Source organism: Puntigrus tetrazona, chromosome 11 (assembly GCF_018831695.1).
Source record: "Puntigrus tetrazona isolate hp1 chromosome 11, ASM1883169v1, whole genome shotgun sequence".
NCBI classification, from domain to species: domain Eukaryota; kingdom Metazoa; phylum Chordata; class Actinopteri; order Cypriniformes; family Cyprinidae; genus Puntigrus; species Puntigrus tetrazona.
In genome coordinates, this window is record NC_056709.1 from 7,966,077 (window position 1) to 8,032,153 (window position 66,077).

A 66,077-nucleotide genomic window follows, 5' to 3' on the forward strand; every position below is an offset into this window, starting at 1 on the left:
TTTCATGCTCATCAAGGCTGCATTTATTTGATCAAGAATACGGTAAAAACTATAAGACTGTAAAATATTACTGTTTTCTATTTGAATATATTCTAAAATGCAGTTTATTCCTGTGATGCTGCTGAAGTTAAGTGCTGGGCGTCTGGTCAGAGGAGAACTGACCCCAACTGAGACTGGTTTCTCCCAAGGTTGTTTTTTCTCCATTCTGTATGGATGGGGTTTTGGTTCCTTGCCGCTGTCGCCTCTGGCTTGCTTTGTTGGGGACACTTAACTTCTAGTGATTATCGTCAAATTGATTACAGAGACCGTCTCTGCATTTAATAAGAAATTGTTGAATCTCATCATTATACATCCCTGTCATTGTATTCTTCTACATTATACTGTACAGTGCTTTGATGCAACTTGTATTGTTAAAAGCGCTAAATAAATAAAAATGATTGAAAATGATTGAATTTTCAGCATCATTACTCCTGTCTTCAGTGTCACATTATCCTTCAGAAATCATTCTATACTGAATATACTGATTTGATGCTCAAAAATTAACACTGACATTACGTTTTAGTCATTTAGCAGACGATTTCATACAAAGTGACTTACAAATGAAGAAAAAAAATGGAGATTTTCAAAGATCAAAAGGAGTGGTTTGGAATACTGAATGACTGAGCGGATCGTTTGGGAATCGTTGAGCAAATAGATCAAATAAATGCATATCAATGAAAGTGTTTTTTGATGTTTTTGATTGGGAGGAGACTCCTTAAACAAACTATAAACCTTTCATTACCCATAACAGGAGCGCTTTAAAGTTTATCTAACATTATAAATGTCTTTACCAATCAACTGAATGCAAACGTTTATTAATTTAATCTTTCAAAAGAAATCTACTGATCCCAAACGTCTTTACCTGCCGTGTATACACGCGCGTGACTGAAATGATCGATCTACCTGAACCTCTCCAGACTCTGGACTTGTTCTCGGAGCCGGTCAGCTTGTCGAGCCTGGTCTTGTAATGTCCTCACGCCCTGCAGCCCCGCGGCCAGCGACTCTCTGACCTCTTCCGTCCTCTTCTTAATCCGCGTGTTTTCGGTCCGGACGCTGTCCAGCGTCTCCTTCATCCTGCTAATCTCTCCGTAAGCCGCCATCAGCTCTTCCTCTAGCCTCTGGTTAAACCTCATGGCTTCCTCCAGCTGTCCGTCGCGAGAAGCGCGGATCAGCTCCAGCTCTCGCAGGAGGTCTTTGGTGCTTCTTCTGGAGTCACATTCCGTGGGTTTGGATCGTCGTGTTTTTGTCTTGCAGTGCTGTTTTTCAGAGGTTCCTCCTGCAGCGTGTTGGGATGATGGCACGTGTTTCCGGCGTAAGGCCACCTCCAGCGCCAGACATCGTGCGTCGCTGCTCTGGAGAGATGAACGCAAGTCCTCCACCAGCTCCCTCAGACTGGCGTTCTCCAGCTCCAGCTGGTCCTGCCATCTCCTCTGAGGGTTAATATCCACTGCAATACAGTAAAAATAACGTCTTCAGTAATTGCTAAGCACAAAAATCTGTTTTTGTTTTCTAATTGATCCATAGAGATTCGGTGGAGATTATTTATTAATCAACTGTTATAATAATTGTGTAAAATAAATTGAGAAATAAATGTTAAATGTAATTATCACAATATTATTATTTATTAATTAATTAATAATTTTAAATGAGTTTAATATCTAAACTAATTGGTTGTTTGTTTTAATGTAATACAGTATAAGTTATATAATCTGTCCTTAGATGTGTAAAGTCATATTTACTATAATTAAATTGCACTCTTTTAATTATGATTATTATCATTACTATTCTTTAATGTTAACTTACTACTTTTAGTAATTGTCAACACTGCAATAAAGGCTAGAAATGTTTTAATTTGATTCATAGAAATGAAAAATAATTTATTAATCAACTATTTTAACAACTGTATAAAATACATTAACACATGTTAAATATTATATATTTATTATAATACAATTATTCATTAATAAATACTTGTTTTAACTATTTTAATAAATATAGGCCTTTGCGTTATTATTTTATGCTAATGCAATACAATATAATTAAAATATTATGTTCTTAGATGTGTGAAGTCTTATTTAATATAATTACATTTTTATTATTAGAATATGATGATGATGATTGTTCTTTAAAATAATCTACTTTTATTATATTTTTACATTGAGATCTTTAACGGTTTGGTTAATTATTTAACATTTCAAAAAATTTTATTAGGAGAAATTAGAAATTATTTACTAATCAGTTATTTTATACATGCTATATCTTAATATGTGCAGGGAAATTCCTATAATTGGATTTTCTACTTGTTTTAAAAGATTTTAAGACTTGTGTGAAATAGGATCAGCAAATAAATCAGTTAATTTGGATTATTATCATTTACAAGTACATGCAATATGCATTTTTTAGGGCACAGACACTCATAAATCTTAAGTAAATCTTCATTATTCGTCATTAAAGGCAAAACACTCCCCTGGGGCTTGAGTTTTTGGATGGAAAAATACAGCTGTTAAATTAGTCCACCTGTCCTGACAGCTCAGGGGTGTGTGTGTGTGTGTGTGTGTGTGTGTGTGTGTGTGTGTGTGTGTGTGTGTGTGTGTGTGCGCGTGTGTGTGTGTGTGTGTGTGTGTGTGTGTGTGAGCTCCTTACCTGCGTTTCTCTTGGGCTCCACAGCAGAGCTCTGTAAATGATCCGGATTCTGAGAGGACCTCCTCGCCGACCTCCCCCGGTTCTGTTGCTCGGCAGACAGGTCAAAACTGACGCACTTTCTCCTCCGGACGCGGGGACACCGGAGCCTGATCTCCCTCTCAACGTGCTCGGTCTCCTCGCTGACCGGAAGTCGAACTCCCGTCTGCCCTTCCTGCGCCTTTAGCGAGAAAAACCCACAGATCCGCGCGTGGAAATCTTTAAAGTTCAGCGCGAGAGGAAGTCCGTGGCAAACATCCCGGTGCTCAGAAGTGGCGCTCTCGGTCTCCGCGCTCTCGGGGATCCCCAAAATCAAACACAGACTCCTAAAGTCCTCGCCCGAGACCAGGTCATCGCCGTGGTAAAAGGCGAGGTGATGAAACACCTCCTGGAGGTACTGGTCCACGCCGGTGGCCAGAACCACGATCTCGTTTTCCACGCAGGGATCTGGGCTGAAGTGGTGCGTCAGGGCGCATGTGAGCCACTCGCTTTTACGCGCCGCGCGGATCCGCGAAACCTGCATGACTGAGGAGACATCCACAAAACACCCGGGTTTCTACATGCCCAGTCTCCTACAGACAACTTACACCACTGTGTGTTCGCAACATGTTTTGTAAATTAATGGAAACTTACCAGATAGGAGAATAAAAAGTAACACGTTACATTACAGTGGCGTTTTTGTAGCCCGGTTAATTTAACCTAATTATTAACTTTATTCCAAACGCACTGTTGACTTTAAATCCTTTTTGCTCAACCTCTTCCTTCAGGGATTGTGGTTGTGTGCGTCTTCAAAAGACCCACTCCACCCTTTGGGTTGACAGAGGAGGTGTGTGTGTGTGTGTGTGTGTGTGTGTGTGTGTGTGTTTTCCAGGGCACGTGAAAGCTTTCAGATCTGCCCAATCACTGCTCACTTCGGGCTGAGGATTTCTGGACCTCGACCAAGAGAGTGATCTTCTCTGGAGCTTGAAGACACCTAATACAGGTAGCATGGACTCTTGTAAATGGCAGCTTTTATCTAAGTTTACAGATCACTGTGAGGAGTTTTCAAGCATGACTCACTGACAGGAGACTAAAATGAAGCAGGTAACACCCATGCAGATAGCCTATAGAAGTTATGTTAAAGCTTTAAAACACTATATATATATATATATATATATATATATATATATATATATATATATATATATATATATATATATATAATTACTTTTTCACTAATAAGTAAATTTCAAACTAACACTCTCACTGTTTTTTTGCATAATTTGTAAATTACTTGATTAAAATATAAACTAAACTATATTTTGAGGGGGAATATATATTATATATATATATATATATATATATATATATATGAAAATATAAAATTGGATAGTTTTATCATCTTTTGTTGTTTATTACGCTTTGGAAGTAATAAAAAGTATGTCATTTATGGACTATTTTTATGTTCGTGTTTTTTTATTTATATATAATTTTAGAAGATAATTTAAATTTTAGCCTCATTATGTATCATATATCAGTAATACGAATGACTGCTATATGGATCATCAAGCCAAGACTGCAAAGAGATACAATAATTTCAGCTTTAATAATTAAGATCTGATTTAACTTTAAAACCAGCGTTTAACTGGTATATGTCTCTAGTTCTGCTACATATCAGTTTATCTGTGACACTAGATACTTATCCATGTGACTACAGTACGAAAATGGCCTATAGCTTGAGTCACAAGCCTTTGTTTCTTGACTGGAACTTACAGTAGGCTGATATGGGGTGACTTCCTATAAAAAAAGACCCTTGCAGACATATGATACAAAAGTCCTGTGTTAGTGTCTCTCAAATACCACTCCGGAAATAACTGTCCTCACCTTAATAGCCTACCATCATAGTTCGTGACAAATGCTGTCATCCCGCAGGAAATACTCCCACAAATACACCTGATAGCTCAGTCCGTCATGTGTCAGATTGTATTTACCCACCGAACCTTTTTTCTGTGTAGTGACTCAGAGAAAAGTGCTTTTGTTGAAAGGTGAGTGTAAGCACTAAGGTAAAGCAGCTAGTCATTGCTTAAGTGGGGGTTTTGTTTGTTTGTTTGTTTAGTTTTTTGCCATTTCTTTTGGACAGTGAATGAGAAAGTCTCAGTCCTGCTTTTGTTGTTATGTCTTAAATCAGTCTGAATCGTGTTATATCTCTTTGTGAAGCACCGGAGTGTCTATAGATGTGAGATATCGTGCTATCGTACGTTTGCTTTCTGCCAGGTCTTGATGAGACAAGTCAAGACTGCACAAACATTCACCTATTTTACAGAAAAGCAGACATCATTTTTGCCAATCGCGGATCACAGATGCGTTAGTCTTCGTACAATTTCTCATTAAGTTTCTCATGCATTTTCACATGACAGAATAGCATGCATATTTTGCAAGTCCTTAGGCGTTTTAAGGAATTTGGCTCATCGAACACCATTAAAAACGATAATATCGATCAAAAAATATATTATTTGTGCACTATTCATCATGTAAAATATATATGAGAGTTTTGTCATACAATTTTTGTAATGATAAACTCTCTTGTTACCGCTATCTATCATATTATCCATAATTAAAACATATTAATTGTGTTACAGTGTTTTAAAATGTTTTCATAAAATGTTCATCAAACATCAGTATTTTTATTTTTTATACAACAACGCTATATACAATATTGTTTATTTTATTATCTGTTAAGAGTAGGTACTTATACAATCTGAAATATATTTCTTAATGATCTATTATCCACAATAAAACAACTAATAATTATTAAAGTGTTATTTTTATAGTCTAGGATCTATAGTCTAATCTTAAATCAGACCTAGTTGATTTGAAAAATTAGTTTTGCTATTTGAAATTTGGAAAGTGTAACAAAAAAAAAACTACAGAGAACAGCAAAGATCTCCCGTCCATCTCAGTTAAAGATTACCCAGAAACCTGTTCACCTGCTTCAGGTAATCAACAGGTAAAACGTCAACGTGTTAATTGTTTTCCTTCTGTGTTTGGAAGCCGATTCGAGGCTGCATTTAATTGCCACACTTTATATTAAAAGAAGTTTTCCAGATAAGCAAAGCGCGGCCTAAACAAAACACGCTAGATGAGTGATGAGAGCACTTTAACCACTGCCAGAATAAATCCTCTCAGCAGGCTTCCTAATGACGCGCGAAATCGGTGTCATTTATTTGGACAGATTATTCTCTGTAATCTTTTTCAGATTACTCTGATTTTTAGGGCCGTGCCTAGGCAAATGGGATTGTAATGGTGCGCTTGGAAAATGAAACTCCCCCGGATCGATGGAGAATCACGGAGCCATTCACGTCCCAAACATCCCAGCTGCTCTTCGAAAGCTTGTTTGCTTTGCTTGAAAGGAGCTTATTTGAAACTGAAAGGTTTTAGAGCCCACGGCATTGCCGTAATAAGAGCAGGGGTGTCAGAGGTCAAAGGGCCGTGGGGGGAAAAGATACAGACCGTGTTTCTGGAAGGTCATTTCTTTTGGGATGTTGGCTTTTGTTCAGTCCATATGTGCTGAAACTCAGTGGAAGTCATGAGCAGGTATAGACAGACGCTAGCGCTCGTGCGCAACACCTTTATTCAACCTGGTCTCATACAAATATGTACCTCTGTGCACTTTTTGCGCAACACCGTTTTATGCATCTTATGCATGTTTCGCCGAAGTTTCGAAGAGAAATGTGCACTGAGAGGTTCAATACGTGAACCCTGGTACATTTTACTACGTTGATATGCGTGATATCTGTGGTCTGTTGCTAAAAGTTAATGCTCTATCATGTTGGAAGTATCCTCTACACCAAATCCAACTCTAAACCTACCTGATAGCGTTAACAAATGCCAAACGCATATAAAAACACATTTGTTGGTGGCATTTATACTTGCTTTTATGCAGTTTTGTTGAACCGTAGTTTGAACCGGAGCTCCTCGCCTCTCAAGTACATCTCTGTACTCCGTGAACTAAAGAACAAACCCAAGAAAACCCGTAGAGATGAAGCTGGATATGTGTGATGCTAACGTTGGTTTTCAAATCTCACAGCATGTTAATACTGTTTTGAAGTCACATGATATTCTTCAAGTAATGGTGCAAAGATTAGGCAATATTCAGGGAAACTTTGTAAATTTATGTGAAATGGACAGTCTCTAGTGTTTATTTCTTTTGTTATGTTCTTGTTGATACGTATTTTTACTAAAAAGTGCATCAGTTTATGGCATTCGACCAGGTATCCATTATCACACCCTTATTGAACCTGGATCTGGTCTCAGAGAGAATATCACACCTCATCTTAATGATGACTTGAGATGTCTTCTGAAAGTCTAGATGAGATCCATGAGACTCAAACTAATCTCATCTCTGTCTAGGAGAAAGTATTTCCGAGCGATCTCATCTTCACTGGGACCGAAACACGCTGAGAGGTCTTCCTATCAGTTGTGTGATATTTTATCACATTTATTCATTCAGCTGATAACATTTGTCTCATATTTAGTCCTTTTTGCTTTCAGAAGTGCTCTAACATACGTGTGCAGGCATTCCAGTGCGACGTCTCATTGATTTGTCTGAAATTCCTACAGCTCTCCACACAGCTCCTTATCTTACCAGCGTTTACAACAGCCTATAAAAGGCACTAAATTCATGTTTGTGTTCCACCATTCTACAAACTTTGTTGGAGTACACAGTTTTACTTCTGCGATTAAGATGGACTTCAGTTTTTGAACGTCGCTGGGATTTTTTGAGGTTACAGTGCGCTATTTGTGAGACGTAAAAGCCATAATACGGTTGAATATTGCATGGCAAGGACATATCAGGTTCATATTTCACCCACAAATCAAAAGAAAAATCAAATATAAAATATTTATGTCATGAAATTTTTTGACAATTTGATGTTTTCATCTAAGTCAGTCAAAATGTTTTTGTGATATGCGTCAATTTACAGTCGTTAATTTAGCATGCATGTACTTTTAACCTTAAATTACGGCAATGATGATTGCTATAATTAATTATTTCGCTTTCGCACACAAAAAATGTAAAGGCTGAAAAAGTATTAGTAAGTTCTTTAATTTATTGCTATTGTGTGAATATAAGCGTCAATACAAAGAATAAAAAGTAACTGTAGTCTGATTAAAAATATTTTAACACAAACACACAAATTCTACATGTACAGTTTCTTCTTTTTTTTTTATATTTTTCCTGCAGGTTCTGTCCCTATTTGTTGTTGTTCTATTATATAACTCAATCCATGCATTTACACTGGGACTGCAAATGAAGGCTGAAAACTGAGCAAACAATCTATTGAAGCTCGCTTCTTTCTTTCATTATTCATGGCATATGTGTTTCCGCCACCTGTTTAGTGAGCCTCTCCTTCTTCCCCTCCAATGGAACCAGTTTCTCTTTAACGCCCTTCAATGCGATTGTCCACTTTTAGCTTTGCAGACAACAGATGCCACACGCGAAAATATCTAGCAGGAACAGTAAATTCCCAACCTTTAAATCAGGTATTGTTCTCGCTGTAAAGACCTGCAGGAGACTGAGCCGCAGCGGCTCTGCCGGATTTACAAGAGACCCGGAGGGCTGTTTAAAGCGGCGTGTGTGTGTGGCCCGACGCTTACCAGAGCCGGCTAGAAGAGCTCGTCTGGGTAGAGAGAGTGGATGGGACACTAAAGGAAGACATAAAAAGTCTGACTGCAGTGCAGATGGCTGCAGAGATTCACATCCACCGTCCACAGACTAAATGGGGCTTTAGTGACATAATCAAGGAAAACTTGCGTGAATGATAGACATTTATGCATTTGGCAGAAACATTCAAAAAAGCAACTTACAGTACATTTAAGGTATACATTTTAATGCATTTCATTGAAAAGAAACCCATGAACTTTGTGTTTCTAGCACCATTTTCTACTGTTTCAGATGCAGGCTGGTGCATGACTAGATGATGAAAACAGCGTTAAAATGAAACTTTCTTTGTGGCTGAAAATATCCCAAAGGACCTTGAATTTGTTTATTTTGTATTTAAATAAATGTATCAAACGCAAATGATAAAAAGCCAAAAAAAAATGTCTTTGTGGCTTTTGTCTATTTTATTAGATTTAGTTTAAAATATCTTTATATCTTACATTATCTTTAGTTTTTTTTATTGATTTCACTTTTTTATTTTAGCATTTTCTTATTTTTCAATTTTCATTTTAATTTTAGTTTAAGTATATATACAAACACACACACACAATAATATAATAATATATATAATATATATATATAATAATAATATATGTACAAATGTACTTTTCACATGTTTTGTTTCAGTTTAATGTTTTTCATCATATTGATTAATTACATTAATTTGAGTAATTTCCTTTTTTCAGTTTTCAGATTAATATTTAATATATCTACCTAGCTTTGCTTTCTAACCTATTATATTTTATATTTGATCGCACTTCAGATTTATTTCACTTAAAACTTTTTACATATACATTTTCAGTGTAGTGTTGTTTTAATTATTCACGTGTAAAACGTTAAATGCACGCTGTGTACTATTTTTCCTTTGTGAAGCAAAACAAAGAAAGAAAGTGACTTCTGAAGTGTCCGTTTTACGACCCTCCCGTGGAGTGAAAAGAGCCGGTCATTAATATGTTTGGAGACCCATCTGTCTGCTTTTTGTTAAATCGTCCAGCATCTGTATTCGGTCAATGTGCAGGTAATAATTCACAGAGTGGGCTTGTGTGTGTATCAGAGCGTTCATTGACTTAGAAAGAATACATGTACATGTAAAGCGCATATATACGTGTGGACCAGCTTTACTGTGTCAACATGAACTTTGAAAGGGGAATTTGTCTTGGGTGTGGAGATCTTTGGGTCACCCAGAAAGAGTCGAGTTTCTTTTAAAGCGAATAGGTAATTCATCGCCTGTTCATTTGGAGGGCAAATATTTCCTTTGCTCTTATTGGCATTGCATGAACCGCTCTGGCGGCGCTTCTGCAGAAACACGTTTCCAGGACACATTGTCGAGAGACAAGCCCCCCTTCCCCAAGAAAAATCACACTACATTCCAGTCTTCAAGAACAATTGAGAGTCCCTGACTAAAGAGGAAACAGTTGAGGCATGTATCTGCAAGTGTGAAAGCATGACACAGTGTGTGCAGCGGGCCACTCGTTTATGCTCCGTCAAACAGAAACCCTATAATATGCCTGAGAGGGACTGTTTCCTGTTAGGCATCTCTAATTAATAGTGATGTGGAGGATTTCTCAGACACACACAGAACAGTTGTGGCAAGTGAGAACACCTCATGAGGGCTTTTTTTTTTATTGTAATACGTAACGGTTTATTAGCATTTACGACCATGCATTGGGAATTAAAGTACTTCTGGACTACTTTAAAATCGAAAAACTAATTCAATCAGGTGATAAAAAAAAGTTTAAGGTTTGATGCTTACTCTTGCATACGGCATACTATTTTAAATGATGGTTTAAGTTAAAAGTTTGTAAAAAAATATATATATATATATATATATATAAAAATTATAGGCAACATACTGTACTATATGGTGTATCAGAATGCCAGTGTGACAGAAGGTACGCTCACTCACATAAAGTTAGCTAGAGGGGGGACGTCTAGTGGCTGAGTGAGTTGTTGTATGCAAGTAGGCTATAAACATAAAAAAAGTGGAAAGGGAGAAATTGATTTGTTACTTGAAATGTTCATTATTTTAATATATGTATATATATATATATATATATATATATATATATATATACAGTGCCCTCCATAATTATTGGCACCCCTGGTTAAAATGTGTTCTTTAGCTTCTAAAAAATTCAGTTTTGTTCTAAATAACATAGGACCACAATGGAAAAAAAAGAGGAAATTCCAACCTTTAATTCAAGTGCATTTATTCAGTGGAAAAAAAATCCCACATTAAGAAATAATTCTTTTACATCAAATCATGGGTGCCACAATTATTAGCACCCAGATGTTTAATACTTTGTACAACCCCCTTTTGCCAACAAAACAGCACCTAATCTTCTCCTATAATGTTTCACAAGATTAGAGAACACAGAAAGAGAGATCTTCGACCATTCCTCTTTGCACAATGTCTCTAAATCATCCAGTGTCCTGACTCCTCTCCTCTGCACTCTCCTCTTCAGCTCACTCCACAGGTTTTCAATGGGGTTGAGGTCGGGGACTGAGATGGCCATGGGAGGAGCTTGATTCTGTGTGTGGTGAACCATTTCTGTGTAGATTTGGCCACATGTTTTGGGTCATTATCTTGCTGAAAGACCCAGTGACGACCCATCTTCAGCTTTCGGGCAGAGGCCACCAGATTTTGCTTTAAAATGTCCTGGTATTTCAAAGCATTCATGATGCCATGCACCCTAACAAGGTTCCCAGGGCCTCTGGAAGAGAAACAGCCCCACAGCATCACCGATCCTCCCCCATATTTCACAGTGGGCATGAGGTGCTTTTCTGCATACTCATCTTTTGTGTTCCGCCATACCCACTTAGAGTGTCTGTTGCCAAAAACCCCTATCTTGGTCTCATCTGACCAAAGAACACGGTCCCAGTTGAAGCCCCAGTACCGCTTAGCAAACTCCAAATGTTTGCGTTTATGATTGTGACTGAGAAAAGGTTTTTTCCTTGCACGCCTCCCAAAGAGCTTGTTGGCATGTATATAGCGTCTGATGGTTGTTTTGGAGACTTTGTGACCCCAAGATGCTATCATTTGTTGCAGTTCTTTAACAGTGAGCTTTGGAGAATTTTTTATTTCCTCGTCCTCGTCCAGGCTTGTTTACTACTGTTCCAGTTTTTTTTAAACTTCTTAATGATTCCTCTCACAGTAGATATGGGCAGCTGCAGGCGGGTGGCTATTTTCTTGTACCCATTACCTGACTTGTGAAGGTCGACACACATCTGCCTTACTTGAATGGTGTGTTCCTTTGTCTTTCCCATGTTGAAGAGTGGCCTCTGTGTCACGTCAAATTTATACCCCAGGGAAGCAGGAAGTGATAAATTGCTAATTAAATGTTCCTAGATATTCAGATCAACTTTGTAAACTACTGTAGAAATGACAGAAATACTTCAATTACATTTATTTTATAGGAATTGTTAGGGGTGCCAATAATTGTGGAACAAGTTATTTTATGAAAAATAATTATTTGTTAGTCAGGGATTTTTATTTCCCCTTAAAATTAATTTTATATTCACGTTATATTTTTCTACAATTTTCAGTGTGACAATATGCTTCTGCAATAAAAATTGAATTTATTTTAAGGCTTTTAATACATCTTAACCAGGGGTGCCAATAATTATGGAGGGCACTGTATATATTAATATATATTAATATATATAATATAATATATATAATAATATATATATATATATATATATTATTATTATTAAAATTAAAATAATTTTTTTATTTAATTTAAAATATTATTAAATAAGATACTACCCCAATTATATATATATATATATATATATATATATATATATATATATATATATATATATATATATATATATATATATATATATATTATGGTAGTATCTTATTTAATAATAAGAAAAAACACAACAGTATTAATAGGCTAATAGTATTATATTACACTTTGTAAACATTTATATTATTCACCAATTGTTTACACATTTCGCATCACTAAATCATGTGAGATCTGAAGCTTGTAGGGAGTCTTTGCCACCAGAGGGCACTTTAGCTCGTGTAATAAAGCAAATGAGCGTCTGAGTCATAGATATTATTACAAACAATAAAGGCGCATATAATTACAGTAAACCTGAGATTTGTTTTGACAACGCGTGTCATTTGATTTGGCTAAATATTCATATTGTTTATATTACATCTTTTTTTATTATGCTATTTCCCACTAATACCTAGCTACATGACATTATACTAGAAAAATAGGAAAGAAGATTAAATAACGTGCATATTTGTATTTCAAAAGACAGAGAGCAAGGTTATTCACGAAACTTACTATGGCGAGAGTTTAACTCTTACTATATTTGAGTCCATTAAATTAGTAAATTATACTATAAAAAGAGGAAAGAAGACTAAATAATGTGCATATTTGTATTATAAATAAAAAAAGGTTATTCCCGAAACTTACTATGTCAAAGGTTTAATCTTAATATTCATGAGCTATGTCCTTAAATGGATGACTACAACGGCAACGTCACTCAACCTAATACATATTAATAAGCCGATCCTTCGCCGTTGAGATTCTGGCTGTGGAACAAGCCACGTCATTACGAGCTTATTAATATTCATGAGATAAGCCTCCGTCATCGGATGATTTCTTGTGGGCGGCGCCTGTAGAAGGAAGAAGCGCCGTTTTTTCCTGCCGTGATGACAGAAACCGACGGTACCGGCATATGAGCCGCTCCTCTTTTCTCTGCACGTACCAAACCGGACTGAACCTTCAGTGCATATTCATAAAAAAAACCTACAGACCCCCAGAACACGTACTATACATAGGGGATACTTATAGATCCAGAAACTTTAATGTCGGGCATTAATAGACAGATAAATCATATGATGGAGACGGAGATCCACGTGCCGGTGGGGTCACCGGCGATAAGAAAATTCCCGATATTCGTGGATGAGCACAATGTGACGGAAGGGGCGATGAAGCTGATCAAAGAGCTCAGACCGCGCTGGGACCCGAACCTGATCCGGACTAAGGTAACGTTAAGTCCGACTGTCTGTAACGTTAGCTGCAGCTAATCTACTCCCGGCGTCTTTAAGGCCTTTGTGTATCCATTTATTTTGCCTTTTTAATATATATGCATTCACTTTTGATCGTAGCTGTTCATACAGCGTGAATGACGATGAATGATTTTTGCGTTTTGGCGTCATATCGCTAGTTATGACCCCACGAGTGACGCTGGAAACTAGCCTGGCTAATTTAGCCAGCTGCTGGTCGTTACGTCCAGTTTAATTACATTTAATCGCACGCCGTCTATGATAAAAAAAAAGGGATAAAGCGGTAAATTAACGTTTTGCGTCATGCATGAAAAGATAGTTTTGAAACGAGCGAGGAAAGAGAGGTTTTACATTTTTGACGTGAGGCGGGTCTCGTGTATACGTCACTGTCCAGCTGGCGCTGACTTCTTTGCTGGCCTGATGAAAATAAGAGCATAAAATGTAAATCTTTATAGTTAAATAATATTTATTTGAATTTAAACGCACAAATATAAGTATATTAGAATGTATTTCAATGTTTTTATAAAGTTTACTTTATTTAATGTGTGTGTGTATATATATATATATATATATATATATAGAGAGAGAGAGAGAGAGAGAGAGAGAGAGAATAAATATTAATAAAAATATTAGGGTGTTTAAAAAGGATTAGGATTGTGTTCATCTGTACTTTTATTATTGTGTCAACACAGTTCATGTTTGCATCCCAGTTCAACTACATGTCAACACCTCAAATAATAGCACAGTGAAATGAGTTTGCTTAGTAAGGTGTATTGCCATAATGAAAATGTACTTGCTGCATTTGCATAGAATACAATACATAAATCTGATTTAAATAAACCCCAAGGTCTTTTTGCTCTCAGGTTTGTTTGCAGGTCATATTGTTGAAGGTATACAGTCGGTCTGGACTACGATGGTGCAACAGTTATACATTTTTGCTTCTTTTGTTCAGGTCAGCCGCTGCTCGTTATCTCTCAGATAGAGCAGCTCCCACCTGGCGTTCTGGTTTGAAACAAGTTGATCTGATTAGATTGACTCGACCCAAAACCACTTTTGATTCGAAAGTGATCCGCCTGTTCCATTTGCATAATCAGATCAATGTCTCACGACTTCATTGGAAAATGATTGTTTTCATTTTAGAGGATCACAATCTTCACACGGTTAATAACAGGTATTTTAAAAGTAATAGTAAGCAAGCCTCCCATGCAGCCTATGAGGTAGTGTGTCTTAACGCAGCTGTTTAAATAACCTGAGTCACACTGACTGTCTGGCTTTACATCTCTGCCCAACGCACTTAACACAACTAATAAACTTGTGTTATTGCACCGATTATCAGCATTATCTGTTTGAGTGTTATCATGTATAATGTGATGGGAAGTGAAGGTTACCGATGTGACAGTGTTGTTATTGTTTGTTTGTCTTTAAGCAGAGACGGCGTGTCCCAGTCCAAGTCACTGAATCTCATGATGACGTGTCCGACCCTAGAAACAAGAAAAGACATAAGAATTCATTCATAACTTGTGCTTTTTTTGTGATATTACTGTAAAAAAAAACCCCCACAGTGGTTGTATTTTATACTTATCAAAATTTCAAAAAAAATATTTCCTTAAATTTCAATGTTTTGCCAATATATAAATTTACTATCTAATATGCCAACAGTTATACAGCTATATTATAGCTATATATGTGCTGTAAAGTATAATATATGTGAGGGAAAAAAGTAATAAAATAATTGATGCATCAGGCTTAATGAGAATGGAGCTTGTGGAAATGGAGCCCTTGTTTTAGGGGCCCAAACAAGTGTTGTTTTTCTTTGAGATCTTCTATGAGATATTTATAAGTATAACCAACTACTTGCATAAAATTACGCAGTTATGTACACATTAGCTACAGATCCACACAATGCTTGAGATAGAAAACCTGATTAATTTATAATGTTCAGCTCATTGTGAATTTAACAAAACTATGTCAGCCAGCTAGATAATGTAACCTTGGTAACATTCAAATCTGCAGAATACACAACAGCGATATTCACTTGATCTAAATTTGCATGAGATAAAAACTTTTCCACTGCCCCGTACTTGGTCCTGGTCCTAAAAAATAGACCTAACTTAGAGATTTCATTCTTGAGATTTTGAGATGACCCATGATTTCGTACATGTTTTTTTTTAGACATTCACCCCATAGTGTTAGACGACAACACTAGTTGTGTTTGTGCTGTTTTGAAGCCAGGATGAATGAACCTAATCCCGTTCGACCTCCACGCGGGTGGCTCGGCCCTGTTTACAGATAGCCAGCATAGTTTTCATCAATGAAAAACACGCATTGTGCCCAAACATATTGTTCACAGCTGCTTTGGTACAGTTGTCTGAATGAAGACAAAATGCTCAAAATAAAGCTCCTCTGTCGGCGCGTGGCATACTCGTACCATTCATCAACTTACAACAAAATGAGCTCTGCCGTTCCAGTCATTTAGAAGAGCCGCATGGTCATGTGACACAGCCAAACGAGTTAGATGTTCTGTTGTGGTTGTTGATGATAACCACTTGACCTAGGCTCACCTGTAAACACGCATCGTTCTGTCAGTTTTTAAGACTCTACTATCCCCCGTTTGGTCATAGGTTTGCTGTCTGCAATATATCTCGAATCCATTTGCCATTGAGACGCATAAAAGATGGAAGCGTGCAACTTCTGACACTTGAACAGTCAAAACGGCACCTGCCCAGAGTTGAAATCATCCTCTCTGCTGTATGTTGACCGCTCGTGCTGTTTGTACATTAGTCATTTCAGGAATCTCAGAAATGCATTGGTGGGTGGCAAGGCCGCTGCATTGTATTGTGGGACGCGGTTCTACAAGCACAAAGCATTTTAAGTTTTGCTAGTTTATCACATGCCCCGTTGGGACTGAATTTAGATGATTTTAAACCGCTTTTTTGTGCCTTTAAAGGGAATAGTTCACCCAAAAATGGAACATTTATACAAATTAACTCACCCTAAGGCCAACAAAGATGTAGATGAGTTTGTTCCTCCATCGTTCAAACAGCTGATAAAATCATTGAAATAATCCAGGAGTAATACATTTGACTCCAGTTTATCAATTAATGTCTTGCAAAGTGAAAGCCTCTTATTTGTAAGAAATAAATCCATCGTTTAAAAATCGTTGGCCTCTCACATCCACCAACATACAAACTGTTTTCAGTGCTTCTTCTGTGCTTATTTCTCTCACGATTCAGACAAGACAACTTTTTCATATTTCTTATTTTGGCAGGAAGTCACAGTTTCAATTTTAAAACATTTTGATGGATCTGTTACAAACATGCAGTTCACAAGACTTTAATTGATGGACTGGAGTGATTTAGCGATTAGAGAATTACTTGTGGATTGTTTTTATCAGCTGTTTGGACTTTCGTCCTGACGGCACCCATTCACTGCAGAGGATCCATTGTTGTTGAAGTGATGTAATGGCCAATTTCTCCAAATCCTTTCTGATTACCAAACTAACTCATAATGTAAATCGCTTTACAAAGGAAAGCTTGTTTTCGTTGCCGTTTCAATTTGACTAAAGTTTCTTCATCTTGCAACCAAAAATAGCAGTGATTGCAGTGTTTGTTTTGTCCCTTCAGCTTTTCACCGACGGTACGACTAACAAACTGGTGGGGTGTTATGTGGAGGACTGCCTCGAGGATGTGGTGCTGGTGAGGGTGTACGGCAACAAAACGGAGCTGATCGTAGACCGAGACAATGAACTGAAGAGCTTCCAGGTTTTGCACGCCAATGGATGCGCGCCTCGACTTTACTGCACCTTCCAGAATGGCATCTGCTACGAGTTCATGCAAGGACGTGCTCTGGATACTCAAGACGTCAGGGACCCAGTGTTACTCAGGTGGGTCCATTCAGCACAGGGCGCAAAATAGAAGGATCCAAATGGGTGTTCATTCTAAAAATAACACATTTATTTGGTCTTTTGACTTTCGGCATTTAGATCAGAGAGTACTTTGATGTACATTGCCTGTTTTGACCCTTGTTGCTATAATAAGGAAGTCATTAAAACTGACCTCAGCTCTGTTCCAGAACCTTCTATTTCTTACATTTTGATATTACTGCTAATTACAAATTATACCTAATTAAGGGAATCCTAGGGATGCATTTCAACGAGTTAAAAATCAATACTGACAATACACTAACATTCAAAAGTGGGATTGTTAATATTGGTAAAATGTTTTTGAGAGAAGTCTCTTATGCTCACTAATTTTTCAATAAAATGTAGCGGAAGCAGAAACATTATCAAACATTATTGCAAATCGCATTATTGTTTTCAATTTGAATATATTTTAAAATGTGATTTATTCCTGTAACATAAAGATGAATTTTCAGCATCATTTTTCCAGTCTTCAGTGTCACATGATCTTTAAAGAATCGTTCCAATATTACAATTTGCTGCTTTTTTCGTAAATGGCATTTATTTAAAACATTTATAAACATTTTGCATTTGATTACAAGTTGCTCAAGCAGACATATCATTTCATGAGAAAAGAGAAAAAAGGCGGTATAGCTGGCATCTTCCTTTAAAACAGGTTTTTTAAATATTGAAAACAGTTTGTTGTTTTTCATATAGTCTAAGCTAACTACAAATTTGGATAGAAGTTCATGCGCACTCAGCCAGAAGTGTTCGTTCCCGTCATGAGGGTCACGTAATCTCCTTCCAGGCACACAGTGAACCGTATCAAAGTCTACACCGGTGACCCTGGGCTAATATCCATTTTTCCACACCAACAGCTTTTTCCAGGCATTGTGTTCAACCTGAAATCAAACGCTGCGATTCTGACCAACGTCTTCCTTTGTTATTATTGGCAGACTGATCGCACGTGAAATGGCTCGCATTCACGCCATCCACGCACACAACGGCTGCATCCCCAAACCCAACCTGTGGATCAAAATGCGCAAGTACTTCTCACTGGTCGCCACTGAGTTCACAGACCAAGCATCTAACGTCAGGTAAACCTCAAAAGAGCGGATCTTCAATGATCTAAAATCTAGATTATAACACGCATGGTTCACAACTCAAAATCTGATTGGATGAGACCCACCAAAGCCACTTGAAACCTCTGTAAATGTTTCTTTTGCTCAGACAGGTGTTACGCGGTACGCGGATTGCTTCCGTCCTCCTAATCTCACACGCAGATCTGTTATGTCACATAATCATCTCCACTGTCTTCCTTATAAAGATGCTTTCTCTTAAAAGCTGGTGGCTGTTTGCATCCTGACGTTTATTGAGAGTCAGAGATAATGCACATGTGAAGTCATTTACGTCATCGCTCATTAAAGCATTAGTTTCGTAAGAGTTTCTCTGGTGGAGATTATATTACTGCCCAAAGTCTAATCAGCCGATTTTACTCCGTAGCTTGCTATTACTTTATACAAGTCATAAACGTATGCAAAAAAAAAAAGCGACAAATCAGATCAGTGCTGCTAGGTTTTGAGGGAGCCTCTGCAGGGCAAAAGAAGATTCTGGAAATAGCTCCTTAAGCCCATTATGAAGAGAGAGTGGTCACTCAGACAGGCTTTCTTATTGGTTTAACTGGAAGATCTTAATTTCTCTTTTGTTAATCCATCCGTTAAAAGCCTGATGAAGCGTTTAGTTGATGCAATAGGATTCCATTTGTTAACCCAAAGTACATTAACTGTCGATGAAAAATACTTTTATTAATTTATTAATGTTCATTTCAGCGTGTAATAAAACATCATTAAAATCCAAAGTGTGTTTGTTAACAGACTTGCCATGAGCTAACATTAACATGAGCTAACATTAACTTATTAAAGGATAGTTCATCTGAAAATGAAAATTCTGGCATTAATTACCTCATGTCGTCCCAAACCCATAAGACCTGGGAAATGGGAGCCAGCATTTTGACACATTTGAATTAAATTCATGCCATTTTAATCTATCATACGAGATTAATCTATCTTTGGGATAAAGGAGGATTTTATTTATTTTTGTGGAAAAATCTGGAAAAATTAAAAAAACTAAGACTGATAATGAGCTAAACACGTTTTCTGTCTTCTTTCTTTTTCGTGCCTAATAAATTAGTTTGACATCAGCAATAAAGTAAAATACCGTGTTTAGGAAGAATAGCAGTACCCCAAGGAAGCATGTACTGTACAATGATAACAAAACAGGGACCAGAATGGAGGGACTAATCCAAAACAGAAACGGAAAAAGAACTCGTGAAGACAAACAGACGAAGTTCTGTCATTCAGATAGGACTTAAATCAATTAACAGCAAACCCTTCAATACACACACATTGCTCAAATCGTGAGATAAGAGTTCTGTGGTCTACAGAGTCAGTGAGCGCATATACATGCACATTCTTAAGCTGATTATGCTTAATAAGCCGAAAACGCACTTGGTCATGTAAACGCGGTAACCCTTGTTCTCTTATCGGAGTAATGTCTTAAACAGGGTAGGCGTAAATCGTTCAAAACGGGTAGTTTTTTGCCTTTTTGTCGGCTTATTAAAGTGTGCATGTGGATACGTGATAGGAAAAGAGCAAACGTCTTGCAGTGCTACAGGTAAATAATTTCATTTATGAATGAAGTCATGTAAACGCAGCTTGCTTGCTTTGTCAGGTTACTGATGTGCATGTAAACAGGGAAAACTGGTTATTTTAATACGCTTGCCGGTGGGCTCAATGTCATCACTTCAATCTAATTGTAAAAGTATAACCGTATCCTCTGTCCACAGACAACAAAATACTGTATCATTTCAAAACTTTTGCTAACGCACTAATAAATGCATTTAGTTGTCTTTTGCCATGCGCTTGAATCGTCCGTTTCTGTGTTCTCCGAATTAGAATTCAGCAGGAAGTGCCCAGTCAGGAAGTTCTAGAACAGGAAATGATGTGGATGAAGGAACACCTGTCACAGCTGGGTTCTCCTGTAGTGCTCTGTCACAACGACCTGCTCTGCAAGAACATCATTCACAATGCAAAGGAAGGTGAGTTCTGCTGGTGTACACCGTGACCACGTGAAATCCAACTTACTGTATTCACTTTTACAGTAAACGCGCCTGCTCTCATTATGCGCACAAGTGAGTAATCTTTTATCAGAATCCTGCTCCGCCTCTGAAACAGCTTTCTTGCGTAACCGTGGGAGGGAAAAATAATATTATTTCTTAGCCCACTTTTCATGTTCAACTCCTGTGGATGGGAAGATGTTTTTGTGTGTTACTGAAAAGTTTTTAATGCTTAGTAGAAGTGTTAAATTCTTTCAAAAAACCCAAACAAATCTTACAGACCTTAAATGTATGAGTGGCAGTTTATATGCAAGTTAAATTCATTGTGAATGTGTTTTTGTGTTGTTTTAAAATGCTTCAGTGTGCAATAGAATAGCAAATATATTGACTGCTGCCAGGTTTCACAAACACCACTGCCGCTGTTTCCATGCTGCCTCCTGTGTTTTATTGTTTAGGCAAACATGAAATCCTTTATTTGGTCGAGCCAGAAGTTGACATGTTGGGCTGCTCAAACAAAGAAATATTAACACCACCACAGAGCCGAAGTGTTAACACTTTTTACCTAAGGCGTTACATTTTGTGATTTTGTTTTTAAAGGCACCGAAGTCTAATAATGTGTTTTACATCATAGTATAAATCAACCCCCTTTTGCATTTTTCAGGTCATGTTCGGTTTATCGATTATGAATATTCAAGTTACAACTATCAAGCATTTGACATTGGAAACCATTTTAATGAATTTGCGGGTGAGCAGCATTAAAATCTCAATCATAAAATTAATTCTCATAGGGGTTTTTTTGCATTAATTTCGTTGTATGTTTTTGTGTGTGTTTATCAGGCATGAGTGAACCTGACTATAACCTTTATCCCAGTCGAGAGATGCAGTTGGATTGGTTGCACACTTACTTGCAGGCCTACAAGCTCTTTACCAAGAAAGGTGACGAGGTGAGCCAGCGTGAACTGGAGACGCTTTTCGTACAGGTCAACAAATTTGCTCTGGTGAGTGTGCAGAGGTTCACAAAGGAGGAAGTGTTTTAGTAATGCTGCATTTATGAAGTTTATTTGGAATATAAGCTTTTTACGTGTTGATTGGGGTCAGCGATACGTCCTCGTATGGACCGAGCCAGGAGGCTTTGGCCTAAAGTTCTTGTTCTTCCGCTTTGGCAGGCTTCACATTTCTTCTGGGGTTTCTGGGCACTGATCCAAGCCAAGTACTCCACCATCGAGTTTGACTTCCTCGGGTAAGCGGCATAACCAGCTCAGCAAACCTTTCATCTCTGTGATGGGGGAGGATTTATTTACAGGCATAAAGATCATTATCAACCCTGACTGTGTTAAGAGAAATGGGTATTACTGGCAGATAAAGAATGAACAGTAAGTGATATGGAAGTGACAGCAAGTGGTGGCAACTCATGCAGCCACTAAACTAATCTTAGTTCCTGAAGATACTTTGTAAGCTAATGTAAAGTTGTATGCTGGGAATAAGTTGCATTTCAATATTGAACAAATTAGAGCAAATTTAGACATTTAATTTAAAAATAAAAATCTAATAGTATGTGACATAGCAGCTATAATATAAATCATATTAATACCCTGAAAATATAATTATACTATATGGGTTTCCAGGTTATTTGTCACTTTTAATATCAAAATTAAAATTAATAAAATAAAATAATGATATACAATAAAATATATACTATATATATAATAAATATATATATGTACACATATATATATATATATATATATATATATATATATATATATGTATATATGTATATATGTATGTATATATATATATATGATAGATATATATAGATAGATAGATAGGTATATATAGATATAGGATATATATATATAGATATAGATATAGATATTTATTTATTTATTTATTTTTAACATTAGACCTGAAGCTGGAATGAGGTTGATATCTCTTGGCACAAATACCATCCCGATATGTTGTCCGTTTTCTTTAAAAATACATTAGACCCGAATCAGTGAATGAAAGCCTCTGTTGGAGTCTATGAAGCTCTCCCACATCCTGCAAAATGAATGGGTGCAGATTGTTATTTCTATTGCCTATAGAAACCAGTCAGTGGTGTTTGATTTCCAGAGGTGAAAAGTAGATTTGACTGCAACAAGTGAGTTACAGCCTGCTGTCCTCTGAGACTTTGGCACTCGACCTAAACCGCACTTGAAATCTTCAGTGTTGTGTATCTGTAGAACAATGAAACTTTACTCAAGTTACTCTAGTTTCGTTTTTTTGGACGTGGGGTGAGTTATGTCATCCGTAGGCTGAGGATATTTTTGCAGGAATCGTGGCTCACTTTTATTACATTGGCTCAAGTAATATATTCTGTAAACTTCCTACGTCGCCGGTTTCCAAGCAACAGGTTGTGGTTCTACTCAGGCTGCACCTTTTTAACAACAAATCTCTGCCTGCGCAGATGAGATCAAGAGGGATCCTACAGCCTGTTTAAAAATCAGCCTTGTTGCGTGTAGAAAAAGGTAAAAAAATGAAAAACGACAAATAACAAGGTCTTGAGACAAAATGCCCATCGTGCCTTTTTAAATTTCTTCAATATACATTTCATAATTTAATAGGACCCCACACAGAGGTGATAAAACTATATATAATGTATTTTAAATAGTTTTCTAAACAAAATTACTTATTGTGTCTTTCTCCTAATTTTAACCCGAAGCTGTTTCTGTAATACTCTTTTCCTAGGTATGCCGTGCTACGTTTCAATCAGTACTTCAATACCAAACCTGCTGTAATGGCTCTGGAGATCCCCAAGTGAGAGGTCAAGATGAGAGGACAGTGCTGGTATCTATTGAACGTTTGACTGTGGAATCAGAGGCCTTTTCAGTCAGAGAAGCAGGGGTGAGCACTGGGACCTCTTACGATTGGTTGACAACTCGTCTGCCATTCGCAGTTCCACAAACTTTTTTTCGATTCCTTTTTTTCAAACACCATGTTTCTCTTTGGGACTCAACTTCTAGTCGATCAAGTGTCCCTTGAAATTAATGTGTTTTTTATATTTTAGTTACAGTTTATTTATTAATTATTACCGGCCACTCATTTTGCACCAAAGTAGTCCTTGCGCTCTCTGAGCCGACTTTACTTTGACTTCTCGTTATGGGTTTTGCGGTGTGAAGAACCTGCAGAATTTGCTGTGAAGGGGGCCTGTAGTGATGTTTAGCGAGGGGATACTTTGAGACTGCGCGGGAACATCCGGCCTGCGGCTTCACAGTGCTTCTGTCAAACGCGTGCGGCCCGCCGCTGTTTCTTTTGCAATGACAAATGCTCAAAGTAAAAAAAAAAAAATAGTGCTTTTTTTAGGTTTATCTTACTGTGCAGTAATGGGGTTATGTGTAAAAAATCTAGGATGGTAATACAAAAGAGCCCAAAGGGAACTAAATAGTTAGCGAGGTCGAAATCCTGCCCTGTTCTGCGCTGTTACGCACTTGAGCAAATGACTTAAACCCTGCAATTAGTCCCCTGTAAGTCACTTTTAATGAATGGCGTCAGCTAAAAGGCAAGTAACCAAGTAACCGCTGAAGTCAATGTAACCTCACTTCAGACATTTCCAAGAAGTCAGGGCCATGAGACCCTTCAGCGTCTTTTATGGTAGCTTTTATGGTTGTGAGGAGTTCTGTTGAATTTTCCACTTATCACAGGCTGTGGAATATTACCACCTGCCTCCCGCTTCCCCTCCTTCCCTCGCTGTCTGTCCTAAATGCGTTTGCATCACCTGGCAGAGTTCAAACTGAGATTTGAAAGTCATTATCTGCTCAATGATCACTAAGCTCATTCCTAATGTGACCCCTCCCAAACGTCAATCTAATGGTTTTCCAAAACTGGAAAAGGGGGCAATATTTATGCAACGGTGTTTTGCGATTCAATTCAGGTCACCACCTGCGAGGACTCGATGTCCGGAAGTAAAAAGATTATTTAAGTTTATAATATTAATTGATTTAGGAATGATTTAGAGTCCTTAAATACCCCGGGACTCTCTTGTTGTATTTGTTTTGTTGTTGTTTTTTTACAAGTACGTTTAGTTTAGTTTCACTGTTGTTTAGCTCTCACGTACGAGATCATAATTTCACATTTCCCAGTGTTTTGCTTTATTAAATATCTTTGTCGCATATATTATCCTTTGCTGCAAAATGTCAGTTTTTGTCCCAAGTAAAACATTTTGGTAGAAACTTGCTAAAGCCCCACAGAGCACAAAATTGATTTTGTCATGCGTATTGAAAATGCCAAGAACTGCACCGTTTCTGTCACTACAGCTGTAATATTGTACTGTAAATTAGAGGTAGAGCGATATTTGTGGGAATCCGTCAAGAACATTTCAGGCCATATACCCCCCCCCAAAAAAAAAAAATAATACAAAAAAATAAATAATAATAAAAAAAAAAAATATATATATATATATATATATATATATACAACTATATATATATATCATTTATCAGGAAAATAAACTGTTACGAGATCAGGAAAATAAGAGAACTTAAAAACAAATGTGGAGGCATTGAAAGAACATGGAGTGAGAAATGAGCTAAATTATGGAAATGACACACAGTGTGACCTGAATATGTTTTTGTGAGATTCATCCATTTTAAGCGTCACTGGAATCTGTCTGGCAGCTTGTTGAACCCAAGTGTCCTTTTTTCTTTTTTTTTTTTTGACTGGCCAGATCAGTCCCTGATCAGTTAGTACAGCATTCATTTTCAGTCCATCCTGAAACCGAAGCTTGATGTTTGAGGTCACGGTGAAATCTCTGAGGTGTCTCTGGCTCGGTGTCAGGAGCAGGTTAATAATGAAACGCTTTGAGCCGCAGGCGACGACTGAAAGCAAGAGGCCCTTCAACAAAATCATGAATAATTTTGTAGCCAGTGTTTCTCTAATGAGTTGGAACTGCCTGATAGCTTTGTGCTAATGTGCTGTGTTCTGGTTACTGCTTGGATCTAAAATGTGAGTTGCACTTTTAAGGTGAATCTTGAGAAAACATTTCCAGGTCAAATTTCACCATATAAATTAAAGTAAAAAAATAAGATGCGTTGCATGTAGAAAATGCAAAAACATTCCCATTGCAGCAAAAATAAATAAATAAATACTGAACATTATTTTAAAATTAAAATCAGTGTAAATTAAAGAATACTGTAAATCACAAATGCTCTACCCAATTTAATTGGTATTATCATTTAATATATAATATTATTATTTTATGGGCATTGCATTAATGAAAATTAACATTTAATTAGAATTACAGTACGCTACTGGAATTAATTTTCATGAGGAAAAAAGGTACTAAAATTAGCTTCACGTTCTTTATTCATAATGATCTTGACCGTTCCACGAGATTCTACTTTTAAGGTCAGCTGATGCAGTTTTACATCTTCGGCACTTTGTGGTCCATGACTGATGACTAAAAAAAGTGGAAACTATTTATATAGGTTGCATATTCCTTACGTGCATGAAGAATGTTATACATTTGAACAATATGTATGTTCATATAACAGGAGTGCAATTTTGCAAGATATGTGTGTAGATGTACATATGTGAATGTGTCCACCGTAAGAAAACTACTTCTGTAAAATATTAGTCCCTTGTCAGTTTTCTTTTACGATATGAAGGCCATTATTAATGTGAAGGGGGAAATGTTTACAAACACCATTCCCATTTCCTGGAAAGTTTATTTTGTTGATCTGAGATTATATTTTTTTCACTTTAATATCATCTTAATGTGGCTACAGCTGTTTATTCCTCGTTGGGATGGAGATGGTGGAACAAAGTAGATTATAACATCCTAGACATTTCATACCACCCCTGTACATAATACAAGTCCTCCATTATTTGAAATGACCTTGTAAATATCCCTTTTCGAACCTTTGCTCTTAAAAGGGATGTTTACAGGAAGCATCTGCGTTGAGATTTTTTTTTGTTTTGTTTTGTTTGCTATTTCGAAAACATACCAAACAGGTCGGCTTCACGGCGTGCGCTTTATATCAGTTCTTTTGTGAATGTACTGAAGAAATGTACAGATTATGTTTCATTTATACTTACATCTTTAGTATTTCTACTCGTTTTGTATATTTAACTGAACTGGGAGTGTACTGGATTGTTAGGTTGGCATGGACCCGTGTGTGTGTGTGTGTGTGTGTGTGTGTGTGTGTGTGTGTGTCTCCAGCAGGCGGCGCTACTAAAACGCAGCGAGGCTTTCGGCACTGATAAGGAATCTGTAAATACTGTGAAATATTGTGAAAAAATACTGTACAATGTTTTCGCTTCTATTCAACTGTGAGGAGAATAATTTAATAATTATTCAAATTTTCCATTAAAACGTTAAAGTTGGATCTAATTGTGTGGTAATGTCCTTTTTTCCCCTCTGTTAAACAGACCGAGAGGTCTGTAATGTGCATTAAATGTGAATCAAAATGGCCTCTAGTAACCCAAGGTGTCTCGTGTGTCACACCCGCTCACACACTTAAGTTTCCTCGTTGAACTTTTGCCTGTCTCCTGTGGACGGTGACCCGCATTTTGTCCCGGTAAAAGCACAGGAAGACTACTATTGAGGATATCCCGAATCAAACAAACACAGTGCAGTTACACACACGCAGGACAACATCCTCAGCGCTAATGTGCAGGAACTAGTTTTTTTCCCCCCTCAGAGATTCAGCCGTTTGAATGAGGTGAAAACCGCCATTTTCTCGAGCCCTTTCTACATAAACGTTTTGATTTGGAAGTTGCGTAATAAGCTAAATTATCTCGTCTATTAATCCTCGGCTATGATTGTGGCACAACGCGGTTATCTCAATGACTTGAATTAATAATTAGCACTTTTATGAATCCATTTGTTCACTGAATGCTCCAAACATATTAAAAAAAATAATAATCACGTAAGTAAACATAACATTTTATTATTTATGCTTCAAAAACAAACCACAGAAACTTGCTCGGAAAAAAATGCAACATACAGAAGAAAAAAAACATGTACACCTTTAAATTATACACTTTTATAAACAAAATAAAGTCTATATCTATATTTTACAACAGCTGGTTTTGCAACAGGTGTCCAGATTGCGAATCTTTTTTTTTTTTTTTTTTTTTTGCCCGCATGGGTTTATTCTACAGATAAAAATACAAACTGTATTTCTGTGTCCAGCTATATACAAGTCATAATTTTCTTTAAAATGTTAGGTTTATCCTAACAGTCCACTTGCAAATATCTCCTAAAAGCTCCTCTTTAAAATATAAATGTTTATAATTTTTTTTTTTTTTTAAACAAAATGTTTACATTTCAGCTCAACTGTAAATTGACTAGCAGCCCAATAATATGGACCCGGTCATAAGAACTGCTGGAATGATAACTCAGTTATTTTCTTCAGCACAAAAAAAAAAAAATCACTCTATACACACACACACGCGCGCACACACTAAAATATAAAAGTAAACCAAATTTTTTAAAAATGGGAGTAATCTGAGGCAAGGGTATTATTCACATCTCCTTTCACAAAATGAATATTGTAGAAATTATTTGCGTATGTACATCAAGTGCAAAATTCTACTGTGGAAAAAAAAAAGTTTTATGAATCATGAGGATCTGAAAATATATATTAGATGGGGAAAGTGCATTTCAAGTGATTATTCTGCACTAAATCAAAAGAAATAAAAATATGATTTTGACCTGGGGAAATCTCTTAAGTGCAGTACCCAGATTCGAACAGCAGAGGACGCCACCGACCTTCGCTGCCTTTAGCGAGTCTTAAAGGGGCAGGCTGCTTAAATCTCTGTAACAGAACAGCCACTAATCGTCATTATCTGGTATAATAAACTGGACAAGGAGTTCAGGAATGTTCCTTCCTTTTTCCAAGTCCACTTGTTTTCTTTTTCTTTTTTTGCTCAGCCCTTGAGCTCTGGAAAGTACCTTGGCACAGTCTTAACAGGAACTTTTGCAGGAAAACCCTGGTGACATCAAGAAGCGTTCTAACACGGAGAGGGTTTAGTTTTTTTTCTCTTCTTTAACCTTTTCATTTTCTATGGCAAAATGATTCATAGCATCTTCACGCTATTTAAAGAAATAGCTCATTGTTTTCTTTTCAGTTTACTCGCCATACTCTTTTCGTCTGTGTGAACCGTTTAATGCTATTATTGCCAATCATTTGACACGGTGTCAAATGTGGAACTTTTTCAGATAAGCCAACAGTGAATACGCTTATCTGCAGTTGCCGATGCACTTCGCAGATAACATTTACTTCATAATAAACGCAGTGACATTTGATGGTTTTTAAAACAATTTTTGAACGCCGGCTTCACAATGCCTTCGAAAGACTTGATATTTACAGTCTCATTGAATATCATAGATTGAAAGAGGCTTGCTTTTTCCAAGCGGAGGTCACTATGCGAGACCTGTTCTGGGTGTCTGGCCTAAACCGCTGGAAAAATCTGAAAAATTAAGATATGTGCTCCGCTTATCACGTCTGCTGCCTTCCTAACCAACCCTAGAGAAGCACGTGACTGATCTGGCGTGTCTGAAACCAGGACATCCTCACAACTGGACAGAAAAAAAAAAACACTGACCTATACCATTTATTGGACACCATCATGTTGTAGGTAGGGATTGTAAAGTCTCCCAGTTATACTGTCCGTCTCATTCATCGCATTTTGCACCCTCTGTCCTCCGATTATTCCCCGGTTCTGTCTCAGTCAGTGAGGACAACCAGCTCTCCCTCACTGCGCTCACCCGCGTCACTCTCCTCCCCTTCGCTGTAGGGCTGTCGGGGCCGCGCGGCCTCAAGCATCTCGCTGCCTTGGCCTTTTGGAGGCTCCAGACCCCGAGGAAGGTAGTGCTCCAGGAGGGCAGGGTGCAAGGGCAGTGGGGCCATGGACACCGGCGTGGTCGGGTACTGTCCTTCACTGGAGGGGTACGGTAGCTGCTGCTCTGAATGGCTGTGGGAATAAAGGTCAAAGTTAAACATCAGGCATACAAGTTAACGATGCTATGCATTGGCATAGAAAACTTAATTATGTTATGCATCGATTAAAAAAAAAAAAATGCATTGGATACAAATAATTTCAATGGAAATGCCAATTTCTATCATTTACAAAAATAAATAAAAAAATAAATATTTTTTGTTGATGCACTACACATTTATTATTTAGAACATGACCAATATTATTTAGATCAGAGGTTGTGTTGGACTTTAATAATGTTGTATATAAAATATTAATATTGCATAAAATATATAATTTTTTTATATAGCTTCCTTTTCAACACCACAAACTAAAAACAACTAAATATGCCAGGCATGGGTTTAAAATATATTAATATATATGTTTTTTTATTTATATTTTTAATATATTCACATTTTTATGAACCAATATCGATTTTTAAACGTGCCCCTATTATGGCTTTTTGAAAATGATCTTTCATGCAATGTGTAATATAGCTCTAAATGAAATGAATTGAACGTAAGCATCCTGCAGAGTTTTAAATCTGAAAGTACACCGTCTATGCAGTTACTGTCTCTCAAAAGAAAGTCTCCAAAATCTAAATATGAACCTTTCATAACCTATAACAGGGTCACTTTAAATCCCAATCAGTTCTGTCTTCAGTTGATGAATGAACCGTACATATAGTGCGCCTCCCATTGCAATAGGCTAAGCTTTATGGGTTGTTACTTTTGATACAAGGCAACATCTCAGATTTCAAATTCAGTCCATTTTATATGTAAATTCAAGCAATAAATACTGTTTTTCACTCTGAAATGTGGCGTGACCATCTCTTTCGCTTTATAAATCAAAGGCATTGTACAAAACGTAAAAGTTGTATTTTTATTCTAGACGCCAATGATCTCGCCACCAACAGGGCTGGGGTGGGATTACGGTCACAAATTACAATAGATCACCCTCAGTGTAATGTCAAAGTGACGGACGGCCTTCAGATTTTTCTGTCACTGTTAAAAAAGAAGAAACTTTTTGACTCTGTAGATTGATTTCATAGACTGCAACACAGTCTGTCTGAACCACAGAAATAAAAGAAAGCCTTTTCGTTATGGAGATGCACAACCCTACTGCATTCTCCATTTAAATGTATGATCTGTTGAGCGAGTCAGCAGGCATCACCTCTGAGGATAAGTAACTCTTTGCTCCTGTCGTCGACTCTTCATCATGGCCTTGTACTCTCCGACCCGCAGTCGTCTACCCTCCACAATGCAGGTCCTCTTCGGCCGGGGTTTGTATTTGTAGTCTGGGTAACGTTCCAGATGCTGCCGACTCAGTCTTGCCTGCTCTTCGTAGTAGGGCTGCTTCTCCTGATTGGACATGGACTTCCACCGAGACCCTAAAGGACCACAAAAATTACAATAAGTAAGATACAATATCACACAACCAAAGGAAAACTACATGTGGGCCTCAAAAGTATCTAGACCTAAACGATACATTTATGGGAGCTTGTTCATACACACACGGAAATGTTTTTCAAAAATAAAGATATACACTATTGCAGTAAAAAAAAAATTGTATGGCTGTACATTATATGCACGTCAGTAACGATTAAAGCTACTAAACCAGTTTATTAGAAGGAAGTATCCACATACTTTGGGCCACATAGTACATTTGGAGCAGGTTTTTCTGTGTTTTTTTGGTTTTTTTGAGTGTCGGTGAGAGTTGAAATTCCACATTGACCGGGAAGTGAGATAAATTAAGAGTGAAAGTACAAAGTAGTGCAAAGTACAAAAAAAAAACTAAATCACTGACAAAGATGTTACATGTTACAAATACTTCACATCGCGAGAATTTGATTTACCGACTTCATACGTGCAACGGCGCCGCCTCTTAAAGTCTGCTGCGGGTTAAAAAAAAAAAAAAAAGTAGGAAACTGACAGAAACGTAGGTGCGGGCCACGTTCAGGAGCAGAAGAAAGCCTGAATCAGGAGGGTGTCGGTGTCACCACAATGGAATGGAATGCGACCGTTTTGCGAAAGGAAAGAACTGAGGAAGGCAGAGGTGCAGCAAGGGATGAGGGGGGCTGACGTTTTGGGTGTTGTTTTCCTGTCACCCCAGGAGCCAGGTGGTTGTTCGTGCCCTGTTGTGACCCCTTTTTTAACCCCCTAAGACCTTGTGTCCTCCTCCATTCCAGGGGGCAATAGCAAGTTGCGTGTTTGAAAATATAGACGTGTTTTACAGAGTAACACCTCCGCTTGTGACTGTAGGATTAGCTGTGAGCATAACAAACTCAACGTTCCCATAACCCCTCAGCCCATCCCAACAATAAACAACTGATCTCAAGAGAAAGATAAAGGGACAGAGGAGATGAAATAATAATACAACAATGAGGACAATGTTGTCAGAACAGGTGCTTCAGAATCCACAAAGAGGAAGGATTAGAGACATTATAGTCAGCAGAGCATTCGTTGATAGAAAGTATGGTGAAAAATATTTGACAGCAACATTTTTCTTTGACAAGAAGACAATTATAAAAACACTTTGATGGACAAAGCTATGTGCTTATGTAAAAAAAATAATCTACGGCCAGAATGAAAGACTAAGTACAACAATTAATATTTGCAAGTTAAGAGTTGTCAGACTTGTATCAATCATTTATGTGCGTGCAATGGTATAATTTTTAAATATAATAGTAATATTACAACCTCTAAACTGCTAACACTTTAGATTAAGGAATACGCATTCACCATTAACTGCAAGGGTATTCCCTCAATGAATTCATAATTTGCTGCTAATTGATATTGTTACATTTAGGGATAAGGAATGTAGTATATGGTGATGCATTAATACTTGCTAATAAACAGCCGATATGCTAGTAATATGCATGCAACCAGCTGATACGAATAGTATTACCTCATCAAAAGTGTTACCATATTAACTAATCAATAGACTATCGCTAAAACCTTTTTTTTTCTCTCTTACCGAGGATCTTGCTGATACTGGAGTTGTGCATATCAGGGAACGCCTGAAGGATGCGTCGTCTTTCGTCTTTGGCCCACACCATGAAGGCGTTCATGGGACGTTTGATGTGGCCAGAGGAGGGAGTCCGGGATTCACCAAAGCTTCCCACACCAGAGATTGCCATCTGCCCTGTTGGGAACAACAAGATTAAAAACAAAACAATCAGTCTAGACACACATAACTTCCTTTTGTTTGACTACACGCCCTGCAGCCAAACGCAATTACACAGGCAGGTGGCATCTGTGTTTGCTGCATGCCAAAGAGGGTTTTTTTATTGTATTAGAAACAGTCATAAATTCATATGCATTCATAGGCAATTGTTTATTTGATCAGAAAAGCACACAAATATGTGATCAAGTCAAAATTCTTGGCAAAAAAATGTGCACACATACTAGTGACATGCAAAACTACACCTCAAAATGAGCAATGTAGGGGTTGCCTGAACAGCTATTCAACTATTCTGTCCGACAGGTTTGTTAGGGGGCATTTACATAACTACAAAATAGTTTGCAAAAGAATAGAACAATGCAATCCGTCTTTAAGTTGACATGGCATCACTCAAGATGAAGCGCAAAAACTAATTTAAAGGGTTACTCCACCCCAAAATGAACATTTTGTCATAAATCACTTACCCCCATGTCGTCTCAAACCAGTAAAAGCATTGTTCGTCTTCAGAACACAATGTAAGATAATTGAGATGAAAACCGAGAGGCTTGCAACTGTCCCATTGACTGCCAAGTAATGAACATTATCAAGCCCAAAAAAAGTATGAAAGACATCATCATCAACGTACTACATCTGCCATCAGTGGTTCAAGTATTATGTTATCCAGTGGATACTCTTCAATATGGTGCTATGGTAAAGCAGAGAAGATATGGAGGAGACAAATTGTTTAATGAAGCCATTATTTTTACTTTCTTTCTGTACCAAAAGTATTCTTGTAGCTTCAGATTGAACCACTGATGGCAGATGGACTTTTCTGACAATGTCTTTGAAGATTTTCTGGGCCTTGACAGTGTTATTTAGAGACAGTCACAAGCCTCCCAGTTTTCATCCAAAATGTCTTCAATTGTGTTTCAAAGATGAATGAAGCTTTAAAAAAAAAAAAAAAAAAAAAACATGGGGGTAAGTGATTAATAAAAATAGTGATTTTAGGGTGGAATAAGCCTTTACAGACTCTGAACAGCTGAAGCATAAGATTTAAGCATGCCTGTTAATGTATTGCCAAAATAAAACAAAAAAAAATGTGAAAAATGAAAATTGGCCCATACATACCCTCGGAGTCACTACTGAGGTGGTCCTCATTCACCCGAAGGGACTGTCCGTCATCCATCCGGTCTCGAGACGCCTCCTTAAAAACGATCAACAGAGATGAAAAGATGGCTTATGTTAAAACATATGTAAAAAAACAGTCATCAATGATCACTGCATTCAGCTGGAACAGGAATTGCTTTTATATTAGCGCTCTTGCTACAGAAGATGGACAACATTACAAAAGCAACAGCACAAAGAGCTCCAGGGACATGTGGTTGTCAAATATAATTCTGAAATTCAAACATTAATGAGCTATATTCATCTCCCTTTCAAAGATCCCGGCATTGTTGTCTACGTCTACCTGCATTTTCAAGAGCGCGTAAAACAGTTCTACAAGTGCCAAGCTGTAAAAACAGGTTTAAGTGGAATGCTTCAAAACCCTGTTGACAACAAAGGCGAAATCACTGTCATATCTCCCTGCGGTTAAACTGAACTCAAAAGGAGCAACAAAGTGGTTGTCGAAACAGGTGCCTACGGAGACTCGAGGCTGTTCCGCAATTGCCACGTATACAAACAAGCGAACACACAAGTTGCAGTGGGACTCTAATAACAGCTGTTCTTGGCTGAAAGGGGAATGCACCCCTGATATCATGAACCTCTGTAAACCAATATCCATTGCTGACCCTGACCGCCCCTCTTCTCTTGTAACACAGTGGGTGTTCTGAAAGAGAGGCACTTCAAGTGTGGGCCATTAATGGACACTTGCCCCGATGCTTCGGCCTTGAAGCATGACCAATGGTGACAAACAGCGGGGCCCAGGTGCCGTGAGGAACCTTGGAGAACTGGGGTGTGGAGTATCTGAGAGCATGTTTGTGTGTGCGCTAAGATGTCGACTCACCAGCCTTGTGTTGTTGTCCCTCTCACGGTCCCTCTCTCGGCCCGTCGGGCCTTGTCCTCCACGCAACAGCTGCTGGGCATCATGAATGGCTTGTGTCACAACATCACCCTCTCCCAAGAAGCCTGAAGAGTGAAAGGGCGAGAGAGAAAGGAAACTTTAGACAAGGTCAAGAGAGATACGTTTATCCCTCTCCGTCTTGTGATGCACAAATAAAGCACTTGGCTCGATCTCAAGTATATGATCCTATCCCGGATGAGCTCCCTAGTCTTGAGTCCAAAGGCTTAAGACAAACAGTCACGTCTGGTGCTGACACATTCTCAGGGGCTGGTTCGAAGGGGGAACAGGTTTTCTGAACTGCAGACAACTGCCATTAATACTTGGGATAGAAGCATATTGGCAGTGGGAACCCAAAGAAGGGTCCTTTCTATCATGGTCCTTTTTTCTAAATGTAAACCTCAAAGACTGCCTTCTCAAATGCCATAGCAGGAAAACCACAGTGGATGTGTCTGACTCATAGAGATTTTCTGACACACCTGACAGCACAACAAAGTTGTGGAACTTGTTATGGAACTGTAATAAAGAAATTTGTGGTCATGGTCTAAATCTACTAAACAGTTCTGAGGTTGTTGCAAAATTATGTGTAACAAAGCAAACTTTACACTTGTCAAATCAGCTCAAAACACACAGCACAGCTTTAACCTTGCAAGCAAATGAAGTTAAAGACTGGATGTGTCAGTGAGGTGTAGTATCACATACTCAGGCTGAGGGCAGTTCGAGGAGGGCTATGTGGCAGATCTCTGGGTCGGTACCCGGTCTGCAAGTGGGCCATTTCCAGTGCCTGCGGACTTGGGGTCTTGGGTTTAGCCGTGAGGTTCAGAGGTTGACTGGTATCCTGAAGCACAAAGTCATTGTGAGATTCACTAATGAGTACAACAATGTGAGATGACCTGCAAAACAATGCAAAAAAGCCTACCTGGCGAAAGACTGTACCACTGGACCTCTTGACTGGTGTGGAGTGTGGATTGGGCAGCAACGGCATGGGATACTCCACTGAATACAAGTAAATTTAAATCAGAAAACTGAAACTTGGAAAGGATTTACTCTCATTTATAAATGCTCAGTGAACCTGCTAGAGATCTACTACCCAACCAAAGCCCAATGGGACTTGGCCAACTGTTGGGTTCAGGTCAATATTTCCAAAATGGTAAACTTCTCAAAATGTTTAATCGCATGAGAACATCTCTAATATGAATCTGAGCTCAAAGACTTTATTCAGCTATGTGCGTCCTTGGTCCCCTACTCCAGGTTTCTTTACAAAGGCAGCTCAACTATGCCACTCACGCTGTTAGCCGACTAGCTCATACACTTGTGCTATTGTTCCCTGTTCTTTCCTTCTACCCTTCATCTTCTAAGCGAATAGAGTACATGCATACAAGCATCAAAGTTGTGCTTTCACAAGAGTCTATTAACTGAGCGAGGACACAGTGCCACGCATCACGGATGTCAATGCAAAGAACCTGCTCTGTATTTTACGAGATCAATATACACTCTAAATCAATGGCCAACCCTGAGCCGTTCTTCAGTGCATGTGCAAAAAATTCACTCAAGCAGTCCTTTCAAAAGTCTTTCTTTTTGAAACTCTTTCTAAGTGGACCAAAGACATAAGCAAAACCATCAATTCATGCAACAACTACTTGTATTACAGAACAGACCTTCAGACAAACATGCATTAAGAAAAGAAAAAAGTTCTTTTGCGGTTAATACACGTCTTAAATAACAAGTATTCCCTTTTTCTGTTCAGCTTTGCTCCAGTCTACTTATTACCTAAAAATACAAACAACTGCTGATAAGAGTATGCTGAACAGCGCAAGAGCAAACAAGTTTTTCAAATAACTGACAAGAGATAATATTTGAAGTCAATTAGTTAGATATTTTTGACAGATGCTGTTTGATCCATCTGAAGATAACCGATTGCTGAATCCTGTGTCCTAACAAACTCTTATTGTAAAAGCTAGCAGTTGCTCAACATGCCAGTAGGTAGGTCTTTCAGGCCTATATCAGGATATGCGAACAATTCACTTTATCGGGTGAAGAGAGGAGAGGTAAGTATATTACTAAGGTTTTGGTAAAGCTCACCTGGTTTGCAGGGAATGGGCTGCAGAGGCAAACCCATTTGGGCTTCAGAGGTGACTGGCAACGGCTGGGCATTGGGATGAAAGGCAGGGATCATAACATATGGCATGTTTACCTGCTGGGTCAAAAGTCACAGAGAAAATTTCAGAGTATTTCCACACTGTCCAAATAGTTCACCTTTTATAGTTTAGAAGTATGACCTTTTAGGTGAACTATTCCGTTATGATCTTAAGATTGTCCCCAGTTCATAAAGTAAAAAAATATTGCAACATGTTCAATCATGACATTCAACCTCACCTGAATTTGCTGCTGCAGTAAGTTTATTTTATGTTGCTGCTGTATCAACTGCTGCTGCTGTTTGGCGATCTAAACAAAGAATCTGTATTTAGGAAACAAACTAACTCACATATTGCTGTTGCTGATTTCCCATGCAAACCACCACCCCCCCACCCTCATTTTTTCACTTTTTCACTTTTTCAACTAAATTTTTCTCCACACCTGTTCTTGCTGCTGCCTTGCCAGTTCCATCTGTTGCTGCTGTTTCTCCAGCAGCAGAGCGGCCATGTTCCTCTGCTCAGAATGAGCTCCTAGCAGCTGCTCTCGCAGACCAGAGAGCTGGTTGATCATCAACAACAACTGAAGCTCCTTCTCTGCCAGACTCTCTGGGGTTCCTGTAAACACATACGCACATGCTGGTGGTCAGGCAGAAGGTGTCAGTGAAACACAAATGTGAGATGATCTACAATGGAACATATATAAACAACACTATATGGTTGCTCCATTTAATGATTTATGTATGTGCAGTATAATTCACCTTTTAGGTTGACACTGCTCTGAAGACCCTTCCCAAGGAACTTTTCTTTCCAGTCCGTATTCAGAAGTTTTTCAATAGTAGGCATCACTAAAAAAAAAATATATATATTATTTGTATTTAAAATTTAACTATATTACATTAATATACACTGAGTGGCTATTTACACTAATTCCACATGCCAGTGTGTGACTGAGATTGTATGTGACTGTTTCAGTGGTGCAGATGGTAAAACTTATGGCGATTGTGACCTTCTGACAAAAATTTTTCTCCCTTTTTACATTTTTTAATCACATTATAAAAGCATTTATGTTCAATAATAATGAAGGAAATAATCAAAAAGTTCAAAATAAAGTGTTGGGTAGGGTTAGGGTAGATGTAGGAAGGGCTTTATTGTTATTTTATATGTGTGTATATGAGAGATATGAGAGAGAGATTTACTTCTAATCAACTTCTAATTAACAATCTACAATATACATTTATACTTAAAGGAATAGTTGATCCAAAAAATAAATATTTTGTCATCATTTACTCACCCACGAGTAGTTCCTAATCTGTATGAATTTCTTTGTTCTGCCGAACACATCGAAAATACTATGGAAGTCAATGGTGACCCAAAAGAGTCTGGTTACAAACATCTTTTCTTTTTTTTTTTTTTTTTAATATCTTTGTGTTCTGCAGAACAAAGAAACTTATACAAATGTGCAACTACTCGTGGGTGAGTAAATGGTGACAGAATTAAAATTTTTGAGTGAACTATTTCTTTAACATAATAAAGTGCCTAAATGTAGTTAAATAGACACAGACAAAGAAAAACTATGCATTTTTCATCTCAATAAGAGAAATGCTGTTCTGAAAATCCTTGAGCTTAAAACCGTTAGTTATACCAAGGAAAAATAGAAAACTGAAACAATTTCATAGAATGTATGAAAACAAAAGGAAAGCTTTTTGAGAAAACACTTGAGGACTCTTTAATAGCCAAAGAGCTGTGAAATGTATTATTCACATGAAACCACCAAGAGGCTACATAGAACTTGAAGCAAAGGAACTTGGATCATCTCAATGTAGAGTGCATTAAAAGCAATGGCATTGTAATTGCTGACACACACACAGACAAACAACTTGCATGGGTTTCCATCAAAATTAAAACTTTCAAAAACCTCTTTTACTCTCAAACAACAGCCTCGAAACATTGGAACACAATGAATGCCAATGACCAAATGTGAATATGCTAATTAGCACTCCATGAAGACCTTATTTTTGTGAAGGGACCGTTGCACTTACCCTCACTGACATTAGGCTTGCTGTCAGTCTTATCATGAGATCTGCTGCCTCCATCTTGACTGGCAGGTGTGTATGATCGCACTGGGTCTTTACTGGGAGAACTCGCCTAAAAACACAGGAACCATGAAGTTAAGTACACAATACAGAAATACTATACATCTTATTAAAAACTGTGAAAAAACAATTAATATATATATATATATATATATATATATATATATATATATATATATATATATATATATATATATATATATATATATATATATATATATTATATGTATATGTATACACACACACACACACACACACACATACACATACACATTAGACAGAATTTCATAAACGCTTTATACCAAAGGAGATTGTGTATTAGCAGGCGCTGATTTCTCGGAGTCGTCTCTGTCCGACAGCTGACGAACTGACCAATCACTGACCGGAGAGGACTGCTGGGATTCTCGGTGGACGACTCTACCTCCCGATTCGTCGTCTTCAAGCTTGATACCAACACCCACCATGGTCACATTGCCCTTGGCGTGGGGATGTATAGCAGGTGGACTGGGCTCACACATTCTACAAAACCAAAAAAGCTGTTAGTGCATGAATAAGATCCCTAACATTGAGATTAAAGATTAAAATCTCTAAAGAGATAGTCTTTCTAAAGGTTATGACTTGTCCATACCCCCCTAAAACAGCTCATTTAAACACACCCCCACTTCTCTATGTCACTGTGTGGGTTTATTTTTATAACACCGTCCAAATGCTTATGCAAAAAAAAGAAGGCAGAGCTATTATTCTCACTGTAGTGTTGCTGTGGGTGCCATGTTCTGGAGACGCTATGTTTTGTTTTAACGTGAAACTACTTTGTTTGTGCTTCCAAAAGAGAACACAACTAGTAAACAGAACTTAACAACTGATTTCAAGACTGTTCCAGAACAGTTCAACACAAATATAGGAGAGAGAGTGTTCAACGCATTTACAGAGGGCTGATTCTTAAACCTGACAGAGTAGCCTATGCTGGCTGTGCACAGAGACAAAAAAGTGGAACAATTCCAACTGCAAGGACAGTCTGGCTCTTCTGACTCACAATCTTTAAGTAAGCTAAATTTTCTTAAAGACATATCTGCGATTTACTATTCAAGTGCAAGTTTTGAGCAGTATAGAGTAGTTGTTTGCCGTTTTTTCATTCACAAATGCAGACATGGTGTTATGCAGACATAATCAGTAATTATGTCACCACTGCATGCAACAAATACCTAATTTGTAATGGCTTTTATTGTTTTGGTGTCATAGACCTGGGCGTAACATTTCAATCAAATGCTTGAGGTATTCAGACAATCACAATGCACTGGATAGCTGGCCAATCAGAGCACTCCTCTCTTTTTTAAGAATGATGGGTTTTGCACGAATCTACCCATTTCAGGAAGAGGGATTAGAAGAGAAACAAATGTACAGTATGTTGAAAATGATGTGTTTTTAAACCTTAAACCGCATAAACACATTGCATTACACCAGATACAAAAAATACGTTTTACAGAATTAATCAGTCCATGTTAATCCAAAAGTACTTAGCTCTGCCTCTGAAATGACTTATTTCCAGGTTGCGTCATCAAGGCCTCTAAAGTTTTTTAAACCCCTCCCATCCAAAAAACTGTCATATAGAGGTGCTTTGGAGTATCCAATCAATTCCAGATTGCCATCCTACATGCTCACTCATTATTCACCCGGAAATTCACATTACAGAAACAAAATTTAATGCTGAATTAGCATTCCAGCAAGAAGAGACCACATAAGACTGCATTACTAACAAGGGTATTCCAGTTTTGTACAGCTACTGTCTGGGAAGAACAGAAAGACCAGAGGAGAAAAAAAAAAAAAACAACAGCTGACTGCTTTGCATAAGGAACAGAAGGGTTTTTGTAGAGCCCAGACACAGGCCGCCCCATTTAAACGCTTTCACCAAAGCCACTTCTCCAGGGTCTCTGGGGCTCAGGAGCCGCGCGGTGTAGGGAGAGGATATTTGTGCGTGTCTGTGTTGTGTGTGCGTATCCTAAGTTGTTCGAGTCTGTCAACACACTGTCAGAAAACAGATGCAAGACTCTAGTGTGCCCATCAAGTATCTGGCCGTCTCAAGTAGCATGGCAAACCCTTCTGCAATGAAGGACAAGAGAAGGAGAGAGACGGACGGAGTGAAGGAAAGAAAAAGAGAAGGCGATTTCAAAATTAGCCGAGGTCTATAAACACCTCTCCTCCTTCGCTCTGCATGACAAAAGAAACAAGACAACCCAAAGAAAACAAACACGAGGCAAAATGCATCTCTCCCTTTCTGTTTCACTCTCTGTGTATAATATATATATATATATATATATATATATAAAATGCCCATTGTTACAGAGAAAGAACAAAGGAAGTTTAAACAATGGGCATGACATGGACAAAAGCAATAGGCTGCAGGAAACACAGCAGGGTAACAATACAATCGGAATGTGCCGATGGTCCGTGGCAGAGAAAAAAAAAAAAAAAAAAACAGCAGAACACTCACTGGGCCGATTCCAGTTCCTCCTGTACTTTTTCATCCACTCGGAAAACACAAAAGCGGCCTGTGCGTTTATATTGAGGCACAAGAATAAAGTTGAGCACTTAGCTCAAATGTTTTCTGTTAAGCTGAGCAACTTGGTTGAATTGTTTGCAGAAAAGAATTCAATAGAGCAATCTGTTCCTTTGAAGCAGCGATTTGCCAATCTGGAAGGTGGTTTGGGTAAAAGGAAATAGTTTATACTTGCCTGACCTACAAGCAAACAAAGTTTTGTCTGTAAAAATACTAGAATGGCATTTGGTTGTGAGGACGTGCCGCAAACTAAAACTTTTGGATATTCACAAGCAGTCAAACTTCATTCAGGTCGCCCTTTCATTACAAATCAGTCAGTGTGAACTGCAAACTTGATACGGTCTTCCCAAATCAGATTTAGATACCAAGGACAAGACCCCCTCCTTTCCCTGGGAACCCGAGTGCACTCAAGAAAGATCCTGCCACCATTGGTGCATTATAAATAAAGTCTGCGCTATTAAGTTCCTATTGTGACGATGCTAAAATTATTCCTGTTCCCCCAGTCGAGGAGCGCTGATCCACAAACCAGGTGCAGGAAGTGTGAATTTGTCAGCTCCTTCCAAGTGCACTTGTAGTTCTAGAGATATTCCGGCTATTTGCTTGGAGGGATTTGACTGTCAAAAAATGGCACAGCCACAAGCTCTAAACGGACTTGTGAAGATTAATGTTAGAGCGAAGCTTATCTACACTCATCGCGCACAAGTGTTAAAGAATGTTGCGTCATAAAAAAATAAAAAAAAAGCAACAGTTGGATGGATACATCTTAAACCAGCAAAGCTGAGAATTCACACGAAATAAAGCGTGTAGCATAACTTTACGTAGCATAGTGGTCTTTTGTAAAGTCGAAATGTAACTACATGAAAACCTTTCATTTAACTACAGAGCGACGTAAAAGATAAAAAGGTAACAATTTCTCTTAATTGCTAAATAATTGATCACAGTTGCAACTTTACATATCTTATTCTAAGTAAGATTTTAGTCTGACTTTATTTTAACTTAAACTCCTAATTTGCTGCTTATTAAGTAAGGCAGGGATCTAAAATATCGGCATGCTGAATAAGGTATTAATATGTGCTTTATAAGTACTAATAAACAGTCAATAAGCAAATTAAAAGGCAAGGTAATAAGCAACTGGTTAATAGTGAGATCTGGTCCTTAAATTAAAGTGTCACTGATATTTCTTTACTCAAAAACATGTTTCTGTAAAAGATTTAGCAAAAACACACACAAAAGAATAGTACCGACAGCATTGTTCTTAATCCTCTTTAATCTTGGCTCCAAGCGATACGTGAATGTGTCATAACTCGGTGATAGCGATAAGAAATATAATGGCAAGCTCTTATGTCAGCACATGCAAAACAAGCCAGAAGAATCAACAGTATGATTGATGGTAACTGCCAGTCGGTCTTACAAGAGAAGTCGCCTTCGAGTTTGTTCTTACCTGTTGTTCGGATGTGGAGCCATAAGACGCATTTCCAAAGAGCTCTGACAGACTTTTGTAGTCTAAGATAACATCAGCCTCCAGGTTCTTTGCTTTTCAGCTAAAACACCTCTGAAATGAAATACTTCCCACGGTCGGGGGCACGCGAGACAAAAGCTTAAGTTGCTTTACAAGTCGCGACGTGTCGTGGCCTCACATTCTGTCCCGCGCTCCTCTGATGCAAATACGAGTTTTCTTTGTTGTTTCTAACTCTCCCTTTCCTTGTGATGATCCCGAAGTGGTTAATTTCCGCATTGTGACAAGTCAGGCTTATTAAAAATTGTCAAAAAGCTCAAAACAAAACTCTCGGAGAGTGCCAAAAACAAGCCCGTGTGGGCAAAGGCGTTATTTTACCGTCGTCTAAGCGAACAGAAGACTCGAAACCACTTTGGACTTTAAGTCCAAAGGCTCTTTTTTGTGCTTTTTAACACCCCGAATCGTTGCACTTGCCGAGTGCAGAGGCACGTAACGATTACAAGCACTCTAACTTTACAAACACCTGTTGTAAACCAGGACTCGAGACGCTGTGAGAATGCAGCAGACCGCGTTGGATGATGGTTTCAATTAAGATGAGACGCAGCTAAAAGCAGAAGTGTTTGCAGGCTTCGAGACCCTCAGCATGAAGTCCAATCAGCTGTTTAAAACCCATCAACGGGAGCTTCCAAACCCACCTGCCAGCAACCGTATTCTTAAAGATACAAATCCTTGACCTACACAAACGGTCTACCAACCTCAAGAGCATCTGGTCAGTTTTCATTGTCTTCTGGCTGCCTCTTGGAAACCGTTCCACTTGCCAGTGTGGAAGTCTGAATTAGCAACTCATCTTGTTATATGGAAGACAGTGGACACCCCCTTAGAAAAACCGTCCAGTGACCTCCCAGGAATAGAAGAGAAGAGCTGGCGCTCTCGAAGCCGGATGCACAAAACTGTGGTCACAAAAGTATGCCCTATAGCGAAGGCAAACAGTAGCATTTGCATGGCGTTTGCCTCTATTATAACTTTCCACTGAGTACTTTACACAGATAGGGATTTGATAACATTGTAAAAGCGAAACCGGAGAAGAGTATCCAGGAATAAACATGGCACAAAACAAAATCAGATGGATATATACAAAATGTTTTGTTTGCGTTTTGATTTTGCTGCTGATGACATTTACTTTTGTGGCGTAAAAAAAAAAAAAAAAAAAAAAAGATATATATCTAGTAACGCAACTGTATTTGATTAGACTAAAAATAGATAGAAAAACTATACTATGGAAGTTGTTTAAACAATGCTTTCATTTTAATGAATGCAAGGCCAGCATAAAAAAAAAAAAAGTTATGTACCAAAATGCCTTCTGGGAGAACAGCGATATTAATGAATTGTTCCAGACCAATAATTATAGGGCGTGTGTTATGCAATACCTTTAACAATTGTTCATGCACAAGCATCGCAAACTCCAAAAGAAACGCCTTAAATCGCATAATAATCATAGTAAAAACAACGATAATTTGGAACATACGTCATAAGAAATACTACAACGCAACTTTTATGATGATCGTTAAAAAACAAATGAGTAATACAAATTGTCGAATTTGCCAAAGAAATGCACGAACAGTAGCGTGCAAATCCTTAGCGTCTAAAAAAAACAAAGTAGCTTGTAAACCAGTGGTAAGCTAGTAGTCGAAACACCTTTTCTGCAAAATGCAATACAGACTAACTTCAAAAACAAGCAAATTTTCATTAAGCATTGATGACTGAACTTGGTGTAATAACAACTCTTTTTTTGTTGTATTTTCCTCTTCCGTGCAGGGGACAGTCCCTCATAGTCCCCGCCTAAACTCACCGGTCTCAATGTTTTGAATGCAGGAAAGGAAAAAAACAATGCAAATCAACAGGGTGTAGAAACCACAAGGATACATGGATTCATAACCAAAGATGCATTACTAGCTCGTAAACAAACTGAATATCGTTTCCGGGTACCAAATCAATTATTAAATTGCCGTTCATGAGTACCATATATTTAAAGCATGCCTTTAAGGTAAGCTTAACTCACGATTTACGATACAGTCTCCAAGCTGCACGATGCATGATGGTGTAAAAAATTTGAATTTGTGAAAAGAAAAAAAAAAAAAAAATGCTTTTTCAGTAGCAAAATTGTAGATGTACATTAGCACTATATGTTGTTTGCTTTTGGGATCTGATTGTTTGCATTTGGTCCCGGAAATGAGAACGTCTAAAATGTTTGCGACCTGTACGTGCAAGTTTGATTTGAATAAAGTTTCAGACGTTCTTTAAATCTTCCTGGAAATTAGGATTTAAAAATTAGAGAGAAAAAAAAAGTAGTTTTTAAAAATGTATTTGAAAGAAAAAATTGTTTATAATAATAATAATAATAATAATAATAAAAATGTGGCAACCCCCCAAGTACTACTAACCTGAAGCGTGGCATCATTTCATAAAATTTTATTAATTAAGATGGACATGACTAACAATATAAGCAACTAATTAAGTTCAAATCAAAAGTCAGACAGGTGAATGCATGCTCTAAATAAAATGTGACTTCATTCCATTAAGAGTAATTTCTAATCAATTAAACTGCAATTTTGATGCATTAAGCTAACTTTAATGTTTACTTAAGATACTCACACAAAGCAAGCTTTGAAAGCTGCCTTAAGCCTTTTATCCAAAAACATCAAAACTGTTCAAAATGGTGATGCTTTTAAACAACAAACAAATCTTAGATGTGTTGGAAATGCTATAAAAAGTTCAAAACTTAGCATGTGATGCATGTAAATAATGCATGCTTATTTTATAATAAGTCCACAGGGGCGATACAGCCTCGCATATTTCCCATAAATCAGCACGGTATGTCAAAACACGCATTGTCGGCCACTTTTTTCAGCCTACTTTGTCTTTTTCCACAACAAAAGCAGCTCTAAAGATCAGAATTTTGGGCTCATGTTCTTTTGAGACCTTCTAAATAAGACGTATAAATGGGATGATGGTACGACCACGCTCTGGACACAAAAGAGGGGGAGAGGAGAAAGAAAGGAGAGTGGGTCGCCGCCGTTTTTTCCTCCTTGTGCTTTTGAGAAACGCAGGTTAAAAAGCAGCCTCTTTCATTGTGCCTCTCTGGGCCTAAAACAGTCCGGTTATTGTGGCGCCAAGTGAAAGGCTAGTGTGGCATTTATCTGAGAGACAAGAGGAGGGGGCAATGAAAGGAGGCCGAGCACAAAACACACTTGGAATAAAGAAATATAACAAGAGAAAGGGAATAAAAGATGTTAGTGAAGGGCCCCCTTTGCGAAAAAAGGCGCACAAAAACCTTCCGCCACCCCCTTCAGGCAAAGAAAGACAAAGGCAAAATACATTAAAATGTGCTTTTTTTTCTAAGCCTGGCACACTTTTATATCCAATCTCGATTTAGATGGACCCTTTCCGTTTGTTTTATATAAGCAAACGCATGCAGCGCAGTTCGGGCGCAATGCATTAGACACGTTTTCCAAATCTAGGAATCATAACGTCAGATCCCGATAAGACGGGTCTTGCTGGCACGTCCTTGAATGACTACGGGTCTTTGAAATGAGTTAGGGGTCTTTGAGAAAAGACAGAGCATCTATGGGGTTGTCATGGCGACCGGACCAGGCTGTTTTGTGCTACAAGAAGCACAACAGGTAATTCTAAGCAACCACGGGTCATAGTCTCGAGGTCACAGCGAAGATGCGTCGGGAAGCAGCGGGAGCTGACGATAACACCATAGCGTTTGAACTGTCTGAACGATTTAGGACATTCCACTGATCCAAAAAGGCCTTTTAAAACGATCCTGTTCATCCATTACATATCTACTCTTGCACTGAACACAGAAGCAGATATTTTGTGCAATGTCCAAGCTGCCTTGGTCAAAATAATAATTAAAAAAAAGGCACTGTAAAAGTAGGTCATATAATTTAAGTGTCATATGGAGCATCATACGAACGACAGAAATATTTTTTTTAAATATTACAATGATTATTGGAATACGTTTACGGTCTGTCAAAATTTCATGTTTAATTTTGTTTTTAAGAGTCAAATGCACGCATTGAGAACTGATTTACAAGAATAGGTCACAAAAACAAAAAACTAAACAATTTGTCCTAATTTACTCCAAATAAATAAGAATGTATGTGACATTAAGTAGCAATTTCTTAGTGAACTATTTCAAGATAAATCCAACCAGTGTGTGAAAAACATATTTAAACTTTAATTGTTATTTATTACAAATTTAATCAGATTTACTAGGCTGAAAAAAATTACAATCAGAAATTGCTAGTTCATTTTTTTTGTATTATAAAGGAATAAAAGTAACATTAAATGTGAAATTTTATTTGATCAAAAACCGCTAGTAAATTTCTAAATTAGAATTAAAATGACATTAAAATAAACATAAAAAGTTTTAGTAGAAAGACTGTAATAATATTTTATTTTAAATTGTTCTCCAATAATCTTAGTTTTTTTTATGAAAAATCAGGTTTTTGTATCAGTTGTCAAATCTAGCTACTTAATATGCTCCTCACACAAAACTATAGACAATATCAAGGTGAGTAAATAACTCAAGGTGAGTAAATAAAAAAAAAAAAAGCTTTGTTTAGAACAAATTAGGCTAGAATTGACCAAAACGTGAAAGTTTTTTCTCCGTCGTGTTACCACCTGATGGCATATTCAAGCGGGGCAGATTGCGGAGCTCCATCGTTCAACATGAGGACCCAGACAGGAAGAGAAGACGAAACCTTCACCTTTCAGGACATCCTGAGACCCTGCGCCTCCCTCCCCACCCCGCTGGCCACTTCACGGGCGCAGGACGGAGCACGTGGGCTCCTGCTGTCAAAAACAGGATACACACTCACCGCACGACGGCTAATAGAGAAACAAGGGTGGGAAGAGGAGGCACGGCGGCGGAAGAACCAAGGATATGATGGAATTGTAGAAGGATCTGGGATGTTGTGAGAAAATCCATCAAGTTTACTTTATTGCTTCTGAGACATTTTCTCCATGAGCTCAACTAAAAAAACTCAAGAACATTTTACCCACAAATGAACTTTTTATGTTGAATTTCCATTTCTTTTTATGCAGTTTGGAAGCTTGGCAGATGTTAATGATGATCGATGATCATTTTTTGCGAGCTATTCTTGTAAATCGACTCTGAAATCAAGCGCTGCGTGCCTCGGACTCCGAGAAACCTTAAACAAGAAGGACAAGAACCTGGGATGAGCGCAAACGACCTCCAATCGTTTAAAAGAGAGCGGTGCACAAACAGGCCAGAACGAATGCAACGCGGGAAAGAGCGACTGGAAAAAAGTGTCACTGCTAACAAATGTTGAGCTTGTATTTAAAAGCCACATCAATATGCAGCATCACACTTTCTGATAACATCTCGAGAGATGCTCCTCAAACATCTTGCACAACCAGAGGCGAGAAATACACACACACACACACACACTTCCACTAAGATGCAAACACAACCCCCCCATTTCTACAAACCTAGCCACATTTTGGAATCGAGCGCAAACTTTAATTATCACATTATGGCAGCAGTAAAAAGGTTATGCATCTTTCAGGGTGATGTTAAAGCTATGCCACGCAGTCACTCTTTCGTAAACAAATGCAAACTTTCAAGAAGGCTTTAAACTTTCGCGTTTAAAACCCCTAAATGAAAAAAAATGTGGTTCAGCTGTAGAAAGGTGATATTTGTCAGCTCTTACGTACAGTGACATAAATTGACAACTTTCTGGCAAAGGCGCTTCCCCCCCCACGCTTTCACTACATTAAAGTACTTTCTCTGTAACTTCTAAAATGATGCATTTCTGTGATTCGACGTTAGCGATGAGTCAACTGGCAATGTGAGAAAGAACTAAACATGTTATTTCTCTTCCACCGAAATGCTTAGGTGATAGATAACGTGGTTAAAAAAAAACAGCCAGAGAAGCCACGAACAGAACCATTTAAATTAGTTTTTTTTTTATATTTGCTAGGAATCTGAAAGAAAAAAAACTGTAAAGCTATTGCATGTATACAATATTAATATATAATATTAATAAATACACTTCATATTATATTCATTTATTTATACGTTTCTCTCTACTCTTTCTGCAAACTAATCGCAAGCCAGAAAACAGTGAAGGATATTATTATCTCTCTTTTTACGACAAATACCGATTTAATGTGGGATGTGAAAATTGTGTAAAAAAAAAAAGTAAAAATCTTAAAGACGTAAACCTGAAAGTTTCGAGCAACCACCTTAAACAAAACTCAAAATAACTGTCACTATGCAGGTTCCCCAGTGCAATCTGTGGACTGTTTGTTTGAAAGCGAATTAATATATAACAATCCTTGATTAATTTGTAAAGAAACAAATCATGAGGCTACAGCGGTCTATTAAAATATCAACCCGCAGGAACACTACGCTGTGTTCTCAAAAGTCACAGCGGAGACCAGCGCAGTTCATGCAAATAACTGCGGGACTTATTTCCTGGTCATATTCATTACAACTGAAAGCGGCCTTACTGTATTAGAATGACAGTTTATCCGACTGTGAGTGAACATAGCAAGGCATTTGTATTTTTACACATGACAAACAAACAAATGAAGCCCACACAAATCTGTTGACAATATTTGCACTGACGTTATTATTCAGATAAATGTAAATGATTAAACAGAACAGAAGATTGCGTTTAGTGTGGCTTTTTATATTTATAGCGCAGAGGCATAATGCATTTTATTTACATACAAATTAAATTTATTAAAACATTTCTGAAGCAGATAAAAACTCTGCACAAATGTATTTTACTATATTTTCCAGATTGTAGAAGCTATAAACTAAACCCATGGGAACATTTCTATTAGCTGAAAGGATCTGAATAGTGTTGTTTGTTTGCCTTTCTTTGTCTCCTTTCATTTTTTTTTTCTTCATTCAGCCCGATTCTTCCCCTAATTTAAACAATTATACATTCAGGGCATAAATCCACCCTGCAATTTGCCCCTGAAACTTTTATGTGAAAACCTTTGTTTAAGCTCACACCCAAACCAGCATATTGAGTCAAAATCAAAGTCATGTTGAAGCTTGCATCAAATGAAACTTCACCTTTTGCCCATCACACAATTTAATAAACCTGAGAACACGGTGCAGAACAAACACACAATGCGAAATAAATTCAAAAGTCCAGTCACAGCACGGAGGATCAAACCTGTTTGCATTAAAACCTGTTTTAATGTATTGTAATGCTATAATATAACACGGTGTAATGTAATATAATGTAATAGTAAATGTTCAAAATAATACTGCAGCATGTAAGTGTCCCGCCAAAAGTTAAAGATGCAAAGAAAAATATATTTTTTTTTACCATAAGTGATTATAATATGCAATATAACATCAAAAGCACTTAAAAAACTGAAAAACAAAAGCATAAAACTAATTGAATGTAAAACAACTGAACACAAGGCGCACAAAGTTGCAAAGCAAGTCTTACCTAAATTGGCTGAGCTGGCTTCTGACAAAAGTAAGAGAGCGGTGCTGGTTTTGATGGGCGGCTGTCAGATTGTGTGCTCAAACGCTCGCCGTTCTAGTGTTCTAATGGAGGACTTTCTAATTTCCGCTGTGGGTCTGAGCTCATCTCATGGTAAAGAGGGTAGGTGGACCAAAAGCTGGAGGTTTTTGGGAACATGTAGGCGAAGACTGAAAGCCTCACGGCACTTTCCAGTCGCCACCTCTCACGTGCGGAAAGCAATTTTTACCATTTCGGACAAAGATAACTAGCCGTTCGAGATTATTTATAGAACGTTTCTGCATTCTCGTGTGCTGAACGCGTAATCATCTACGAAAATGTGTCCGGGTTTAATAAGCGTTCGAGTCGCACCAAAACCACTCTTGACGTATGCATTGCTATTGAAGTCTTGCGACTCTTTTACAGCAGGTCTTCGGCGTTCCTAAACATTATGAACAAAAACTTGTTGCTAAAAGAGTTGCGGACAAAGTAATGTGGCGTATTTCTGACAGGGCCCCTGTGCTCTTTGACTCTCAAGCGCAGGCGACTGAACGGGACACGCTCAGAGCGTGAAGACCATTTGACGGACAGCCGCGATGATCGAATGCGTTTATCGGCGCTAGCTTCGCTGGCCCGCTCCGTTTGATTTCATTGATGTTGTGGCGAGCCCTGAAAAACTCACTTAACAGGCCATTGTTGTCTCTCTCTCATCAGACCCCGGCTCAATAGGACGCGTGAAACAATGCGGACCCGAACAGAAGAGGTCGAAGTTTGAATAACAGAAAGAATGGACTTTTTGTTCATTCGCCTGTCCTGGCTAAACTCTCCGGCTTACGGGAAATAATATCGCGGGCTTGTCCGTCCAACAGTGCTGAAGAGGTTTCAGCAGAAGTTCTCAGCACAACTTTTTCTGCACTGCGTGACTGACAGACGTAGAATAAAGTCAGCAGAAGTATGCGGGTATATGGCAGATGCCCTGAAATACAACCGGAACAACTCCAAGTATAAGGTGTAGTTTTATGTAAAGTGTTAGAGTGTTAGCCTTGATACACAAAGAAGTAAATAATCGATCCATAAACTGAAAATGGCTGGAAATACAGTTAAGGCTACTTAAAACAACCTTCATTTGTGCTGATAATGCAAAGGCTGCTTCCTCCTTGCATTAACTGAAAAATCTGAAAAATTAGCTTTGTCACCGAATAAGAATTAAAATTCATAACATTGTGTACAATAAATATTTGTTTAGCAAAATTATTATGTTTACCAAAATTATGATAAATGACCATACTTTTGATATATATATATATATATATATATATATATATATATATATATATATATATATATATATATATATATATATATATATATATATATATATATAGATATATAGATAGATAGATATAGATATAGATATATCTCATTGGAAAACCCCATTCAGTCATTTACCAGAAAACTCAAAAAAGGCCTTTTTCAGCATGTTTGCCCTCCAAAGTGCTCTAATAGTAATTTCAGCCTTGGCTGTCAGATAAGTGCACCACAGAGTTTGTATAAATCAGCATGTGAAGTGATCTGGGCTCAAGACTTCGCAGAGAGCGGATGTATAGACGCGCCGACAGCTAAAGAGAACCACCGCTGGCTTCCTGACCTCTCAAACCGAGTAAGAGACGCACAGAAACGGAGCTGAAACAGAGAGGGATGCGGAGAAGGAAAACAAGGCACCGCGTAAACATAAGATGGATAGAAACCGGGGAGGGGAAGCAAAAGGTCAGAGACTCCCTACTGACAGGCAGCTTTGTGAGCAGTCAGCCACTGTGAAGCCAAACACTCGCCAACTTCCCCTTTAATGATCCGTCGACATGCCCGCTCACAATGGAGGCGCACAACTCAGGTGCTGGATGTTCTTGGTAAGGATAAAAGCAGGATATGCTGCCTGCGCCGGCACGACGTGCTTATTTAACCGTGCAGGCATAAAGAGGGAAAATAAAATGTCTACTTAAAGCTCATTATCAAAGTTTAACACCTATTCAGCGATTGCACCACAGTCGGTCTTGCCCTGAGGAGCTCTGCTTTCTGGTTATTCCGGAAGGCTGATATTCTTCAACGGAGAGAGATCAACAGTTTCTCTTCACACAGAAAATCTGTCAGACCTGTCAGCCGCCTGAAGAGCAGCTCTTAGCAGGTCTGCAAATTAAAAAAAAAAGATGCAATAAAAACAGACTTGAGTGTAACCCGCTGAAATCAGATGAGTAACAACACACAGTCAACTTCAACTACTAATGACCAGAGATAGACATTTTAGATTTTTTTTATGAATGCATTTTATGTAATTATATATTTACATGTAATCAGTTAAAACATTGTATTTGTATGTTTGATTATGATTATATATATGAATGATGGTTATTATAAAAAATATTATGGCATAACATCACATATTTGTTGACATCAGCTTATGTGAGCTGCAAGTTTCTTCTTTCTAAGGGGGCTAGAATGATAAAGTTATCAGTTATTTGTGCATGTACTTATATGTAGTCAGTATAGTCAGACCCAATAATCAGTATTCAGCTCACTTTCACAAATCAGCAATTAAACAAATCCAGACATCAGAGAGAAACCATCCCATAAATGCATTCAAATGGTTTTAAAAAGTTTGCTAGCATTCGTTCTCCTCACACGAGATAAAACAAACACTGAAAAACGCTCGCATTAAAAACGCTTCCTTTGCCATTTCAGTAACACGCTTAAAGGTTCGCGTCAAATTAAATCGGAATCGCTTCTTCATTTACAATGAATCGCTGCAACGGCCTTGAGAGGACACGGAAAACACTTTCAGCTCACATCAACAGCAACTGACTCAGTACGCACTGAAAGCAGGTTGTCATTTCCTACCCAACCGTACGAACAAACGCGCCACACACACCATAGAGCACTTTCAGGTGAGAAACGGCTTCGTCTGAATCAAAACTCTTAGTCGAAGTGACTTTTGTTTACTCCGCGGGTCCGTAAAACCGAGATATTTTGACTTTGCGGACGCGTGAAACGCTTCGCTCGCTCGCTCGGGTGATTCGGGGAGATGACAGCGGATCAAAACCCCCCGTCCCGCCGATCTACTTCGGTGGGTTTGCCGTGACTCTCGCTACAGACTGAAACAAACGTGCCGCTCGCTCGTGCGTAAAGTTTCAAACAAAGCGCCATTCGCCCACTTACCAACTCCACAAACTTTATTCCGTCGGTCTTTCCGTGGTCTCTGGGCCCGCAGAAACGATAACGCCGCATGCAAAATGCGGTTTTCCCTCGTGTCAATAAATAACACGCCTCTGTCTATCAACGGCTTAACGGCAACAACCTGAGACTCCGGGCGCACAGCTGATGAACGCGTCGCACTCTCGCCGATCCAGCCTCTCTTCACTCCAGAATGACTTTCTGGTGTTCAGTTTCCAACATTCTCGGTCCTGCCGCCTGTCATTCACCTCCCTCTTAAAGGGAAAGCTCTTCTTTCTGGGTTTCCCTGGGCAAAAGGAAAAATGCTCGGATCCTTGAACAGAGTTGGGGAGGAGGGGGGGTTCTGTTCATGTGTACCTGCTGATTCTACTTCAGCTTTAATGTCTTTTTATACTGAATTTTATCCTTAACAAGCGTAGAGTTTTGGACAAAAACACAACACATGACATGCATTTGTTCACTTTTTGTTTAGAATAAAAAAAATGCATTTCAAGTTAGAATTATTTTAAATCTCTGTCTAATTCTGACACATATTTATAATACGGCTGATTTACAACAAATAAATAATACCTCTATTAAACCTGATCTGTCATATGAAACTTTAGTGCTTTCTTGTCAGTTTTCAAGCCTGCTTTTTCAAGTTTATTTATGCTAAAATGCATTTTTTTTTGTTTCAATGCACGTCGTTTCAAAAAGTAAATTTTTTAATGTTTTTTATTAACAAACAAAATATGGAGGTGACCGATTTGCCGTGATTTTTGCAGTGAATTTACTCCTGTTTGTGTATATACGTTGAATTCGGTTCAGCTCAGTTCAGAAATAACAAATGCCATTTATTTCATAAACCAAGCGTGAAAATGTGCTATGACATAAAAATATCAGAGTGCAATACACGTGCTTGCCAAACCTGACACGCAACACTTAAACATTTCGAGCTAACCCTCAATTAAGACCTTTCCAACAGCAGCGTCATTGTATTAAAGTTCTCTGTAACGAGGGGCTCCATCGCAGTCGCCCCGTGTGACATTTGCGCGGGGGCCCGTTAGCCAATCCGAATCATCGGAGTCCTTCAAAGGGCTCCAGACCTGCGTTTTTATGTCTCTTTCTGTCTCTTTTTCCCTCAGCGCACGCACAACTAGCCATCGCCGCGCAGGGGTGAGAGCGCAAAGCCGATGTGCCATTTCTAATCCCCTCTGTTCCTGCCTTTGTGTAGTGGCCCAGCAGGAAGTAGGAGCTGGGCAGACAACAATTAACAAAAGAGCTGTGAAGAATACAATTAGCCATCAATAGGAAACCACAGGCCTTTGTGCCTGTTTCCATGGAGATGCTTGACTACCACTATTCCAGGATTACAGAACCTTACCCCCCCTTCCACAACACCACCACTTCTTCTGTGTTTTTTTCCACTTCGTCTTTCTTTAACCCTCTCCATCCTTCTTTTTTCCCTCTGCCTTTTATATCCACCTCTCTTTCTTTATTTCCATGTCACTCTCTTGTCACTAAGTAACTCTGGGGGCTTTAGACGAGCGCTCGCACCTTTGTTCTGCTCCGAGCTTTTCAGGTCTTCTACCTTTGTGTCCCCCGCTGGGCTGAGGTGAAGGTGCCGACTTTTTTTTTTTTCATTACTTTCTCCCATTTTCTTCATTTGTCCAAAGGATTACCCAGACTGGAGCTTTGTAAGGGTTTGAGAAAGACCTGAGCTGATATAACGCCTATAGTGTTTTAGCTCTACTAAAAAAAGGTTCGTGAAAAAGAAGTCTTCATTGTCCATCCGCATTGGACTCGCACCTCTTTTGCAGAACTCCGTAGTGTTAGAGATTTGCGCTGTTGTTTATCACAGATAATGAGCTTTTTGTTCTAAAAACACGTTACCGAAATGTTCCAAATACGTTCTTAAAACGTTCCTCTAAATTACACGCGGTAATATGATAGAATTGGAACAAATTTATGTTTACAAGTGTTCATTTTAAAATGGTTTTGAGAACAGTTCGAAAACTTTTCATCAGATTCTAATAAGAATGTCCCATGAGTATATTGGTTTCTAAGAGTTGCTAAAGAGCTCTTTAGACCTGATATATACTCTGGGAAAGTCCATAAGCGTAAATGTTTCTATGCAAATTTGATTTCATATCTCAAAATGTGTCGAAATCTGTAATCAACTACGCATCGTGAGAAAGTACTATAGTGTAGTATGCAGTATGTAGTATATACTGTCGTCGAGTATAGGTTGAAGAGAATGTTACCAATCAAGCTACATTTTTATGTTTAAAACTAATTTAATGACACAAGAATGTGGAGGTATCTCTATCGCCTCCTTGAGGCTCATCACACTAGGAATGTTAATATATATATATATATATATATATATATATATATATATATGCTGCTGTCAAAGCGTAATCAATCATAAGCGAATACAAAATAACCATTTTTCTTTATATTATATGTGTAGGTTTACTTTGCATATTTTTATGTATATTTAAATAAACACACACACACACACATGTGGTATATATTTGGGAAATATTTACATTTATATATTCTTATTATATTTCATATTATATATAAATATATTTAATATATAAACATAACATATTTTTATTAAATATACTGTATATATACATAATAAATATACACAGTATACACATAATATATTGTGTATTACACATGGGGCGCTATTCATAAAACTCATAAAACTTCTAATGACCAATTTCTGCACCAGTTGATCAGAGAATGATTAACATGTTTTGTTTTTATGCGGTTGACTTAAAATAAAACAATAAGCAAAAATGAAATATATTGATTGTTTTCAAACAGGTCTCCCCCAAAAAGCAGGCTGTTCAAACAAACACGGCAATGTTTCGGTGTTTATGCTTTTTTGGAGTCGTCAGCCTATGAATGGTTTGCTTGTGAACTTGCACAGAGTATGTTTCTGGCCTCAGATGATGCTTTTGGACCGTTTCCTATGAGCTCCCGATGTCAGGACAGGCCTTTGTCCGTCAAGAGACTGGCGAACCCAAACACTCTACATCTTTCTGCGGAACCGTGGCATTTACAAATGCAAATGACTCCATAGAATGAAGACGTTAATTCAGTCTTTTGGAATACAACCAAGCGTTCTTTAGACCCCTTGTCGTCATTATAACACAGCCAGCCTGTCAGGCCTGTAAGAATCACTCTGTATTCTCCGCGCTGCACACTATATGCCAATTAGGCAATCATTGTGACTAATAAGAATAATCTCACATTGTGGTTGCGAAAAATGGCTCATATTATAAAAAGAACTTTGGGAGCGGATATGCCTGTGTTCTCTCTTCCTGTTTGCTTGTGTGTCGATACGCTGCTCCCCCCCCGACTTCGCCTATTAAAGATCTTTATCAACACATGCAAATGCATCTCATTAAAAGCATTATTATTGATGATTAATTTCATGTTTTCCCATTGCAGCGAATGACTGATTATCTATATGCAGATAGTTTAAGGCTTGTTTCAATACGTGAGAGCGATAAGCCGATTAGAAGCAGCAGATTTAAGTAGCACTCGGTGTTTTACCACAGTATTTCATCGATGCTATCAGGTAAGTGCTGGGAACGTTCAGAATTCACATCAAAATTGCTTTGTTAAAAACATTTCGTTTCAAAATATCGGTTTACTTTTTGAACCTTTGCCATTTTATTGATTAACTAGGCCATTAAACCAGTCGCGCTTGTTCAGCGTGGTGGCATGGTGCGGAATTGTGGGAAAACGACATAAACCGCCTTGAAATTATTATTTTCCTTTGCAACCGCTTTCTGCGTTCGCTCACTCTCCAACCGAAATGCCATTTTTGTCTATGTAGGCACTTCACAAAAACCAACGTGTCCTCTTAAAAAAAGTGCAAAAAATGTCGATGGGGAAATAATACTGAGCCAGATAGTCGCTCAAACCACATGGGAGGGAACCGGGGTGATATAGAACAGCAAACACGACAGATACTTGCTCAAAAACACATATGCGATAAGGTCAAGCGCATTATTTCCGAGAATTATCGGAAAGCCGCAACCTGTTCCGATTTCTGTTCCGTTGATTTTGAGCAACAAACGTGTTTGTTTGTGAGAAACGCTCGATGAAAAACATTCCTTTTCGACCGCAAACGCTCAGTGAAATCACAAGAATCGGGCCCGCACAACCTAATTGAGGTAAAAGCAATAGCGAAAAAGCAGCAGGTGGTTTGAGAACCAAAAGGTTTGAGTGGCAAGTTGGGCCTCGTTTATTTTCGGGCCAATTGCAAGCTTTTTGTGCAACTTGGCTTTCATCAAATATCTCGTACCTGAACAAAATGGGTTGAGAGGCTCCAAACAAGTTTATCTGATGGTGCTTTCAGGCTTTCGGCATTTCGATGTGCCAGGATTCTCTCTCCAAACCGGAGGAAACGGGCGAAGGGCATTCACCTCGACTGTTTCATGTCTGCTTGTTTGGAACTCACATTGTGGAATGAAAAACTCCACAGGAACAAACATCACAGCTCTGCTAGAGCACTAAAACAAAATATACGATCAATTGAGATGTACAATGGAGTATGTATGACAGAGAAATATTGCACGTGTTAAAATGGAGTTGAATGGCTGTGCCGTAATGCAAACATGCTGCAAAGATGCCCTTTCCAAAATACTTTGCATGCTCAATTTTTAAGCTACGAATAAGAATTCTGTCATTATTTATTCATGTATTATTTTTTGTATGTAACACTTTACAATAGAGTCTTTAGTTAGCATTAGTTAATGTACTAACACAAACAAACAATGAACAAAGCATTTGTTACACCATCTTTGTTCATCTTACTTAATGAAAATACAGTTACACATTGTCTATTCATGTTTGTTAGCAAAACTTGCGATTTTAATAAATGTTGAAATGAACATCAACTACAATTAAAAAGTGATGTAGAAGTATTGTTCATTCTTAGTTCACGCTTACTAACGTTGTAAACCAGTGTTAACTAATGAACCTTATTGTAAAGTGTTACCACGAAAAAAAATTAATGTTGCTCTTAAGATTTGAGATGTATTACACAAGTCAAATGGATTTTATTTGTTCTTGGAGCTTGACGGACATTTGTGTATTGGTTTGATGTTTTTAACTAACATATTCAAGCATTTCTCTATTCTTTCCAGTTCATACGTTTTCTGGGAATCGAACCCTTGACCTTGAGCTACATGAGCGATGTGGTCACACTATAAAATAGAAACTCTTTAAAACCTTTTTTTTAACTGGCGTGCTTGCATATGTCATCAGATTTGATCTGTTTTCCTCACAAAGGGTTCAGAAGACCTCTGATGCAGTGCACAAGTCGTATTGACTGTTCAAGGTACTTTAACAGTTAGCTTTTTGTTATTTTTGTAGTTTTACAGACACGCATTCATGTGTTTATGCATTCCCTAGAATCAAACCCACAACCTTACCGTCATTCTCACCTTGCTCTACAAAAACACAATAGGAAGGTAAAATGTCTAAGCTAGTATGTTTTGCATTTGGATACAATGATTTTAAACCTGCTTATCTATGATATATGGCCTTGGAAAATTCGAAATTTAGCACGCAGATCAGTTGGATCGGATTTACAGAGCTTGACAGATATATACATTTATTTGAAAGCAATAGATATTACACTCTAGCATTTGTTTCCAGATCGTGCATTTGGTGGGAATCAACCCCAAAACCCATAAGCACCATCCCCTAACAAGATAAATGAAGCGCAGCTGTAGTCACATTATCACTTCAAACCTTTTTAGAAAACTCTTTTTTACGCTGCCATGCTATCATCCTACATCAATGATGTCAAGCTTCAATTTTGGTCTGTTTTCTACATAAAGCTCCCGAAAACATTGAGATCAGGTTTTATAGACTATTTTATGGTACTTATGATTTAGAACAGAGATTCGTGTTTATGCATTTGGTAGACGCTTTTAATCTAAGCAACAGCATTCAAGCATTTATTGCCTGGGAATCGAACCCACAACCTTGGCATCGTTACAGCCGTTCCCTGCTGTTTGTGAACAGAGAACAGTTGTGGTCTTATTAACTAAAAACTCTTTTAAACCGGCACGCTTGCGTTCTGTATCAATCTTGTCAATGGCTTCAGAAACGCCTGCGTGGGAATCGAACCCATCACCTTGACGCTGCTAGCAGTGCTGTGCTCCAGAATGAGCCGATACCGGTCGAATTTGCATTATAAGCCACAAAACATAGTCAGACCATCCTAGATGAAGACCACGATGCCCACCAGGCCACCAAACTGCAAGCACAAACGCACACGCAGCGCATGTCAAATTTGCGGCGCATTCAAGTCTGCCAAGAGATTCCAGCTCTCGCTTTTTTCAATTTGCCGTGGTAAACCCAGGTGACAAGGCACAAGTTATGCCCCACTCCCCCTTTTTCTCCTTTCAGAGGCCTGTCTGGTCCAAAACCACCCACATTTCTACTTTAGCGCTTGTGCAAAAAAAAACAAACAGTAGCGAGAATAAAGGGCCGGCTCACGGCAGGGGCTGAAGGGAATATTGGCAGTGCCGCACACAAAGGCGGCCCTGAAAATAGCCCCCTAGCACAATGAAACCTGCCACTCTGTCTATGAGATAATGTCTAATTGAAAACAGTGCCGCCATTGTGCCGCTGTCACCGGCCTATTGTCCAAAGCCTACCCCCCCCCTCTCCGCACACACTTTTTTTTCCATTGACGCGGCGCGATTGTTCCCTGCCATTGTGGCACCCGCACCCCTCACTCTCTCTCTGTATTGTTATAATTTCATTACTCGTTTGTTTTTTGTTCCACATCTCCTTTTGCTCCCCTGCAGGTCTTTTGTTCGGTACATTTAGGCACTTCATATTGAATTGCCAACACATTGTGTGTGTGCGCATATGTGTGTGTGCGTGCACAAAATCTACCTCGCAGACAAAAAAAAAAAAAAACTTCCATGAAAGGTGGAAAAGTGACCAATTTTAGCAAACATAAGTGAGAAGTTTAGAGTGTGAGTGTTTACCACAACAACAAATACCATTCCAAAATGCACTAAATTACATAAGTGTCACTTTGTAGACTGTTTGTTTAGGGTCATTTTAAAACCGGTGCCTTTTGGGTACCTCATTAACATATGTGTGAATAATGACTTTAACAATGAAAAGCTCATGCCAACTTTTACCATGTGTTATTGAAAGCAAATCCAAAACAAAGTTTATTTTCGTTTTGCGTTATACGTTTAATAAAGATTTAAGCTAAAAATGAATACACCAAAAAATTTGAAGCATTATCTCCTCGTTTATAACACAAAATGATGAATAATTTTTTATACAAATAATAAAAAAACATAGAATAAAAAAATTATTATATATATATATATATATATATATATATATATATATATATATATATATATATATATAAAGAATAAAGAATAAAGATATATAGATATATATATATATATATATATATATATATATATATATATATATATATATATATATATATATATATATATACTATTATATTATATTTTTATCATATTATGACATATTATATAGGAAACTGGATATTATCTTAAAATTTACTATAATTTTGTATAAGATCTTTTCCTTATAAACGCATTTTCAGGACTTTCAGCAAAAAGTAAAAAATGATAAACTGTAATTAAACCACAACATTGTCTTTGTTTCCTTTAAGAAGGTATAATCATTACCATGTATATTTACAGTCATTACTTTAGATCGAAACAATTGAAAACGTATGTATTTCACAGAATGCCGTAAAAAAGAGAAAAGAAAATGCGATTGCTTTCCCGTTATCTGTTTTACATGTGTATACTGTAGAAAAGATTACATAGAAAAGTACACCCATTGCCCAGCAGTCTTTTGATACCCTCTATCATGACTGATCATGTGATGATACTAAAACACGAAAATGTCTGAAGCTTGTTCATTATTTACTTGCACAAAGCCTGGCCTGATCTGGACCCTCTTTCTCTTTACACTCGGAGTCTGGACCTTTGCCCAATGGTGCCATGTCCATTTCAGCCAAAGTGAGTCACAATGAAAAATGCTACAAATGTTTCCTTGGGTGAAAATGGGAAACAAAAGCCCTTATCGGACTTGCATATTATTGTATGTGTTAATAGGAGAAAAATGGAGGTATTATGTATTACGACCGGACTGTTAAAACAAGATAAGCAACATGTTCACAGGTCACTGCCTGTGCGCACAGAGCTCTTTGGTGGAGTGTCACCTACGTGTAAACAGCGTTTGTGCTTTCTTTTTTGCACCTCTATTGAGGAAAGTATTTTTCAACCTAGTTCTGGAGGTTCTACATCAACCACCATGTCTTTGATAAATAATAATAATAATAATAATACAATATCATTTTCTACAAATGTTTTGATAAAGTAATAATTAGAAAATGAAAACATGTATTTCTTTTTATAATAAAAAGGCTTCATTTGGCAAAACGCCATTTCAGAATATTTATTTGTAATTAATAGTAATAAGGGAAACTCTGCTTAACTGATTATTACCATTTTATTATTATTATTAAATTATCAAACAGCTCTCTAACATTATCAAATCATGAACTTGTAAGCTTCTTTTGTCTTTTTCAAAAGACTTCCTGCTGTTTTTAAGTACCTTTTTGTGGGACTGCCATCCTTCATCCTGCTTTATAAATAACTGCTTCTTATGATGATTATTATTTATTATTTTATTTTTTATTAAGTTTTATATATATATATATATATATATATATATATATATATATATATATATATATATATATAATATATCTTTATTCATTATTCATATCTTTATCTTCATTCATTTAATATATATATATATATATATATATATATATATATATATATATATATATATATATATATATATATTTTTTTTTTTTTTTATAATTCTATGTTTTTTTATTATTTGGATTAAAAATATTCATAATTTTGTATTTTAAACGAGGAGATAATGCTTCTAATTTTTTGGTGTATTCATTTTTAGCCTAAATCTCTATTAACACGTTTAATGCAAAACTTATCTTTTTTTTTTTTTTTTTTTTTTTTTTCCAGAAGTATTATTTGTCACTTCTCGCACATTACATTGTTTCATAAATTTGGACGTGACAAAAGTGTAACACTTGGAAAGAGTTTCTGTTTCTCTTCGAGTATCTATATTAAGTACTTTGGTCCTCAGTTCAGAACAATGAAAACAAACAGACCATCACTCTTTCCAGACAGGGAGGACGGCGGCCAGATAAACCGCCTCGCAAAATCCCTATTTAATGTGAAAGCATCTCCTGTTTGGATACGCGCATGCTAAAACCTCATGGGCGTCCAACACGTGTGAGTGCCGCAGACAGCCAGGGTTCGGTGGACGCTGTGGACGCTGAGGGCACTGCAGGCGAGCAGACTGAACCTGTGGGGTCGGAGCCGAGGTAGGCGACTGGTCGGGTCTGGGGGAGGGAGAACAAAAGGACACGCTCACAACAATCACACCCGCAGGAACAGGAAAGCCCCTCGGGAGCTCCCGGATGGCAATCTGACCTGGGCAGTGTTTCCGACGGCTGAACCCAGCAAGAGCTGACCTGCCTCCGAAGCGTTTGCTCGGTTTCCCACAGCCTGGTCGCGGCAGAAGCGCGCTGTCTCTTTTCGGTTTGGGACTGTGTGGAGAGGAACGGAAGAGCTGGGTCTCAGTGAAGGAAGGGATTCGCGTAATACAAGGAAACCGAGTGAAGAAGTGTGTAAAATCATTTAAATCACTTCCACAGAAAAAACAAACAAACTGTAAATAAGGGCCTACTATTAAAGTCTTTTATTATTTAAAATGAAGAAATAAAACTACTCACATATAAACATGGGGATCCAGAAAATCCCTTCCGTGTGGGTTTTTCTCTTCCTTTTTTTGGTTTATCTCTTGTTATTGGGCAGCAATTAATCACAATTAATCTCTCTTTTGTCTACATATTATATGTGTGTGCATTGAGTATATTGACTATGTATATATATTTATAAAACAGCAGCATGTATTTAAGAATTCTTGTATACTAAATATATTTATAAATTATATGAATATAAATACATACATGTAAATACATGTGAAGATTTTCTAAATATGTTTTAAAATGCATATTGTGTGTGTCTTTTGTATAATATACACAACACACCCATACGTTATTTCAGTTGTGATTAATCACGATTAACCATGGCCTAGACCTAATTTATTTATGCCACATGACCCTATTCAGTTTGACATTTTAAAGAGATTAGTTTCAAATATAATTTTAAATTGAATTTTCAATGTCTAAATAATTGTAGCTCAATAATTTTAAATATTTTTGTACCTCAAGCTAGTAAAAAATCTTATATATATATATATATATATATATATATATATATATATATATATATATATATATATATATATTAAACGCGCATATTAACGCCTTATTCTACACGACCCTATTCTACACCCCTAATCCCACCAATACCTAACCTTAACAACTACCTTACCATCTATTAACAAGCAGCAAATGAAGAATTTATTGAGGAAAGTCAAAGTTAATAGTTAACAAGTGTTACCTGTTCTAAAGTGTTGCCACAAGTTTTGTTTGAACAAACAACTGCATTTTTATTAACCAGCATTAACAAAGTTTAATAAAGAGTGCAATAAATGTAGTTGAACGACACTTTAATGTAAAATATCAGCATTTTATTTAAAGCAGCTGTTTTTTTTATAGTTTTGGTGCATCATAAACCCAACCTTCCGATGCATTCCAACATCGTGCACGCAAATAATAATAATAAAAAAAACCTAGGTTCGTCGTTTCTCATTCAATTTCACTTAGGTGCAAAAAAAGCAGCGATTTTTAGCATTGAAAGAGAAAAATTCACAAGGGGATCGACTTTATGCAACATTACTGCGGTCGAAGCCACAGTGAACGACTAAAAGCGTGCGGTCGCAGTTATAAAGTGAGCTTAAAGTCTCTGGAGTCAGCAACTGACTTCCTCCCGACGAGCTTCACAGCTACATCTGCTCCTCCGGCTCGCGCATCACACAGAGCAGCGCTCGTACACGTGATTCAGATACCGCTTCCTCCACAGGTTGGCAGTCAGTCCCTATCTACAGACTCACCAACCACCGCCTCCGACTTCAAAGTCGCAGCTCTCCTGTTCTCTGGCAAACCCTCGCGAGCTCTGCTGACGCGCTGCTGTTTTCACATTTCCAGATTTTTATCAAACTTCCCCTCGAGGAAAACAACCGTTATTGAAATCTAAAGCTTTAGGCTTAAAATTAGTCGTCGGCTGTGGGGGGGTTTGAAACCGACACCACAAACTGAAGCACGCCATAACACTCAGATAAAAAGACCGCGCGGATGTGCGCGCGTTCATCTCGCGAGCAATCAGCACGCGCTGATTCGGAACAGGACCGGGTTGTTTTAATCATCGCTGAGCTCGGTCATTCGCGGGCCGGGTCACGAGACTGGACGCGAGGGGGGCATTTTTTGAAATTGAGATTTATACATCGTCTACAATTTATAAGCTTTCTGTTGACCTGTGAGACGATGTTTAACTATTTGGAAATCTGGATTCTGAGGGCGCAAAAAAAAAAAAAAAATGAAGCTGAAGCAGACCAAATGAAGTTCTTATCAACGCATAACTTATCAAAAACTACGTTTATAAATATTTACGATTGGAAATGTACCAAATATCGTCAAGGAACGCGATTTTTACATAACGTACCTTTGGCATAAAAGAAAATGAATCATTTTAAACCCTGCAATGTGCTTACGTGCCTGTATAATTGTGGTAGCTTTCATCTCGCTTTTAAATATTTTACTATGAAATAATTTTATTTTCGGTCAGTGAGTTTAAGAAAAGTTCAACAGGTTATTAAATCATGCGCTGTATATGTTTTGGTTAAAAGCTGTTTTTTTTTTTTTTTGTTAACCCGTTTAATTCCACCACTAACATTTGTGGCTCAAAACTAACTTTCAAGTTTGAAAAGTCAAATAATTAAATAAATACATATTATATAGACAATAATAATAATAACAATAATAATAAAATACAATTTAATTAAAAGGTCAGATGTAGTAAAGGCATCAACTTGTGAAAAGTTACGTGTTTTGTTTTATTGGGCTATATAGTAAAATGCACATATACACTGGGGGAAAACAGCTAAAAATGGAAAATGTACTCATTTTAAAAGGGCAAATAAAATGTCACACCATGTAAAGTCTTTCAAAGACGCATGTCTCTATTACACTACAAAGACTAACTATTACATCGCCCTCTAGTGGTTACACGGATAGCTGAAGACAGGTGTCAAACAAGACGAGTATTACTTCAAACTACGATTAAAATGTGTAGATTTCTAAAGAACTTATACAGTATCTCCACCGCAAAATGAAAATTTTCAATTCAATTCAATT

At 37.7% G+C, this 66,077-nt stretch overlaps 3 protein-coding genes across 10 annotated transcripts in view; 1 reads left to right on the forward strand and 2 right to left on the reverse strand.

The window, feature by feature from the left end:
- The window catches only part of si:ch211-112f3.4 (EF-hand and coiled-coil domain-containing protein 1), an 8,582-nt gene extending 5,052 nt beyond the window's left edge, over positions 1 to 3,530 (reverse strand). For both annotated transcript variants that reach the window (XM_043252965.1, XM_043252966.1), the window contains exons 1-3: positions 3,352 to 3,530; positions 2,683 to 3,243; positions 943 to 1,486 (exon numbers count right to left, since the gene is read on the reverse strand). In XM_043252965.1, coding sequence (XP_043108900.1) covers positions 943 to 1,486; positions 2,683 to 3,241 — 1,103 coding nt within the window. In that variant the 5' untranslated portion in view covers positions 3,242 to 3,243; positions 3,352 to 3,530. The remainder of the gene's footprint in view (positions 1 to 942; positions 1,487 to 2,682; positions 3,244 to 3,351) is intronic.
- A 9,539-nt stretch (positions 3,531 to 13,069) lies between these two features.
- On the forward strand, positions 13,070 to 24,878 carry etnk2 (ethanolamine kinase 2). The gene is made up of 8 exons (XM_043252722.1): positions 13,070 to 13,430; positions 17,075 to 17,334; positions 18,306 to 18,446; positions 20,304 to 20,446; positions 21,126 to 21,209; positions 21,302 to 21,462; positions 21,631 to 21,704; positions 23,192 to 24,878. Exons 1-8 carry the CDS (start codon positions 13,251 to 13,253, stop codon positions 23,262 to 23,264), a joined length of 1,116 nt encoding a protein of 371 aa, XP_043108657.1. The 5' UTR covers positions 13,070 to 13,250; the 3' UTR covers positions 23,265 to 24,878.
- A 2,497-nt stretch (positions 24,879 to 27,375) lies between these two features.
- LOC122354498 (transcription factor SOX-13-like) lies at positions 27,376 to 53,864 on the reverse strand. Of its 7 annotated transcripts, none has more exons than XM_043252700.1 (14): positions 53,615 to 53,864; positions 39,174 to 39,390; positions 38,818 to 38,923; positions 37,537 to 37,623; positions 37,221 to 37,393; positions 37,020 to 37,088; positions 36,726 to 36,840; positions 35,563 to 35,639; positions 35,346 to 35,481; positions 34,590 to 34,711; positions 33,713 to 33,800; positions 32,399 to 32,566; positions 30,596 to 30,812; positions 27,376 to 29,419 (listed from the first exon to the last, which is right to left on the reverse strand). In XM_043252700.1, the coding sequence occupies exons 2-14, from the start codon at positions 39,387 to 39,389 to the stop codon at positions 29,173 to 29,175; spliced, it is 1,821 nt and encodes a 606-aa protein (XP_043108635.1). In that variant the 5' UTR covers position 39,390; positions 53,615 to 53,864; the 3' UTR covers positions 27,376 to 29,172. The 7 variants fall into 7 exon arrangements, with proteins under 7 accessions (XP_043108635.1, XP_043108636.1, XP_043108632.1 ...); XM_043252701.1 differs by lacking the exon at positions 53,615 to 53,864 and adding an exon at positions 50,390 to 50,546; XM_043252697.1 differs by lacking the exon at positions 53,615 to 53,864 and adding an exon at positions 43,637 to 43,788.
- Positions 53,865 to 66,077: the final 12,213 nt, after the last annotated feature.

What these genes read in the sequence shown, in the direction of transcription:
- etnk2 (XM_043252722.1), top strand. Translation starts at nt 13,251, where the DNA reads ATGTCGGGCATTAATAGACAGATAAATCATATGATGGAGACGGAGATC. An exon ending in CGAACCTGATCCGGACTAAG is followed by an intron (nt 13,431 to 17,074) that starts GTAACGTTAAGT and finishes TTGTCCCTTCAG; the next exon opens with CTTTTCACCGACGGTACGAC. An exon ending in CATTCACAATGCAAAGGAAG is followed by an intron (nt 20,447 to 21,125) that starts GTGAGTTCTGCT and finishes TGCATTTTTCAG; the next exon opens with GTCATGTTCGGTTTATCGAT.
- LOC122354498 (XM_043252695.1), bottom strand. Translation starts at nt 42,898, where the DNA reads ATGCGTCTTATGGCTCCACATCCGAACAACAG. An exon ending in GAGCAGTGTCAACCTAAAAG is followed by an intron (nt 37,394 to 37,536) that starts GTGAATTATACT and finishes ATGTGTTTACAG; the next exon opens with GAACCCCAGAGAGTCTGGCA. An exon ending in GTGGTACAGTCTTTCGCCAG is followed by an intron (nt 35,482 to 35,562) that starts GTAGGCTTTTTT and finishes TTTGTGCTTCAG; the next exon opens with GATACCAGTCAACCTCTGAA.